This window comes from Rhopalosiphum padi, chromosome 3, assembly GCF_020882245.1.
Source record: "Rhopalosiphum padi isolate XX-2018 chromosome 3, ASM2088224v1, whole genome shotgun sequence".
Classification (NCBI taxonomy): domain Eukaryota; kingdom Metazoa; phylum Arthropoda; class Insecta; order Hemiptera; family Aphididae; genus Rhopalosiphum; species Rhopalosiphum padi.
This window is the reverse complement of record NC_083599.1, coordinates 20,925,382-20,981,820: the sequence shown is the minus strand read 5'-3', so window position 1 is coordinate 20,981,820 and position 56,439 is coordinate 20,925,382. Positions and strand designations below refer to the sequence as shown.

At 27.9% G+C, this 56,439-nt stretch overlaps 2 protein-coding genes and 3 long non-coding RNA genes across 5 annotated transcripts; all 5 read right to left on the bottom strand.

Moving 5' to 3' along the window:
* Window positions 1–5,117: 5,117 nt before the first annotated feature.
* On the bottom strand, window positions 5,118–12,484 carry LOC132924896 (TRPL translocation defect protein 14-like). The gene is made up of 10 exons (XM_060989338.1): window positions 12,087–12,484; window positions 8,175–8,242; window positions 8,076–8,113; window positions 7,451–7,488; window positions 7,001–7,129; window positions 6,141–6,277; window positions 5,932–6,072; window positions 5,664–5,856; window positions 5,388–5,595; window positions 5,118–5,292 (listed from the first exon to the last, which is right to left on the bottom strand). The coding sequence occupies exons 1-10, from the start codon at window positions 12,130–12,132 to the stop codon at window positions 5,118–5,120; spliced, it is 1,173 nt and encodes a 390-aa protein (XP_060845321.1). The 5' UTR covers window positions 12,133–12,484.
* Window positions 12,485–21,413: 8,929 nt separating this feature from the next.
* LOC132926393 (piwi-like protein Siwi) lies at window positions 21,414–30,072 on the bottom strand. The gene is made up of 16 exons (XM_060990741.1): window positions 30,020–30,072; window positions 26,825–26,938; window positions 26,035–26,252; window positions 25,751–25,933; window positions 25,509–25,685; window positions 25,271–25,426; window positions 25,056–25,201; window positions 24,861–24,969; window positions 24,413–24,702; window positions 24,203–24,357; window positions 23,982–24,106; window positions 23,742–23,910; window positions 23,280–23,401; window positions 23,063–23,220; window positions 21,771–21,918; window positions 21,414–21,703 (listed from the first exon to the last, which is right to left on the bottom strand). Exons 2-16 carry the CDS (start codon window positions 26,871–26,873, stop codon window positions 21,587–21,589), a joined length of 2,322 nt encoding a protein of 773 aa, XP_060846724.1. The 5' UTR covers window positions 26,874–26,938; window positions 30,020–30,072; the 3' UTR covers window positions 21,414–21,586.
* A 13,129-nt stretch (window positions 30,073–43,201) lies between these two features.
* LOC132928032 (uncharacterized) lies at window positions 43,202–45,911 on the bottom strand. Its single transcript, XR_009661951.1, has 3 exons — window positions 45,696–45,911; window positions 45,541–45,592; window positions 43,202–43,705 (listed from the first exon to the last, which is right to left on the bottom strand). It is a non-coding gene; the product is annotated as an uncharacterized LOC132928032 (long non-coding RNA).
* Window positions 45,912–50,510: 4,599 nt separating this feature from the next.
* On the bottom strand, window positions 50,511–52,237 carry LOC132926833 (uncharacterized). The gene is made up of 5 exons (XR_009661541.1): window positions 52,114–52,237; window positions 51,526–51,815; window positions 51,229–51,467; window positions 50,707–50,852; window positions 50,511–50,638 (listed from the first exon to the last, which is right to left on the bottom strand). It is a non-coding gene; the product is annotated as an uncharacterized LOC132926833 (long non-coding RNA).
* A 24-nt stretch (window positions 52,238–52,261) lies between these two features.
* On the bottom strand, window positions 52,262–56,090 carry LOC132924043 (uncharacterized). The gene is made up of 3 exons (XR_009661287.1): window positions 56,020–56,090; window positions 52,897–53,008; window positions 52,262–52,331 (listed from the first exon to the last, which is right to left on the bottom strand). It is a non-coding gene; the product is annotated as an uncharacterized LOC132924043 (long non-coding RNA).
* Between the last annotated feature and the right edge of the window lie 349 nt (window positions 56,091–56,439).

Here is a 56,439-nt window from a genome sequence, read left to right as displayed (position 1 = left end):
ATTGTAATATTGTCCCACCGCCGTGTTAGCCGAGGGCCGATGAATACAGTATTGTCGAAGGACATTACAAAAAATGTATTATACGCACTCTTTTCGCGGCACAGCACCTTTATTCTCACCATTAATCATTATCGGCCGACTCCCTGTTGTCGCACAGCTGTGTAGCGTATATTTTACTCGATCGGGCACTGTGATTTCGAAAAGAAAAACATCACGATTACCTGAACTACCCACAAAAGTAACATTTACAGATACATACATTCTAAATGCACAGTGATTTCCAATATTTTTCCCAGTTCGATTTTAATATAAGACGTTCGATAATGTTTACTAACGACGTTATATGTACGGTGAAATCTGACTTGACGGACAACCGTATAATATGGTGTATTATGACGGACACCTCTCTCGACGGACCGAGTATAATACGAGCTTCCGGCAAAAACACGGATATACCAGTGTATTTCGACTCGTCTATAGCGTATCCTTTATCTATTATGACGGACACGGACTGTATACATAATATTTCTGCCCCCTTGCCGAATAACAGACAACGTTATCTTAGTTCTAAGTCTTAACTCGTGTATATATATATATATATATATATAGTATCTATGTAAAACTGTAACGATTGCAGTATTGGTAGGCACTGCAGCTACTACACATAATAATAACAGCGTCGCAGGTCGCGACAGCGAGGCACGCGATTACACGTCAAGACGTCAAGTCACAGATTACGACCGACTTGACCGATGAGTACCTACGTACTCGCGGTCAATCGTCATTAGTCCTTTATTGCAAATAACGTTATCAATTTAATTGCTTATATTTATAATCAATATATATATATATATACGATTCGTCGATTCACGCGTCAACGCAGGAATTACAACGCGATGAATTGAGTGTAGAAAAACCTTTATTTACAAAAATACAATATCATCTATATAAGCTTTAAGAGGATTGTGTTACACGCAGTTTGTTTTCTCTCTCTCTATAGCCCACGCGCTGCAACATAGACAAAACGCATTTACGCAGTCTGAGTAGAACTCGCTCGATTTTGGCCCTATATACCTATTATAAAATTTTGATAATATTTCTGAATACAAGACGATGAGTTTTTTTTCCATTATTCCCAATACGACGTTAATTAGAAATAGCTATAAATTACAACATTCTTAAATAACCTTTACATTTTGAAAATTATAATTTTTTTTAAAAAAACTCATCGTCTTGTACTCTGAAATATTATCAAAATTTAATTTTATAATGAGTATATATATACTCTAGAACCAAAACTGAGCGAGTTCTACTTAGACTGCGTAAATGCGTTTTGTCTATGTCGCGCGTGGGCTAGAGAGAGAAAACAGTGTGTGACAGTGACATCCTCTTAAGACGGCGAACGGTTGTTACGACCCGACTTCAAAATACTGATACACAAGACCGCGTGTGGTATACGACCGGCAGCCTCCGAATGTCTCAAATATCCCTAACCGTCTATACCGTCTAACTGTTTTGTCGATCTCCCATATTATATATATAGAGAGAGTAGCGGTCGTGGTGGTGGCGACTCTATAAATAGTGCCTACTCTATACTGTCACAAGCGGTCCCGTAACGCGTGATTTACTAGGTCTGTCGACTCGTATCCTTATCCGAGGGACATCGAGTTTCGAAGTTTCCGAGATGATACGTGTGGCTATACTCTAATGGTTAAATTAGAATAATATACAACGTTCACGCTCTTCGTCCCGACCTCGACATGTTCGTGTCATAGATGTTATCTGATAAAACGAGTCACCACACCGTACGATAATCTATTGTGTGTTTTAAAGCGTTTGATTTATACATATGTGTAATAAAGGGTTCGTAACTATATAAACGTTTCATTAACTATGTACCTACGTTTGTCTGTATCTATACTCGTATATAATATGCGTTAGTATTTATTATAGACGAAAAAAAATTCGGATTTTTATTAAATAGATGTGCGTGTATCAATTAGAATAAAACAATAGTATGTAATGTCAGTCTACAACGGACACCTGCCTATAACGGACGCTTACAGTACGTACAATATATTATAAAAGTTTTATTGTATTAATAGTGTATTGTAGTGTTCAATTAGTTATTATTACGTTAGAAATACACAATACAACAAAATTGTCAAAAAAACCCGACTTTTGTTCGATCGGATCCGAATTGGTGTTATATTTTTGATAGATATTAATAAACAACAATATTTACCATGTTGGCATGTTAATTAAAAACCTATAGGTAAGTGAGTAAAGCAAATAATAGTGAGTACTAGGGCTAGGATTTCTAAACAGTAAACAATTGTAAAATATGCAAAAACAATTTTTTTTAAATATTGTTGATATTATTACATGCTATTATTAAACGATGTTTTTTAAATTTTCAAATGTGAACGAGACGATTAAATCAAAGATTTATATATTGGCTGAAACTGCTTACCACATCACACGATGTTGTTGGAGCATATTTAAATGACGTGATTTGTCCCGGATTTAAAGTAATGTTAACATCTTTTTCTTTCGTTTTATAATCACCGTTTATATAATGTTACACATTTTAAAAAATATTTTGAATCCCTTATTCTTCTTTAGTATTAAGTCCGTTTTAGTTCAGATAGTTAGTATATTTACGACAATTCGAAAAATAAACCAATAATTATAGACGTTCATTAAATACCATTTAAAATAAACAAGATTTTCAAAAATGTATATGCAAAAAAAAATTGTACTATTTAATCAAGAATAAGCCAAATCGTGGACATATCTGATCAAAAAGTCAGTTTGGACTTGAGGAAAAAAACATGCAAATACATAAAAATCCTAGCCCTATAGTGAGTACCATTCGGTTGTACATTATAGGTATTTAAATGTCGAGTGGATCAATGGAATTGTGTTAGATTTGAATTTAACGATATATTTATCACTGTAGGTACACGAAAAATGATTCTGAGTGGGAGACAGTCTATATCAGCCTATATCACTAAGTATACTTTTTATGATAATAATATGTTTTTCAATATTACTATGTATATTAAAGTGATTTATTTTACAATTTGTATTGATAAGTAGTTTCAAATTTTTCAAAAATATTATTGCATTTTTATTATTACATTATTAATATTTAATCAGTATAATAAAACATATTTATCCCATATAATTGTTATTAAATATTGAGTCAATACCAATTTACCGCAAAAAAGTTTAATCAGTTTATGGTATAAATGAGTATTATATATTTATACCTATGTACATTAATCTACATGTTTTGATCATTTAATTATGTTAAATAAAAATCAAATGTAAAAGTTTTAAATCCTGTGAATAATGATTTTGAAGTATAACAAAATAATTAAAAATTGTATTTATTGTTTAAATGTGAAGTTTCTTCCAAATTCAACGTTCAAATGTATATAAAAAAAAGTACCCATAATTGTTTTTAAATTACAAAAAATATCAAAAATCATTTATGAAAAAATAACAATAAAAACAGTAATCTTACGGGTGAAATATCATAGAAATAAATAAATTAAGTTCGAAGTTTCAAACGCTTATAAAAAAATTATGTGACTTCCGGTAAACGTTTTTTTGTTTATTATAGATAAAAAAACTTATGAGGACTCTTGTATTAAATTTTTAAAATTTCCTTACACAAAAATTTCCTTTATGGACTTCTAACGTTAAAATAATTACGAAATTCAAAATTTTCGTTAAAATACTAAATTTTAAACCCTTATAAAAAATGTCTAACCAAGTATTTTTGATATTTTTTAATTGGCAAACGAACAGCTTATGAATAACTTTTTATTCAATTTTCAATCATTTTGATCTAGTGAAAATGACTAAAAGAGGTGAACAATATTATATATATATCAATATCAAGTATCGTCGTATAGCTCTAAAAGAGTCAAAATAATATGAAAATTATACTTAGTGTAGGAAATGCAAATCACATTTGATTAAAGTCAAATATCTATGTATAGTCTATAGTATTTGGTTTTGAGCTACACCAAAAAAATAAAATTGATTTTATCAAGAATTAGTTTTACGTAAAAATTTACGTTTTTCCTTAATTTTTTGTATGTTTTTCCAGATTATTTTGAAAAATACTGCACATACAATAGTTTTTATGTATTCAAACGTTTTCTCGAGTTCTACTTACCTTAATTTCTTATTTTGATTCTTCGTGTTAATTATTCATATATTATTAATTTATTTCTGTTTGAAATCTACGATTTAACTATGTGATTACCTGCTGCAACTACACCTATTTAAATTTGTAATTAAAATTTTGTTAAATGTACAATACATTTGTTCTACCTAAAATAGTATAAAATACACTGTCCACGCTTTTCATTTTAGCATACATATAAATTTATTTTTTTAAATTTTTTTCCGATCGATTTTGTGTGACGCTATTTATTACTGATTAGTGCTTATAAAAACCATAATCACTGTTTTCACTGTTTATAGTATTATTTTGATTCTTTGTATGGTTTTTCAGTCTTAACTGACATTATAGTATACAACACTACAAAATAATGCAATCAACAACTTTTTTAAAGGATAATAAAAATTAGTCAAACAACGACATGCATCATATTTCACACTAACATCAATGAATAGTATTAATAAATATTCGCAGGAAATCCAAGTAATAAGCAGTTTTTGTTTTAGATATAATTTAAAATAGTTTATTATATAAATACATTATAAGGTTTATCTGAAAAATAAAATAAATAATATACTACCTACAGAAATAATGCGTAATACAGCACAAGTAGGTGTGGTTTGTAAAAACAACAAAAAAAAAATAATGCATATTATAATGTTAAATATTTAAAAATAAAATTAATAATTATAATATTGTAATAAAAACGTAAAAGCAAAGTAAATATTATTTTTAGTTTTCCCCGTTAGTATAAATGTAACTAAATTGGTCATCATTTGATCCTGAAAAAAAAAATTAGAAAAGTTTGTACAACTTAGTAATTACTATATTATGTCTTTAAAAAAAATTCTTATAGTACAATTTCATAAACTTACAAACTTAAAATTACTCCCTTTTAATCACTATAGGAAAGTACTTAGAAACAAAATTTATTTGATTTTTCCCAATTTTCAACAAGTGACAAATTGAACATTGAATAAGCTGCGTAACCAGTAACCTCGCCTTCAATGTCTAGGAATGTCGGTAAGCGTTCAAGAAGCTCTTGATCTCCAAGAACGGAATGCGTCTCAAGTAATATTAGCCCTTTACACCTAAAACCAGACAAAACGAAAGTTAATAATAAAAAAAAATTCAAATTATTGGCTAGTCGGGCGTTTTTAACGTTGTTCGGCATGTATACAGGTACCTTCTATGACAAGGTCTACGATAAATGTCCAGTTGGAAATATTGGTTTTTGTGTATAAAGCAACGCCTTGTTTTAAATATCGGATAGTGGTGTTCATCTTTCAGTGGCAACAGATTTGAATAGGTCCTGTGACTGAGCTGCATTTTAATTTCTACTACTTGTTCTTGGACCTTAGGCTTACGAAGCGTATGTGTATAATTCCAATGACCTAAAAACCAAACAAAAATTAAGTCACAGTCAGCATACCATGTGTATGTATAAAGATGGATAAACAACCTTTTTGTCCTCGTTTTCGTAAGCGAGACTGCATGTTTTTTGTGTATGTCTGCAAGTAGTAGTGTACGACCTCAAAATCTTGAAACGGTGGAAACAACTCATCATTAGGCAAGTACTTCACTAACCATTTACGTTTTTTCGAATTTGTTGCCAATGTATCATCAGTGTTTATGCCCAATTTCTGACAAACAGCCTGTTTATAAGAGATTTTAAAATAACAAAAACATTATCGGAGTAGATCAATAATTGATTTGATGTTAATATTTACGGCGATCATTCTGCGTATTTTATTTTCAAAATTGGTCGAATTATCAATGACATCAAAGTATGGATGTCCAATCCACGCCGTTGACGCTTTGACGTCTAGACTTTTAGCAAGAGCCACGTCTTCACTCCTGGTCGTATGATCCTGTAACAGACGTTAAATATTAAACATATTATTAAACACAACGAAAGAGTTTTTATAGAGGCCTTTACCTCGGTTGTATAAAAGTCTTCAGCCCCACATGCAGCGGACACCATATGAATAATTTGATCATAACGATTGTCCCTTAATTCAACCACGTTCAGACCGTTTTTTTTCATTATCCGATCCCATTTATGACTAGGTATATCTATACAAATAAATAGTTAATTTTTGAATATTGTTCAATCTAAACAATTGTACAAGTGTTGCTTTGTTGGGTAAAAAAGTATATAGTGTTTTCACTTTTTTTGAGCTATCGCAACGACATATTTTCCGGTCTATTGACTTTTCTTTTAGATATTTCGAATGTATACATGTTTAATTAAATATTTAAATATAACCAAAAATTAAATATACTTACATGTATAAAGTATAAATATTTATTCAAGTCTACTTTTTTATTTATCCATGTGTCATGTTATTGTATTTTTAACGATAACATTTTAAATAATTTAATTTCGTATTTTATTTTATTTGTTTGACTAAACAATACAAAAATTATTAGTCAAAAAAATGGAAATAAAAATAATAAAGTATCTAACATCTATTATAGTAAATACATCGATCAACGATCAGCAATATTGTTGATGAATGATGATCAATGGTTATTATAAAAATGATTAAAAATATATTCTACCCTCCTCCCACCTTCTACAAATAACAATCTAAAATACTAAACAACCGTTGAGAAATATAAAACAGCTGAACTAGATGTTAACGAAATATTATTCGGTAATTTAAACTGTTCGAGATTTTTTGATCAGTTGCGTCTCATATTTCTTTCTTTTATTATAATATCTATCGATTGTATTAATTTCCTCTTTTTATTTGTAATTCAATTTATATTTATAATAAATATTTTTTATATTACATGCAGCAGCATCCATAGCACCTCTGTCACAAATGATCAGACAGTTTTGTTCACATGATTTTCCCAGCTCAAAATACGTATTTTCTATGTGCAACATACTTTGGAGAAGATTATTTTGAAATTTATCGACTGAAATAGAAAACAAAAATAATATTATGAGGCTAATGATAAATATTTCATAATCACTATGACGGAGGCATATAATCCTTTATTGACAGTTAAGAAATAACAATTTAAAATAGACGAATAGGTGTGATGTATGGTAAAATAAGTAATAGAGTAAAAATAAAAACAGTTATCCACGGTGAAAAAACTTAGTATTATGAGTAAATTTGATGGTTGGCAAAGAAAAACAATTTTTTTATTTTCACATTAAAGAATATAATTGATACTCGTATACAGCGTGACTTAAGTAAATAAATAATCTTAAATTATTTAGAAATATATTACCTTGATCTTCGCTTAAATCCGAAAATTTGATACCTCCACTGTAATAAAAAAAACCTATTTATTAAAACTATATAATTATATAAGGCTATACTATTACAATAATACAATTATTATAACTCATCACTTCATCAGTCGTAAGATATATCAATGTTGTTTATAAACACACGGTTAAAAATATTTTGAACACATCTATTTTTTAAGGTTTTTAATATTATATTTTAAGGAAATAATTATTTATATTAATATTTTATTAAATATTACAATTGATTTATTTTATATCAAAATTAATATTTATCGTTGAATACAAATATTTATAGAAATTCTAAAAATGAATTCTTATAATTAACTGCAATTATTTAATCATTCATGCCTTGCTTTCATATGTTATATATTTTAAGGTTGACAAATATCAAAAAAATATGATAAAATGAATAAGTACATAAAAAGTTAAATATGAATTATTTTATTAGATAAAAGTAAAAACTGCAGTTAAATATGTGACATTTAAATTTTTTATGTAGGTACATACATATTAAATACTTGTATCTATAACATAAAATTAAATTTGAATGTTAATTAATTATTTAAAAATATTTTTTATCTATATAAAAATAAATAAAATTACCTCAATAGAACATTGGCAGTTTCTGGAACTCTGTAAACCTAAAAAATAAATATAATTTCAATAAGTTATTTTAATAATTTAAATAGTTTTAATGTGTACCTTCCATCCTAGATTTTCAAAGAATGTACATAGTTTTGATTGTCCTGTTGTCTTACCACCACAAGGGCCTAAATTTAACAAATTACAAAGGTATAATAGCATGGCTATTAAATAAATATTTTTCAAAATTAAAAAGTTAATACAAACATTTACATTGGTAAAAAGTTAATACAAACATTTACATTGGTAAAAAGTGTATTGGTTTTATAAAAGTTATAAATAATTAATCATATTTATATTAAATTATGCGCACATTGCATGAATGATTCAAATTATTGATAATACATAACGAACTATAAATAGTAGTGAAATTTAGAAAATTAAATAAATATCGAGTTTCTTGTTAAAAAAAAACACATTAATGAAGCTAAAAGAAAACCCAATATTTCTAAATACAAATAAGATTTCACTGATTTTGAAAAACATTAAATCAAAATAATAAGATTCATATCTTATTTGTCAAGATCTATTTATTTCTTGATTTACCTAGATTTCATGAATGCTAATATTCACTAATTAAGTTGATAATTTATAGTTAAAGATATTATATAGGTACAATATTTGTTTTATTTAAGTATTAATACATTTTTTTGTAACTAGGCTCTAAAAATTATAAATATTCAGTACATTCTTCATCAAATAAATGTAAATCTGCTTTGAAAATAAAACATAAAAACGTCAATTTTCCTGATCACCATCAACAAAAATATTATAGATGTAGTTACTTAATTTAATGATTTTAATGTATTAAATATAATTATAATTTAAAACAATAATAAATTATAAATTTATTATTAATTAATAAAGGTAATATAATTTTTTTTATAAAGCATCTGAAAATAATCATTATTAATAATTATTAATTATTAATAAGTAATTCATTATTATTGACAAGTCTAAAGTGTAAAGAGGTAGAATAGAATTCTAAGTAGTTACCTATATAATATGTTATTTATCAAGTATACAGCTGTTCTTATTAGTAATTATTATGTATTACTGTAATTTATTTTCCTATAAGAAAAAAGTCAAATTGATCGACAACTTGAATTTAAGGGACTGAGAAGTATTTAACATCTGTCTAAAAAGTATAATTAAAAACTTTAGGTACCACCTACCTATACAGTTATAAGTTACATATTATTCGTTAAAATCAGTAAATAATATAGTTATTAAAGTCTTTCAGTATTGATTAGGTGTATAATAATTATAGTAATTGATCAAAGGTTTGTTATAATTACGATTACATTATTGGATTAACAAATAAAATGTCGTATTATTTATTAGTAAATAATTTTTTATCTAAATTAAATTTTATCTATTAATAAAAGTGTCTATGCAACTGGTAATATATTTTTACTTATTATACGTATATTATGTCGTTCGAGGTATATATTTTTATAGTTAGTTATACAATTATTTGTATTATAGACCAAATTTTGCAAGTAATTAGCATAGCAACATTATATTTTTATAGATATTGAATTCGATTATTTCGCTAAATTATACAGGCAGATACTTAATTTTACCATTATAATTTCAATTTATTTAATTTTATTAATTCCGCTTAATTGACAACGTGTTTCAAAATATTGCATTTTTATAAGTCAAACTGTGTGCGGTTATGATTTGTTAATTCAAAATAATAAGACCTGTTTTGCCAAGACTATTTTTAGATCAATTTAAAATTATAATGAAAAAAATATTTTACTATGAGTTATGATCCCCCCCCCCAAAAAAAAAAATAATTGTAAATACGGCAACTGTGACTATGTCACAGACATTATGGACATTATAGTAATAATATGATTTCGTCGACACTTCGGAAAGAGGGTGTTGTGTGACTTAGGTCAGCCTACGCTGAGAAGCAAACTGGCGTCACGCGGACCTCGATACTGTTGCTAGTTCTGAGTTTCTGACCAAGAACTGCGGTGTATTGTAATCGTTTGACATTCGCAATGGGTACGAGATAAGACGATTGCTGTGTTTAACGTGTATCATTCGAATACGGATAATTATAAGACACGGTATGAACGCATAGTTAATAAAAACTACTCGTCATACGAAAAAACTAAAAAAGTTTTGATTTTGTTGAAAACGTATTCACGCATTGTTTTTAAAATTATTACACATATTTTTATTGAATTCACTGAGAAATTTCGTTTGACCGGTATGAATACCGCGTGTCGTTTGTTATTTCTGATTGTCTTCTTTCCTTTTAATTAATATAATATTTGCATATTTTTTTAGCGTTTGCTAAATAATTTTCTAAAATATTATAGATAATGTAGATAATGTATAACAACATTTGACTGAGAACCATTGCCCGACTAAATCGATCTAAACTATTCTGAACGAAACGGAAATCGTATAACAATGAAATTCGGGGTAAAAGGGAAAGGTCATTTTTGGCCGAGACGTTATACGCCCAAACAGTTCATTTATTATTATATTGTTGTACTCGGTGTAAGCTACTTTTTATAACCAAAAATGACAAAATAATATACAAAATTAAAAACCCATTATTGAAAACCTATAAAATGTCACAATAGGTACATATGTTATTTGTACGTTTTAATGATAACCAATCATTAGTTGTTCCAGACAAGACTGCAGGTCGGTATTTAAACAAAAATTTATTAACATAAGACTATATAATATACTACATATACGAATAATATGCAGTGTAACCGAAGAATAACTTAATTATAATATATTCAGTTTATACTTCAAAGAGCAGTTGTAAAGACGTATATTATCATTACTATATAAACACAGAACATACAATATTCACTTACTAAATATGAATTATCATTGAAATTTTTGTATTAAAACATTTAAAACTTATACGAATGAATAATAAATTCGTAGTATAAAAATGAATACATTTATACGACTTTGTATTTGTATTTATTTAATTTATTTGTTTTAAGAATAGAAATTGGCGTTTATTTATTATTTTGTTGAGTATATTTATCATTAAAATTATCATTATTTTTTAACGAATATAAATTGGTACAACAAGTGGGTTAGGTTAGGTACTTATGTGCATACAGCAAACATCTGTGATTTTATAAAATCGTGTTGTAATATTGTTTTACATTATTTACATAATATAATATTGTTTGAATTATAATTTTCAATAAAAACAATAATTACATTTTTTGATTTATTTATTTTTGAAATTTTTTAACACTCGTACAAAAATAAATTGATAAAAAAATTAATATTTAGATATACCTACTGTAATAGGTAATGTAATTAATTATCTTGTGACTTGGTATTACCTGTCATTTTTAAGTACCTATTCTTATAATGTACCATCTGAGTAACCCTCCTCCCACTCCCTCCAACACCCAGTATCATGGCAAGGATCACGATGAATATAGTCAACTTACTATACATGGAATTCGATTAATAATTACTTACAAATTAAGCTAAACCTTTCAATATAATGTGAGCAACAAGTATGAGGGACAGGTGATAAACTACTAACTTTTTCAGAATTTGAATCTTTAAAATACATAATATATAAATAATAATGTTTAGTAATCTCTGCTTCTACGCATAATATTTTGTGGCTAGTTTCAAATACATTCAATATATATATATATATATATATATATGTTTATAACTGTGAATTTTCCACGGTAAAACATATCAAATCAAAAACGGAGAAAAATACATCGAAATACAAAGCTAATATGTTACTTATGTTTCATTCGAGTATTTAAAAATTAAAATAAACTAATTATACTATATATATATATAGTATATTAATTATACTATATATGTTATACTAAATACCTAACTTTGAATAATATTAGTAAATAATTTTTTTTTAACTCCCGACACCGTGTCTGTACCAAACCACCTTCGTCGGGATAGACACGGCGTACGAGAGATCATTCTCACCTCCGGTCAATACGATTTTGTAGAGCTTCTTGTTTTTGCGATCCATCGTGAATATTCTCGTGACGTAAAAATACAAAGACGGGAGACGGACGAGACGTGTTTAGATCGACTGCTGTTGACTGGCAGTGGATGTGGACCGCGTAATTTATTTTTTCGGTGTTGGCGGTGATGTCGTTCGCTCTTGTGGTCGCCAAACCGGGTGGTTCGTGCAAAACGACCGACGATCCGATGGTTATCCGACAAGATTTATTGCGGGCGGTGGCGTTGACTGTTGATGCCGTTATTATTCGAGAAAAAAAATAAAAGCTAAAGAAAAATGTCTACCTTGAAACCACTGGCAGACTAACGCTGCACGCGTAAGAAACCCGCGCGTTCCGGCTATAGCCGACTGACGAGTGTCGCCGAGTGCGCACTGCGCGTGTAACGACGTCGAGAATACGAAGCGAACGGCACTGTCCGCGCAAACGGGAGTCGTGTACGGGAGGGAGGAAGTACTATACGTCCCAGTTTCTAGCGCCGCCTGTGTCCATTGCACCGTAAACTTGATCGTACAAACACGTTTTACAAACGTCTTGTCCCCGCGTACAAGTCTCCTGACTACCCTAATGGAGGTTCGCCCATCAGATTTGGACAGTGATCCGAATACCTTAAATATTTGGAATACTTTCAGAAAACACTGTTCCCCGAAAAAAAACCATTTCAAGGTATTTAATGCCACACCCTAAATACTTTCACAGTTGTATAGTATTATAAATAAAAACTGTTTATTTATAAACATTCGATACAATTTAATATTTATTGTGATCATCCCGAAGACATCAGTATTGTTATAATTTTTACAGTATATAATACGTACAAAAATATTTTAAAAATATTTGGAATACTTATGCGTTTTTAAATATTTTTTTCAGAACACTATTTACATGAGTATTTAAGTATACTTATTCTAAATACTTTTTAAAATTATTTTACTAAAACCTGCCCCCCCCCAACCCGTCTACAGCATAATTTCTAGTCCGTTCTATTTTAGTCAGTGATTTTTATTATTATTGGTTACCGCCGTAATAACAGTTTATCTCTTAGTTTGTCTATAGGTTCCTCCAGCTTCCCATCACACGAACAGAACTACTGCGTAACCTTTGTCGGCAACACTAGTGACAAATACGTCAACTTAGACACTGTCACACTGATATCCACTGAATCACAGAACTACAGAATGCCAGAAGATGAATTTCTGTGACTGTACCAACTCACGTGCATTATGTCATTAAAATAACATAATGACACTCAACACGGTCGTGAGACCTGTAAAAAAGGTATACCATTCACCGATAAATAATAAATAAAGGCCAAGAGTAATTTTTGGGATGACCTTCGTATGAAACCAGTTCTGCGCTACATAAAATATTATTAAAAATTAGTTGTGTGTTAGCGTAAATTCATATAGGTCTAATCGTCATTATCCGGTGACGTGTAACGATGATGGGTGAGTTTTTCTGGGGATAGATCCTCGCGAAAAACATTTCTGACCGTAGACGGTCAGCGTTTACGTTTGTCAGCGTACATCGTTACGAGTAAGTACCTACATATTTTATGATGTATTTTTTTAAATTATTATGAAAATAATTTATTTTACTAATTGTGTTAGTAGATAAAAACATCGTATTTATTATGTTATTAATTATTGTAATAAAAATATTTAGACCATATCATATGATTTTATATTAACTTTTGAGTCACCATTTTATCATAAAAAAAAACCATGAAAGGTTCATAATATAAAAAGCATTAATTAATCAACATACTTCGAAAATTATATTGCATAAAGTAAAATACGTGAACATTATCTTTGTTTAATATATTTACGGTGGAGGGTTATATAATAAATAGTCAGATATAAAGACATGTAAATATCACGTTAGATAATAGCTAAATAGTAAATAATATTCTTCAAATTCCAATTCATTAGTGTAATTATTAGATTAGTAAAATATATTGTTCATAATGTTAAATTATTGTACATGATATATAATAATTAATAGTAAAATAAAAAAATGTTACAAAGAAAAAAATATGGATCACAGAATAAATTTATCAAAATCGTTCAGTCTGTTTGATTTTGCAAATAAACAACCACACCCATCCGACGTTGATGATATCGACGGTCACAGACCACAGCAACCGTATTCGTATCGTATGTCAACTAATTTTATATTTTTTACAAACAAACTATCACTATACACAATAAATATTGTCAACAATCAAACAGGTACCAAAAGTTAACAAACATGTACCATAATTATTAGTGGAATCCTAATAACCACATCTATCTATCATAATAACATAAATCAGAAACGACATTATAAAACACAATTATTATAATATAGCCTACACCTTTTTATATAAATAAATACAACATTTTATTGCGTCAAACAAGTTGAATTTTTTTATCGGACTAGCGTCTGTTAACAGAGATCGATAAAAATGGACACGGTGGAAACGCAATCGTGAAGGCAATGTATTTTTCATTTATCATTTATTTATATTCATTTTTCTGCGACAACACCCATCTGAGGACCAGAGTCTATGCGGAATGGGTATTATTGATTTTGGTAAAATTTTGTATTTTTCTAATAATCTATGTAGTTCTATGTTTGGATAATTTTAACGCAAGTATTTACTATTTACAAATCCATACACACAATTGACTATGAGGTATGTTTCTGTGAGCAAACGAGTAACGCCCTGCACACATAAATATGTAGAAACCGGTCAACGTTATTCATAACTCATAACAGTGTAGTATATGGCGTCAATAAAATAATTAAATATAGATTAAATAACATTAAATTTACTAACGAGTAATAACTAATACAAATTCTATACATAATATACGTTTTTGGAATTTGGAATTTGGAAGCAATTAAAATACCTGTCTTATAATACAGTGGTCGGAAAGGGTAATATACGATTGCCAACGTTTTTACTCGAAATTTAAAAAAAAGTAAAAATGTAGAAAAAAAATTTTAAAAGCTATTATTTCGAATGTATTTTTATGTATTATTTTATTTATTCTTCAGTTTCTAACGTAACACTAGCTAACATGTGTATTTTTAAAACTAGTATTTTGAATGTATTATATTATTTTTTTTTTCAGTTTCTATAACGTAAAATTAACAAGTACATTTTGTAACAGTATTATTAATATTTATACAACGAAAATTGTTTTAATTAATCAACATTTTAAACGCTACATACCTATTTGTATAATTTTATTTTAGTTTGTAACGAAGAGTTGTTGTTGTGTTATAAAAAAGGTAGAACGTTCGCAATCGTGTTGTACCCGGTTGGAAACCATTTTGGACTCTCGAGCCACATTCACGAATTAAAAATGGTAAACGGACAGTTCGTACTATTTATTGTTTGAGTTGCATATCGCGGAGTGCGGACATTTTGTACAATGATAATAAATTAATAGAAATTGATCGCGGACGTTTTGTACGGTATGTAAATGGCGGTATTATTATTTTGCATGTTTTTGCATATTTTGGATAAAATGTATATTATTGCATTTATTGAATAAAATGAATATTATTGCGAAAAACGCATGTTTAGTATATTTCGTAATTAATATTTATAATTTAATACTAATATTACGTATTTAATTCTAGCCTTGCTGAATATAGTAAAAAACTTGATTTTTTTGTCAAACATAAATTTTCCAATTTTTCAAACATAAAATTAAAAATATTTTCACTATTGAATGTGAATTATAAATATTATTTCTAAATTATTTTATTTTATTTCTCAATTATATTATATTAAGACAAAGCCAATCACTGATGTATTTCAATAAATAAATATTTTTTTTGTAACTATTTTTGTGTTTATCTTATAACAATTTAAATGCATATTTTTGCAGTTTGGTAAATAAAATACATATTTTACAATTTTTTATTGCATACAAATCCTAGCCCTCATTATTATTATTATTATTTATGCATGTAAACATTGTTAACTACCTGTGTTTTGTAATAACAAATTATGTCTAACATTTTATGTCTCAACATTTTTTTTTACCTGAAATGGTACAAACTGTCCACGGTTATAATTTTTTCTGGGTGACCGTACAAAGTGTGCTACAACCATTAAAAATAGTTCGCGGGTCGGATAAAAATAAAAATTTTACATTCTTAAATTATTTAATATGAAAAAAATAAATACTGTCAACAATTTTGATTAAGCTAGTATACAGACTACAAAGTTTTCAAACATTTTGGCTGTGGTAGTTTTTTACGTTCTGCGAGCAGCTAACAATATTCTCCAAAATTAATTGAATAATCGCTGTTAGATTTATAGTGATAGATACAACTAAGGTCGTACTTGGGGTAAAAAGGGCAAATTTAGAAATTTAACATCAGCTTTTTTTGAGAAATTTAATATTACTAATTTAACTCAAACAATTACAATATAGGAGCATAGTTGTGTTTGGGCGCAAATCGTTCATTATTTTACACACCACTTACTATACCCCACCACCCCCGCCCGCGCGAAAATGTGTTCCTAGTACGGCCTTGATACGACGGTATACACCAGTGTTTTTTAACCGGTGACCCACGAGCGTCTTTGAAATGTGTCGCGTACTCGCGTTTCTAATATTTTATAATATAATACTATAATAGTTTAATTACCCGGCTTCGCCCGTGTGTAGTTTTTGCTTTCTCTAAAATATGAAATTCTTATATACACACTTCTGTTTTAAAAAAAAAAAATGTATTTACTTAATTTAATTAAGTGTTTAATAGTACTATTAGCTGAATAATAATAATAATAATAATAATAATATTTACATAATATTAATTAAAAATAATTCTATAAATAAAATTATAATTTGTAATCGTAATTTTTTAAATATGATTCTCTCTATCTCCTATCCCTCCGAAAAAAAAATTAAAATTCAAGCGACGCGGTGACACGCAGAAGAGTAGTTGGAACATCTCTGTGAAAACAAATTAGAAAAAAGTAAAATATATAATAGTGTCGTCACAAAATTGGAACATAAAAAAGGTCCGTTCTTTTATTATATACAAGTATATAAGAAGTATGATATATAATATTATGATTCATAATATTATGTTTTATGGATTGGTTTTCTGCAAAAATGTTGTAGTTAATGAATTGTGTCGGATCGTTAAAAAGGTTGAAAACCACTGATAGGTAATTAACACAAGGTAAATGTTTTACGCTGCAGGCACGTTATTAATTATAAAGCAAAACGTCTGGTTAGGTCTGGTATAGGTATAATTCAGTTTAAACTACTTCTCATAGAATTCCTCGACTCAACGCACCTATTATTTTTCCGTTTAAGGACGACAGGCGATTGCAAAAATACTTTACTAAAAATACAATTATTCTGGCCGAAAACGCTTTTATTAGTTTGGTAGGCCGTTAAGTAAAGTAGAAAAAAAATCGGCCGTAAAACATGCTTTTGTATTTCCAATAGTTCTCAGGCCTCGTTGATCGTAGAAACATGGTTTTGGTATTAAAATAATCACGAGAAGTTGTACTAAATATTCTTGGAACAGAATTTTAAGATATATTTTTGTTCCAATTGTATTTGTATTTGAAGTTTGTACCATTTTTAATTTTTTTTTTTAATTATATAAAATCGGCAAATTTAGATATCGAAAATCTGTTCAAAGAACATTTAGTACAACTTCTCGTGATTATTTTGATACCAAAACCTGGTTCTACGATTAACAAGGCCTGAGTACTATTGGAAATACGAAAGCATGTTTTTGGCAAAAAAAAATTACGAATTTTCCGTCGTCATTTGCTGCTAGAGCGATTACAGCGACAGCGTTCTGAAATAGTAGTTCTATCACCACCCCGCTTGCATGAGCAGCCGTACCGCACTGTATAGGTCAAAACTGATTATTATTTACCGTAGCCGCGCACGGGTTATAAATTGCCGAACACGTCAATACGAAAATAAAAAATTGGCCCGTGTTCAGCGGATCGTCCGAATGGGCGATTGTACCTTAACTCCGCCAGACTACCAGTTTAGATAAAAAGGTATTAAAAGGTCTATGTAAACTCCGCCAGCTTTTTTTTCTTACTTGAAATGGTTATATGTAAGCTACGCCAAATCAAAAAAAAAAAATGACAGTGTTACAGCGTTACAGGATGCTATAAATAGGTACACTAATGGAGTAATACAAGACTTAGAATAATTACAAATCGTATCACATCATTTTAGTTTACATACATGACATAACTATTAACTATATAGTTTTGTATTATTAAGTACAGGACCTCCACATACAATATCGGGCCCCTGTAATAAAAGTTTGTCCGGGCACTTTATAAAACTTAATAAATATTACAAATATATTTCAACGGGCCCACGGGCCCTTAAAACAGCCGGACACCTGTACTCAAGGTCCATCAGCTCCCCCTCCCCCCCCAACTTATGAGGGACCTGATTAGGTATAACGATTATTTATTATGATATTTTTACTATGATTTAAATATTTAATGTGACCGATATTATATAATACTATTGATTATAAATAGTATTTATAATCAATGATAATACATTATATTATAATTTTTTTTTAATAATATATTATATTCATTTTCTACTACTAGGTACCTGATTTTCTTCAGTGGCGGAGTTTACACGCGCACGTCCGTAAATACGACTGTCGCCACTTCACCCTTGTTGATGGTTGTTTTCGTTAACGAGACGGTCCGTGGCTGCGCGTGCAGCGGTGCTATAGGTAGGTAAATACTTACGTTTTGGGCGAAACACGGCTACGGACGCTTTACCTTTTTCGCGATACAGTACTGCGGTCAGCCACTGTGTGGCAAAAGATATTGTTATTTTTATTTAAAAATCATACGATTGCCGGAAAATTTAGTGTAACGTTGCCGAGTTGTGCGACGCCGTACGCGTACGTGCAGATTATTAATTTTATGATTGCCTTATCGCGCCCGGACGTTTACAAATTAGTAGCGACTTCACAATATTGATAGGTACCTCACCCAAACAAAATATTGTGATTTAATCTAAAACTTTTATATATTATAGTATTCATATAAGATTGAGGTATTTTACGGAAAAATTGATTTTATTTAAAATAACAAATAAAAATATTTTTTTTAAATTATATAGGCACACGAATGTTTGTTTTAGATAATTTTGTTTTAAATTATTTACAATTTCTCTTTTTTTCGTGAATATTATTTGTACTATAATTCTGTATCGTTTTTATAAAACAATAAAAAATAAAAATGAGATTAATTTATTGTAATATAATTAATGTTTTTAAATAATTTCTTTTTAATAAATTTAAATCAAATATAGATATGATTTTATAAATTACAAATTTTAATATTTCGTTTTATATGATTTTTGAGGATTATCTATATATTTATATGTAATTTAAATTTTGTCGATAAAAATTTGTTCGTTGAGTCAAAGTGCCTAAAAGTGTAATCCAATGCTCCTGCCACGTTTTTTTTAACTGTAATAAAAAAAAGTTTACCATAAGATCATATTAATTATTTTATAAACGTTTTAAGATAAACTTTTACATTGCATATTCACCCATAAAATAACTTTTCTATTCAAATGATTTTAGATACATGATGAAATTATCAAAATATTTCGACTTTTTTTAATTATGTATAAATACTTTAAAATTTTTTAATTTTTTTTCGACAATTGTTGATAAAAAAAAATTGAATGCAAAATTACTTATAAGCCGTTAATATACCTATCTATTTAAAAGTATTTTGTAGGCATATTTTTTTGCATTTGAAGTTCTAATTTTATTATTTTATACTTAGTTGAAAATTTCTAAACTGTCTAACTTTTAATGCTTAGACTTGAAAATTTAATATTTAGTTGTTCAAAGTATAAGTTCATACTGAAATGAAATGAAATGTGGACTCTTACTAGTCTTACTTCTTAGTTATTTTATTTTGTAATAAAAGGACTTAAAATGTTTACATACCTACTTAGTACTTATATTATAAATTATACTACGAGTATAATGCGGTATACACCATCATACACGCAATAAAATTTTCAAAATAATATGTAGACTAGTAGGTACCAATTTATATACCAATTCAGTATTTATACTATTTTATTGTAAGGTGGCATTGACTGAAAACTTAATAAAAATAATATTGTACGGTGTAAACTAGCGATTTAATTAATTTTAATTACATATAATGAAATACTGGGCCCCACTAAGAAGACTCGTATAGATAGCCATAATACCTAAACTATTATAATATAATAATGCAATGTTTTCGGAAAAAATTAATTCAACGTACTGTATTGCCAATAATTAATAGTACAATAAATAACTTTGCCTAATTGAAATATATTATATATATATATATAGATATATAGAACAAGTGAAATATACTGCCGAGCGCTTGGTCCTTTAGTTATCTATAGAGTCTAATAAAACATCCGATTGTGTGTCGACTTTATATATTTGTGTAATGATTGTTAATATATGAAAATATAATACCAACTGAATTTTGTTGTCTATACTTCTATAGCGTTCGAGTCGTCTATGCATTCACGTGGACGTGGATTTGGCTCATGATATGTCATAAAACGTGTTGCCATGAGTGACGCTGTTTATTTTGCATTATTTCTTGAATGGAATGTTCTCTATATCTATATTATGATATTTTATAAGATTATGTTTACCCGTGGTCGTGGTATTGACTCAACGTTGCCGTTGGTAAATAAATGCGCGTTCATCGCATTTATGATAATAGGTAGTAATTAATTTTTTTAATCATATTTAATTTATGATATTACATTTTGGACTCATAACAATTTATTGTAGTACCGTGTTAATAAGTTCATAAAATAATAATTTGAGCCTTCAAAAATCATAAATCTCGATAATTTAAAAATTTGTATAATTAATTATGATTAGATTTATTTGTGGATAATTTGGGTGTCAGCAAAATGAGCAAAAATTGTAATTCTTTTCAATATCTTCACGCTATATGCCTATATCTACAATAATATAATATCAATACATTTCTGCCATTATACATAAGTTTGTCTTATATATTATCAATAACGTAATCACACAAATATACTAAATATTAAAAAAAATATTGTATGAGCAAATAAACAGTGTACAATATACATAATGTAACAAATAAAATACAGTTTTTTATTCTTATTACTAATCAATATATGAAAACAGTAAAAATAGTAACTTTAAATTAAACTGTCAACATAAGTTAAAATTTCTAGAAAATTTTATGAAAAAAGTAATCTACTTGAAATATAAAAACGTAGTATTTATTTACAAAATAATTTTAAAAAATCGATAACAAAATAATAACAAAGTTAAGCATTAGGTACATCATAAAAATAAATAAAATAGGAACATTAAACTAAACAATAATAGTTGAGGTAGATGCTATATATAAAGAAAAAATGTATACAACCATTATAAAAAGAACAACGTTTCATCTAAACCAGGGTTGGGAGAACTTCCTAGAGTTTCGCCAGTAAAATACGCCAATTTATGAGCAAACTGACACGGAGCAGGGACTTGTATGGTACCCTAGAAGTAATTTAAAAATATTAATAATACAATTAAAAAAATATATTTTACAAAATTGTATACTAACCGGCCAATTGAAGTAATTATGAGTCAACTTGAATGTAATTTTTTGTAATGTATCGGGTAGAAAATTATTTGAGTCTTCTATCGCTTCATAATGTGTTGGTGTTACACTACCTTGTTTTACGTGTTGTGAAATTAAAAAGAATTCGTACCTGCAATTGATTATAATATTTAAGAATTAAATTATAATTTCAAGCTTAAATTGACACTTACTACAGTATATTGTACAACAAATAAAAATAATGTAATAAATCTTATAATTTACATATAACTATAATAATATTAAAAAATATGGAGAAACTAGATTATTTGGATACACCTTTAAATAGTTACAATACATTTCGGTAATAAAATGCATATTGGATATAAAGCGTCTAGTATAAAAATAAATAATAACAGGGTCCACCGAGGCACCAGCAAAGTTAAGGTTTACACTACAATGTCTATGAGTTTAACTTCGTCATAGATAAATAAATTAATTAATTAAGTAATAATAAATTTATTTTTATTTTTTAATATCCACTCGTGTAAATTTTATTTGTTGTTAAGGGGGGCACAACATCATCATTAATTTGTTTTCTCTTTTTATCTCCTACATAATTAATAAAGAAATAAAGATATTTTATATTTTCACGATTACGAATCGAAGAAAATCGAAGAAAAATACACATATTATATATTTTATAAAAATAATATTTCTTTTGCATTAACAGGATAGATTTTTAATATTTACATCCTTGAATAAGTTATTAATGGTTAAAAATAATGAAAATTATTTTAAATTAAAACTTGCTTATGTTTATAAAAAATGTTAATTTAAAAATCTATCCAGACCATAAATTATTTGGGTACCTAACACCGTAGAACTCATCTCCGCTAATCAACAATTTAAATTGTTATAACTTATGAACTAACCGTCTGAAAAAATTATATGTTTAAAAAATGTTATTTCACTTTGACATGAAATCTTGTAAAAAGAATATATTTTCAAATCATGTATTATAATATTTACTTAACTACGCTATGTCACTATATCACTATTGATAAATACAATTATTTAATAATATTTTTTAATTGTTATAATTTATAAGTAAGTAATAAGTATTCTTATGTACTTATGTATAAATGGTACTCGATAATTAACTATTAATATTTTATGGAATAATATTTTTTTAAATTACTTTAATTTTTACCGCGGTAACATTTAAAAATCTAAATCTTTGTTTGAAGTCCCTACAACAACGTGGACTTCTTCTGTCCCTCCCTTTATTCAATACTGGGTTTACGTAAGCTTACTTGTTTGGGTCTATCACATAACTATCTACAATTGTACCGATTCGGGGATTTTCGAATCCTCTTATACCGCGAACAAAAAACTGTGAATGATTATTTCTGGTAACTATAACAAACGTAAATGGGACGGAATTTGATCCATACACTCTTTGACAAGCAGCCTAGAAAAAAAAATTAATTAATTTCAATATTAACTATAATTTTTTTTTTTAATTTGTACCTGAACAAGTTTAACTTCTGTCATTCGGATATGCGACGATTGGTCTTCTCCAACGCCGTCTCTATATATAATAATAGAAGTAGGTAATGTACCATTTTTGGATCTATATTTTGACAAGGCCTCTAAAAATATAAAAAATTATTTTTAATACAATATGTAAGCCATGTAATTAATAAACACTATTTCATTATTGTAATTTTAATTTAATATTTAATATTTTTATATTGGTCAACTTATAGACTACGAAGTTATAACTACAGATTTTTAAATAATAATTCCGTATTACAATAAAATGTGTGTCTTGTAGTTTCATAAAAATTATTATATAATAATGAAACACAAATCCATTGTACTTATTAAAAGGTTAGGTTAGGTATTATATTTTAGTGATTTTATAATATCTTTACTGAACTATAAATGCATAAGACAAACAGAATTAGAAAATAATTAAAATATACTTACTAATTATTGCAATTGCAAAATTAGTGGAAAGTTCCTGAAGATTGCTATATGTTTCTACGTTATTAAAATATGTGGAATGATTATTATCCAATGATGCTATTAAAGCACCAAAGGATTTATTTTTCCGTTGGATGTCTTCGTACGTATTACATCCAACTATCATCATGCCCTAAACCATATTTAAGTACAATAATAATAACAATTTAATTGATATACAATAATAATTAACTAAACAATTACATTTTTAGAAATGGGAACCAGCCACGGAATACCTCCAAGTTTACAATTCATTTGGATTGCAATTTTTGTACATACGGAGAAATCGTTTGTTTTCACATTATTTAAGGTGACTATTTGGGATGGTACTGAAAATAATTATTAATGATAAATGCATTGAATTGTGTGCGCAACAGAATCTTATAAATTCAATGATATCTTATAATATTATATAAGAAATTTACCAGCTCTATCAATACATAATTTTCGTTTAATCGTATTGTAAATAAAACTATTCGGCGATGAAATTACGCATACTATAAATTCTGGCTTGATTCTATTAATAACATCGTCGATATTGTTTATGAATGTACTTGATGTTCCATCATTCATGGGGACTCTAAAAATTATACTCATGAGTAAAAAATATAATTAATAAAATAAAAAATATTTACATAACAGGTTTCGGTAGATTAAATGACATATTTCTTGCCGCTTGTATAATATTTTGAGTAAAAACATCAACATCTTCACAAAAGTTCCTAGGAGTTAAAATTACCCAATGCTTTACCACCGCAGAGGTAAACATTGGTACAGATTGTAATTTGTTTGACCAATCTCCTTCTTCCCCGCTGCTATATCTTGTTGAACGACATAGAATTTTTTGAGGTCTCAAAATCCGTCCAGGAACCTCCATAAGATTCCTACTTAATGTCAGATTCCATTTATTCAGTTCTGCTATACACTAAATAACAATAAAATAATTGTATTCAGTTTTACAATATTTACTAAAAAATGATAATTTAAAATGAAAATTAAAAAAGTATAAAACACAAAAATAATGTTACTACAAGCAGTAAAAGGAAGCGCTTGCTTTAAACTACATAAAATCTAAATATTTACGCTAGAATTTAAAAAAAAATCATCCGCGAAATTCGTAAGTCTTTCCATCCATTCTCTAGGGTATAGACGATTGTGTTGCGATATGTCTTTCATAAGTGTAAAATTATTTCTGTAATTATTTAAAAAAAACATAAACAATTAATACAATGCACGCTAATTAAAATATAATTAGATTTAAACATCTTATTTAACTACCTCATGGAGTCAGTAATACCAATTATAACGCAGAATTCTGGTATAAGATACACCAATTTATCATCAATTCCATCTTGTTGTCCCGAATTTTTATTTTTAGAAATTAATAATGGTTGATGACTATTAACAATAATCCTGTTCCATTTCTAATACAAAAATCAACACGTTAATTTTAATTTACAATAATGGATATATTGATAAATCAAATTCAGTACTTGTCTGTAGTATTGCCTATATGTTAAAATGGACCGATCGTATTTACACAATTCTGAGTTGGGCCCAGCATTTTCATCTACATCATCAATAACGTACGTCTTATTGTTGTAAATGGTCATAACTGTATTGCCAACAACAGCATTTTTAAAGTTAATCTAAATAATAAAATATATAAACCATACAATTATTTATCAAAGATAAATTTTACTTCTATCATGCAAAATTATATCAACTCACCATCCAATTTTTGTTTCTAATCCTATTGATAGAAAACTGCTTCAATAAATCCAATACTGTGTATTGACTAATGGCAATGGAGGATAAATCAATACGCATTAATAGTTCATTTTCATAACTATCAATGAGTGCTTCATATCCTCTACATAGCTGCATTTTGTATTGAGGCATAACAATCTAAAAGTAAATTATTAAGTGTCAGAAAATAAACTAATCAAATACTAATAGAAATGAAAATATACTTTAGAATTTAAATCATAATAGTTTCTCCCGATAGGTGTAAGTTGCATAAGTTTTAAACATTTTGGCAGGAGTATATTCAAAGCTATAATACTTTCGTCTTCGTCGATTGAAAAAGAATTCATAATTTTCAATGTTAGTATGTTTACTCGGCGATTTGAACGGCGTGACGTAAGTTCAAAAGTCTAAAGCACAATATTTATAATTCCAGATTAAATAATAGTTAACAAAATGAGAACAAAAATTATATAAATCGTTGGCTTTACACAGCCAGTTAATAACTCACATTGAAATCATATTGATTAATGGTAAATAGACATTTTCCATCATACAAATATAGTCCCAGACGTTCTTGATGCTGAGCTACTAATTCAATTTTGGTACTAATTAATAGCTCATCGGGATTGAAGCTAACACTATATTGATAAAAGGTGGGAAACGTATTTGTTGCTGAAACCATGGGAAAATAATTGGCCAATAACTCTATTGACTTTCCGGAGCATCCTAAAAAAAGTTTCATATATATATATAAAGTAATAAATTTAAATATAAAACATGTTGCCATGTGGATTATATACATTTTACTTATCCAATAATATTCACATACGTCATACACATCAGATATGATCAAAAAATTAATTATAGGTTCACGTATAAAATTTATTCTTATGCTCATCACTCTTCAGTAACAAATCATTAAATCAATCATAGTTTTATTTATTTTAAAATTATCATGATATTATTATCTAGACTAGATTATTATATTAATATTTCAAAATAATATTATATAATTAAAGATTTCGAATTTTAATTGATCCTCAATTAACTTATCCATTTTTTGATATAATTTTTTATACAAAAATCGTATATATTTAAGTGAATAATAAAAAATAAAAGATGTTAAATCGTTAATTGATCTTTATTTACAATATTAGTTTATTTTTAAGGAAAATATCTGATAAGCTAGTATTGAACTGCTCTACTTTATAAAATGTTAAAAGTTATAACTGTAAAATAAATTACATTATCTAGGTATATAGAAATTAAAATAATAAATTTTATAAATTATATCTCACCCTGTTTTGGTTCTGGAAAAGGTGGAAACTGCATATTATTTGGAAACATGGCAATAGATGTTGTCCACGATATTTGACTTTAAAATATCTTATTGAAGTCTATGAGCAGTATCACTAAAAAATAGTTATAATTTATCAATGCTTTAATAAAAACTCCAATATAAACAATACATATACATAACATAGATATTGATGCAGAATAAAAATAGCATAATATCATCATGTACTGTTATTCAACAAACAGTTGTTAGTTGTATATGTTTGTAAGTTAAAAAGTATTTGGTTTCATATTGTAATAAATTTATTGATTTTACAAAGACGTGTGTGTTTTATTATTATTTTTGCCATCCCATTTTGGGGCATTATAAATGATTAAATTTGCAACTTTGGGCGTAATGTATAGTGGAAAACTGGATCTAATTAGTGATTTAGAAGATCAAGAGTAAAATATTCCCAATATTTTTATTAAAATAAGGAAAAACTAGAATTTTTCTGCTATACCAGTTTGAAGTATACGTTTGAACGTAAATACAACAATAAGAAACAATATTAACATAATATTGTATTTTATAAATAAAACAGTCGTACCTGAGTACTTACCTGAGTGTAAAACAACTAACAAGATGAAGTAGGCCTTCTGATGATAGAAAACATTAAAAATGACTACATTGCTGTTACGATTTAAAAACGAAATTAATTTCTTCAGGGCAGTAGGAGACATAAATATTATACTAGCCTAACACCGTTGGCCCGTGTACTTCGTTGCCCGTACAAAATGCATCCGTGATAAATTTGGTTGCCTAATGTTAACATTTAGCGTGAGGATAAATAATATTTTTTGATTTGGTGTATAAATGATATTTCCAACATATCAATTTAACAATACTATCCCGCCCAGCGTTGCATTTTTTTGACTATTAAACATCAGCATTTCATTATCTTTTTAATTATTTTTCTTTATTTTACTGAACGACCCAAATTGCATTTCCTTTTCATTATGGACCAAAACTCGAGTTTCAGTATTCGTGAACCAAAAATAACAACGAAAAAGTTTTATACTATTATATACTAACTAATAATTAGAAACATCACTGATTATAAATACTATAGTTCATTTGCTCATTACAAACACAATAACATAGGGTTTGTGAAAGTTCAACCGGTACATTTTTTTACCTGAAAAATTTTTATTCCACTGTTTTTACATAAATTTAAATATATATTATATAGGATTTTTTTCGTGGGGGTGGCTTAGTTTTTAATGGCTAATTATGAGAACAAATTAAGTTTGCACCGTGTTTCTAACAATATAATTCATATAATTATACATATTATCAAATAAAGATCGATTAAGTGTGATAAGAGCGACGTTGTTTTATAACCCCAAACAGCAATTATTAAATTAATAAAATAATTGTTGTGTTTGACATTTCGAGTGGGAGGAAGGGGGGAGGGTTTGAGTCCTGAGGCCCTCCTTTTATTTTAAATTTTAGTAATACCTAAAATAATTCAGGACCCAATTAGTACACTACCTGCGATTAGCCTCTAGTACTCAGAACCCAACTCGGATGCGCCGGAGTTATCTCCGTCATTTACATTCACATGCATAACATAGCACACAAAGTTCTCCTATTACTGTAGCTTTCTTGGTTCTTTCCCACGCCAAACATTTTTAACTATGTTTTACATTTGTAAGACAAAGGCAACTGATACGGTACGCAACGGTCGTCGATACAATGTACATGCAGCGCAGCGATCGGTCTATACCTTATCAACCGCCACCACAGGCAACGACGAAACGACATCGTCTACTCTCCTCCCACACCACAAAGGCACTGGGTGGGACGGGAAGACAAGTCGGTCCGGACAAATACCGGACGCCGGCCGTCTCGCTCTCTTGCGTGAACCGTCTTACCGACAACGGCGACAACGTCTCCTGGTCGTAAGACCGCATAAAGCATAATTGTGTATGAGAATACATTTATTTCGTCAACATCTGACAAAGTGACATTTGACAACTAGCTATTGTGTACCATAGTCGTTTATCATCAATAAAAATGCATCGTACAAATAGTGAAATACGTGTTGTTCCTTTATCCTAATTGGCTCACTGAGGACACGCCGAGTACCTACCGCCGTAACACTACGCACAGTACACTACCGCCTGTCGTGTAACAACACAAGCGGGTGTAACGTCCTCTTAAATAAAATTTAAAATTTGGATTGATAGTGATTGATTAGAAGTAGATTAAACGAAAAAATAGTTGTAATCTACGGTTTTTAACATCAGTGGAGCTTATTACGTATATTTCAGGTCAAAAATATCGATGGAGTTTACATGTTTTGAATCGAACCCAAAAATCGACTACCTACCTAAAAATCGGCGGAATTTACAATCGCCCAAAGCAGACGCACTATTTACCGATTAACCGATTAATCGATTATTTATCTCGTTAAAAATAATGGATTGTGTATCAATTGTTAAAAAAAATCTATTATTCAAACAATCGATAAAAATAATTTCACAGTCTTAGTCTAAATAGATCATAGTCCTTAGTCTGTTAAAATAGGAAGGAATATGTTAGTATAGTGTAGCACTTTTCTTAATAAACATTTAATTTGCAATAAAAAAAATTAAAGCAGTTCATCAATTGTGATAAAAACTATCCTATCTTATGATGGAGACCACATATTATAGGTTAGCTTCAAAAAAAGTGTTGAGTAACTTTGGAGTGCATCGCATACATAACCTAAACGAAACGCTTATATATATGTAGGTACACACTCACACACACGCACACGCACATGCAAACACACACTATATAAGACACCGTGGTATGTCTGTAAACCAGTGGGTCCCAAAATATTTCATCACGAAATTGTTGACAGACATTAAAGTGTATAGGCAAATTAACCATCCCTCCATTACGTCGTGTTAACTCTTGTATATAACTAAATAACTGTGGAGAAAATAAAACGCACAGTTAATGAAGTAATGATATAACTCAAATCAACCTAATTAATCAGTCCACACAAAGAATGCAACGCGCAGAAAATTGCTTACAATACAAATTTAAACCCTTTTTCCTACTTTAAAATCTGATTCCACGCTTATCGTCTACCTTTCCCGTGGTTTGGACGTAAATACAACGATAAAGCACAATATTAAATGTTAAATAAGTAAATAATTCATACCTGAGTGTAAGACACGAGATGAGCCGTGATGACGGTTATAATCACTTCTACGCAGTTGCGACTTAAAAACAAGACTAAGTTGTTCTGTAGAGTGTACGACTGTACCGAACAACGACGACAGGAATGGCGTCACTCAACCATCCCCACCTATGTACGGCGTGAATCTCGGTAGACTTCGAAACCACACCATATGATATACGTACTTAGTTTTGTGTATAATGAAAATAATGCATGTATAGGTTAGGTTAGGTTATACAGGGTGTTCCAAAAAGAACACCTCTTTCAGTTATCAAAAAAAAAATATTTCATTTTTCAATTTGCTTCTCAACGAAAGAGGTGAGTTTCACGATGACGCCTTGACCTAAACGAGACTTTTGAGATCAACAGTTGAACCAGTTTTTCGAATTTTTTATTAGCTGACGAATAGATGACAAATTGAGAGCAACATTCCGTCCGTGTAAAATATGAAATCGTCGCAGTCTCCGCACCACTTTCATTATATCGGTAAAAGGTCTTAACAACCGTATATTATACTGTTTCAATAGAGATTCGGTCCACGATGACATTTGCCAAAGACTGATTACTCAACAACAAATCAAAATCATAGGAGATTGAAAAAATGATGAGAGAAATATTGTGAATACAACAACAAAAAAGTTGCAACTGGTTAAAAAAAAGCGTTATTTTTGGGCCTCCCTGTATAGTTTCAGATATTATTCAATAGAATTTGCTGCAGCTGTTTATCGAGTAACGAACGTTCGTTTGTCCCCCTCGATATAACCTAACCGAACCATTTTCTTCGATGTTATGTTATTCTTATTCTTATTATCATTATTTGTATAATAATATGTAGACATGTAGTATTCGTCAAAAGAATAAAACTAACAATAATTACCCAATCATTATTTTTTTACTATGGATATTATTATGGTGATATATAATATTAATTTATCTACGAACAATGACTCATATGTTGAAAACTTTATAGAATAAAAAAAATAATTATTATATTAAATTATAAAGATTTTATGATTATATCATATCTAAATATATATTACAATATTAATAACATTATATTGTTTATATTTTTATAAGGAATTCAAGTTTGAATGCTACGTACCTATTCATTATCGAGAGGAATTGTGTAGGCCAATGTAATTTTAAAAAGAGTTAGCACACATCCCGAATTGAAATACACACACAATCCGACCATCCCAACCTTTTCAGAATGCAAATTAATATTTGGCATATTCTCTAAAAGCAAATCGACTGAATAATTTAATATAACAATAAACGTAAAATAAAAACGAAATTCTTTTGTACGTATATTAAGTATACATAATATTATATAATAGTAAATGTTAAACTATTTGTATAATATAAAAGACCCTAAAGTCGCGGTCTATATAATCCATTATTAGCGTGATAAGCGTTCATATGTCTTGTCACACATATACATTCAAATTTATATTATGTTTAATATATTCTATTTTATTTGAATTTATACGTATTTATTATATATAAGGACCGCATGACCGAAAAACTACAATATCATTAAATATAATGTGGTCGTATTTCCATGAAACTCAACAATAGCAAGTACCTATCCTTTATCCGACAGTAGTATCCCGGAGGCTGCAATGCATCTGCATAGCCGATGAACGATAATATACAATATGAATATCCACATCACACGTCACGGAGCCATAGTTCATTTGATTTTGATTTTTTACGTGAAGCCAAAATAAAGACACAAATATTAGGTAGCTACCCGTAAAACGTATTATTTTAGTTATTCATACATTTTTTCACAACCTAGATTTTTACTATGGTACTGCTGAACTAATATCAATATTAAAATGTATATTAACAGTTCTAAATGTTTTTTAATATAGCCCGTTATTAAAGTTATATTAAAAGATAATAATTAAGTATATGGAAAGTGGTATCTAATAGAAACGTAGCCAGGATTTAGTATTTTTTTTTTTTTTAATTTAGAATATAATTATTTTTTCACATCATGATTGATATACAAAATCTTGTATTTAAATTTCAGGGTTAGGGGTGGGGGTTGGTTAAACCACAATTTACCCACTCCGCCTACTACATATTTTTCTAGTTATTGCTCTTAAATAATATTATAAGATGTTCATTACTCATAGAAATTTGTTAACTTTAAAATTTATAAAAATTGCATAAAATAGTTGCGTAGCCATGAACATTATAACTGAAAATCAGAGTAAATTACATGATATTATTCATCAATACATGATATAATTTATTTATTATTTTCATTCCAATGTACAAATTCTATTAATGGGCAATAAGCCAATAACTAATAAAGAATGTATAATCTAAACATAATCAAAACTCCAAAAATGTATCGAATTGTACTTATTTCTATAATGCTCCTGTGTTACTTTGGAAAAATGAAATCATAATTTTTAAGCTTTTTAATTGTCATATTATAAATAAAAATCTTCGTATTTATTTTTCATGAATTTGGACCAAACGAAAATTCTTTGGAAATTGACATTAAAAAAACTATAAAATAATCATATTCCTGGACGCATAAAAAAAATAAAAATAGATTTATTTTTTAGCAAAAAATTCAATAATTCCTATGCATTTGGACTGAAAGATACTATTGCAATAAAATTTTATCTTATTGATAGCGCTTACAGGTAATTTATTTTTAAAGAAAGGGGTATACTGTAACAAGTTCATAATAAATTGTTTATGATTGCATTTTTTTATTTTTATTTTTATTTTTATATTCAAATGCCTTTATACTTAACCGTACATTTTCATATACAATTATTGCTATAATAATGTTGATAAAACTGTCTACGGAAATCGGCATTTCGATTTAAATCGCACTTTGACCCTTATAGCATAATATATTAATATATTATATGTACATACTGCCTACGTATCTATACGATACTAAACGTTAAACGTACCAATATCAGTGTTGAGCAGTGTGTTTAATATTTTTATGCGTTACAACAACTTGATAAGTACTGTTGGTTCTATATTCGATGTCATTAAGTCAAAATCTCCACGTAAACATTCGAACATCAGGCAATGTGCATTATCAATACTCGCCGTAAAACCGAAGCATCAGACTAAATTATATAGCACTTATTATTCCAACATTTCCAACATAGTAGTTATTAGATAATTTCTGTTGAACGAGCGAATCGTTAAAAATATATGTATACATTTCAACAGTTGAGAACATTAACCTAACCTAACCTTAATTCATCGCCAACAAACCAGACTTAAGAAGACGTCTCACCTGCATGACGTGTTGTCTCCGTCTTATACACGTACGACATAGTAAATTTTCGTTCACCAGTTTCAATAGTGTGCTTTTAATTTTAATATTAGAACGAATTGACCTATTATCAAACTTTTAGGCAAGCACATTATTTGTGTTCTCTCTTTGGCTTTTTATGATTATTCAGTTTTTAAGTGAGTTATGAGCATATTTAATTTACGGTGTATTTTATACTTTTAACTCACTAAAAAATTTAACTATCGTAAAAAAACATCATACAAACACAGATAATGTTCTTACCATCAAGTTTCATAATAGGTCGATTCACTCTAATTTTTAAACTCACGGAGCTAAACGTTATATCTGTTGAGCGTACATTTTCTATTGTACGTACTTGTAAAACGGAGATAACTATGCGGGTGTGACGCCCTCTTAATTTATATTTAAATCAATCAGTATTTTCATGATATTTGATTGCGAAGAAGTATAACCATTGAATACTGCACTACAATACAAAATTGTACCGAAAAAATATATATACTTAATAGGAAGTCAATGACATTAGCTAGGTATTTTAGTATCTAAATATTTTTGGCTTGCATTATTACTATTTAAGCTCACCAAGTATAAATCGAAAATGTTATTTAGTATCAGAAATTATATCACAATTCTACTACTTCACTCATGTACTTAAGTATTATATAAACATGATATTATATAATGATTTTTTTAGCTGCATCCATTTGTGTCCGAAAATTATATTAATTTAAAATGTCCGGGCTTTTAAAATTATGTGTTCTAATTGGGCCCGTGTATAATTATATTTATAAATTTAAATTTTTTAAGTAATACCTATGGATTACGTACTTTCTTGAAATAAAACAAAAGGCGTTAAAAATAGAAATTATACACAGATTAGGTTTAGGTATAACACTATAGTAATATCTTATCGTAATATATACATTATACATACAAATATAATATGGATTACGTAATTTCTGGCAATAAAATAATACATATTTGATTACGAAAAGAACGTTTCACCCGCATGTGTTGTCTCCGTCTTACACACGTACGATATGGTAAATTTTTGTTCACCAATTTCAATAGTGCGCTTTTAGTTTTGATATTAGTGATTTTTTACGATATTTTAATTTTTAAGTGAGTTATTCGTATAGCGTATGAAAAATATAAATATTTGAAAATGCTCATAATTCACTTAAAAATTAATATATTGTAAAAACTCAACGAAAGAATACAGATAACTTTCTTACTAAAAAGTTTAATTCAGTGAAACCTATATATAACGGTAATACAAAGAGTCCGTTATATTGACAGGTCGAAATACATTGGGATGCCTATCTTTTTGCCGGGACCGTGTCATTTTGTGCGTTAAGAGGGTTAAGATAGTTTGTACGGTGATATAATAAATTGGTAAAATTCGATCGCGGACGTTTTTGTACGATATGCAAATAGTACAAACTGTCCGTGATTTTCATTTTTTCCGGGTGACCGTAAAAAGTGTGCTACAACTGTTAAGAGTGGTGTCTGTTAATTCAGGTTTCACTGTAATAGGTAAATTCACTCTAATGTCAAGACTAAAAGCACACCATTGAAACTGGACGAAAATTTAGCATGCCGTACGTGCATAAGACCAAGACAATACATGCGACGGGTGTAACATCCTCACTGATTTTATATGTTATCTATGATTGATAATGCTTTAATAATATGTGTTCACAATGTTCACATTCAAATCATTCAATATAATATAATGGACAATGGAAAAGTCTTCTAACAATCCTAACATTGTGTTAATTGAAAAAGGCAAGTGTATAAATGTTATTAATGGTTTTAAATTTTCATTTCATATGTTATGTCTAAAAAAATGATATCGAACAATAGTCATGTGTAAAAAGAACGCGAATCTTTTTATAAAAGTGAAAATGAAATAATTATTGAAAAAAATATCTTACACAATCATAAACCTTATGAAGTAAATATTTCAACCAGACAGACAGTAAATAAATCTTTAAAAAATAACACGAAAAAATCTTTGTGAAAGGTCGTCTAAGTTATTACATAATGAATTACAAAACGCTGAAAAAATACTCAGAGGTTAGCTTGCTTGACGGGATACCGAGAAAAATCCCGGTTGCCCGTTTCAATAATAGATTAAATGGTCCGATAGGCGATAATATTTTAGGCATTCAAACTAATATAGTTTATAATATTATGAAATAACTTAAAATATAATATATTATTTAATGCATAAATAAGCATATAGTAAAAATGTTCTTGTTTGATTTTAATAATCACAACAATCGATAACATCTAGCGCAACGATAGTGACGTGAAGCTGTCAAAAAAAAAATCGTAGTAGCCACTAACATGTAGCAACGGGAAACCGAGTTGTAATATTGAAAAACTGTGATAATTTATCGCGGGCCAGCTGTAGATACAGGGCAAACGCGTGGCTGAACAAAGTCGTACAATATATCAATCAATCAGAAATATTGTGCAAATAGTTACAGAGGAACTCCCAAGTAGATTGGCTTAAATGTTTTTAACTTTATCAAAAATTTTCTAGTACTTTTAAGACCGATCGAACGCGACGAAAATATCGTAAATATCATTACCCTCTCCTCCAATCCGCCGCATAATCATCCCACGACGACGTACGAATTACTATAATCATCACTTAGTGATAATCACTATACAATGTATACATTTATATATACTTATAAATAAAAATGATCAAAATTTGAAAATTCATGAGTGTTCCTAAAAATTTTTTTTCTGGAACAAAATGTTGTGCAGTATGACTTTTAACATGGGACCCAACTAGTACAGTAGGCGTTTTTAGTTTTTACACAGGACCATATTGGTATATAAAATTTGAATCTGGGACCTAATGACCTAACTAGCTAATATGCACTAATTCTCTAATCAAACAACTCAATATTTAAAAATCTATTAAGTTTTTTTACATAATTTCCAGTCAAAATAAAATATTATTTAAAAAAGTATATATTTTTATCTTTATTCTTTTTTAAGTGTGTTACTTTTTTTGAACGACTAGTCGACAACATATATTATATTTTAAATGTATATATATAATAATATATATACATATTACCATACAAATACTAGTATTTGTATTATACATATAGGTATAGTAGTTATACCCTGTAAACTGTAAAGCTTATGTAATAAATATTATACAATAAAATGTACATTCATATCCGACTCATAAATCATAATGCCATTTTGTTTCTATTCACAGCTGCAATGCTTATCTATACTTCTCACTCGGGGAGGCGTTTTGTTGACTTAATTTTGATAGTATACAGGAAGCAAAAAAAAAACCACTGATCGTAGGTATCGTAGACACCTGGATTAAATGCACGGTGGTTAGACATAGATAAACAAAAACGTAGGTAAATAAAATCATCGTCATAGTGGTAGGTTCCTTGTATTATATGCATATCGTATATTATGTATATGTTACCTAAAATTTACAATTTTATATCGGTTGTGTATTATCTATTGACGACGAAATATAAGCGTTTATAAATATGTTCACACACACACCTACATTCATATTTATATTGTGTATAACAGGTTTTATTTTTTTAAACTCATATTTATAGCTTTACAGTCGTTGACAGATAGGTTGACACGGCGGCGGCGCGTTTCAGTAGGTGCGTAGCCCAAACTAGTCGGTGTGTATAATAATGTATAGCTGATGTCATTATTATTTTATTATTATTATTAATTAATACAATTTTTACTTTTTGTTAAAAAATGAAAAAATATTACCAAAATATCTGATTTTAAATTAATAATGTAAAATCAGTTTTAAAATGTTTTGTGACGTTAATTGTTGGTTTATTTATATACTTCCGGTAATAACATTCAAGTATGGAGAACACCCGGTTTTTTGTTAACGCGCCGCCGCCACGTCAAGCTATCTGACAAGTGACAAGTGTTAACAACTCTATCTTTAAAGACCACACACACAACTACAATACGAGTAATATCTCATGACCAGGGCTTGGGACTTAAAGCATTTGCTTATTTTTATGGAGTGCCTTAAAACATAGCTGAGTGGTATGGAAGTGTATGCCATGTTTCAATTATGAAATTTGAAAGTGCTTTTTTTTACTTTTTTCAACGATTTTAAATAAGTATGCTTATTTCCAGTTTTTCTAATTATTTTTGCTTTTTCAGAAAATCTCTCGGAAAATCTATAAACAATAAGGCAAAATGTCTCGAAAGTGAAGTTTCTTAGTTAGAAACTTTCCCTAATTATTTTGTTTCAATATTTTTTGTAATCTTTAATTATATTATTTTTAGCACAGTTTAAAATTATATCATATCTACTTTATTGTGTAAAAAGAAATTTTTTTTTTTTTGATTAAATATTTTTGCTTATATTTAAGTTTTTTAAATGCTTATTTGAGTGCTTATAATGATGTTTTTAAGCGCTTATTTTAAAAATTTTAAGTGCTATAAATCCCGAGCCCATAAATTATATTACCTATTGCGGTAGCATTTTCGACGAAACACGATACCAGTTGGTAGGTATCTATTCATGGGCGTCACCGTTTTCGGCCAAAATGTACCCTTCCCTTTTCGGCCAACACTTACAGTTCCCTTTTCGGCCAGCACAGTTTTCTTTTAACAAATTATGAGTTATATATGAGTAATACTTTATGATAACATAAATAATATAAAATAACAAAATGTTACAATAAAATGTTATAATATAATACATTATTCGAATAAAAATTAATAAGGTATTAATTAAAATTCTTTATTAATTGATATAACTATTAACTATATAGGTATTAACCTAAAATCAACGAAATGAAGCTTACATTGAAGACTATAAAAATAATAAAATATGTCGTTACAAATTTGTCAAACAAATATCATATAATTATAAAAAATAAAACTTCTGAATGCATATTTTATTATTATTATATTTTTATTTGACTAATGTATTATATTATAACATTTTATTGTATTGCCGATTATTTTATTTTATTATTATAATTATTTTTGTATAGGTATTATAATACTTTATTAATTTTTATTCGAATAATGTATTATATTATAACATTTTGTTATTTTATATTATTTTATTTTATTATTTTTTCATAAAGTATTAGGTAGGTAATAATTTTTTTTTTTTAAATCATAGTTTTGGATACAATCATAACTCATAAGTTGTTAAAACTGTGCTGGCCGAAAAGTAAACAGTAAGTTTTGGTCGAAAAGGGAAGGGTATATTTTGGCCGAATAGGGGGCCGCCCCTATTCATCATACGGTACGGGTACCTTGTACTGGCTAAAATAGTTCTCCCGCACAATCGTAAAGGGCTGCATACGAATTGCATTCCGGGTTATTTTTCGAGGTTAAACTAGTTGCGTTCCGAATTTTTTATTTTGAGTGCATACCATGCATACCAGTATTGCGTATATTTTAAAAACTCAACAATATTTCTCTTCCCATTTTTGTACAAACTGTCGGACTGTCTGTGTAATAATAATTACATAATAATTGCTATTACTAATTAAATACATATTACAAATTTACAACTAATCGGGTTGTTTTTCGCTGTACACAGTTTTCATTTCACTCGCCATAATCGGTTTTAAAAACGTAACACGTGTAGACTGTGTAGAGTAGTGGATAGTTAACATTGAGCACTGCGACAATAATATTGTGTTGGTCTACAGAATATAAATCACGAGAAAATTATTAAAGCTTTTAACGTATTTTGCCTGCATACATTTTAGATAATATCACGGGTAATGGAGTCTCAATTCAACCGTACATAAGAAAAATCCGGGACGCAATTAGTATTATACCTTTATATACGGGACGCAATTCGTAAGCAGCGTTGCAAAGTATAGACACGTCGCACACCTGGGAAGGAACGTAGCCGATTTGGCTCCCGTTTTACAAAAAGGTAATTTTCCAAACGGCTCCGGTTTTTTACAACACAAATCTCTTCCCATTTCATACAGACTTAGGACTGTCTCAAAAGAGGCGTGGTTAAAAATGTGTGTGTGTGTGTGTGTGTAATACTAGACAATAATAATGATTCGTATAACTACGCTATTTAACAATATAAATAATAGGTATGCATTTAAGTATTGCTATTATTACTATTATTATAATAATATATATAGGTAGTTTTTAGTATTTTTGGTTGTAATATAGAATATTTAATTATAATTAAATTGATCTTACAAATTACAATGACTAGCTATCCCTGCAGTACACTTCGTTCAAAATACATTCATATTAAATTTAGTTGCGTATTTAGTGGCTTTATGTAATTATGTTGACCATTTATTATAACAGCAGAACTTTTTTATAATTTTTTTTTTTTTTTGAAAGACCCAAATTTGATTTCCTTTTCATTCCAGATTAAAAACCAACGATTCATAAAGTTACAATTAAAATAATGTGAACCAAACTCAACGAAAAAATGTTGTATTGTTATATATTATTAGGTACTTCAAATATTCACTAAAATACTATTTTCTCATACATTCGTTATTTTATTTGATTTTTATTAGCTATTATAATAATTATTATATTTAATAAGAAAAAAAACACTGCCAAACTTATTATAACCTTATATAATAATTTAAAAAATAATCGTACTTTTAAATATTTCAAAATTTCACTTTTCGTGCTTTTTTAGTAGCAAATTTATTTATAATATTTTCAAAATAAATATTTGAAGCCAATTCACGTTCAATCGACATACCTAATACTCATATTTGTCAATTTTTCCTGTGACATTGTAGACCTTAGATAGTTCTTAATAATTTTCAGTTTACTAAAACTTCTTTCTCAAGTGTTTCCTTTCATGGACTGATACAAAAAGACTAAATACTAAAATAGGAGTAGTTATCTACCACCCAATACCCATAAATATGAATAAATTGATAAAGGTCTTTAAAATATAAAAATAAAACATTTAGAATCATAATTTTAAATTAAACATGCAACTATGAGTTAATAATAATAATTTATTTTGAAAATCATTATATTAAAATTATACAAAACAAAACACATTATCGGCAACTAACAATTCTTATAAATATCATTCGGGCACTCGGTGTCTCAGTGTTATATTATAATGATATATTATTTTGTAAATACTTGTAAATTGTAATATTTTTGTACACAATACACCATAATAAAGTACTATAGCATAGCTATTCTAGTATAATTATTTTGCCCATATTCTAAATAAAATTTATGTTATTAATAATTGGTATAATATATGGTATATTTTATTCTGCATTTTGCGCCCCTGGCCTGGGCCAGTTTCGCCAAGCCCTAGCTACGGCTCTGCGTGTATAGATCACAAAATAGGTGAAATTTATTTCATATGTCATCCTTTGCTTAGATCATAAAATACACTTTATAATACATTTATAATAAGCTTATATGATGGTAAGTATTAAGTAGACTTAGTACTTGTAATTAATCTTAATTCTTAATAATATGCACCTTTAATAGATAGTATACTACTATACTAGCTATCTTTAGTTGTGTTGGTAAATAAAAAGAGGCTTTAACTATTATTGATACTATAATAGCAACTAGTAATACTACAAAATAATAACATACCTAAAAATAATATTAAATCTTTAATAATATACAAGCAATTTGAAGTAATAATTTAACTATATAAGAATAACTGTGATCATGCTGTAGGCCAAGCCACCAAGGTTTACCACTCTTGACTATGCATACTTTAAGAACTGCCCTTTTTTATTGCACACTTTTAATCCGTTGAATTGTATTTTAATAGAGGACTATTTATTATTATAAGTAGTTAATTTTCTAATAAATATATTCCATTTTAATTATATACTTAATATAACAATAACATATAACTGAAATGGTTTTCCATATGAAAAGAAAACTGCAGTGAATTAACTTTGACTTACATGTATTTTTATATAAAAACGCTTGCCAAATAAGAGATCGGCATGTAAACTTTCTTGATTTTTAATTTTTAGACATTTATTAATTCTATGCAATATGTATGTTGTATGTATAATGTATTTTATTTTCATTTTAATTTAGTGAGATAAATCTCTGAAACCGGAGAGCGGATTTTGTTGTTTGGGGAATTGTTAGATTCACACTGGCTAGGTGTGCAATGAAGATTTTAAGAACTTTATTTTTTATAGTTAATTTACTACAGATCTTCAAAAAAAATTAAAACATATTTTATTGGGCGTTTTTTTTATGTTCATCAGCTTTATAGCTTTGTAGTGAGTTAACAATTGAAGATAAAATTCTAAAAATCTCCACAGCATTTCTCCTAGCCAATATGAATCTAACAAGACTCCAAATAATAAAATCCGTTCTCCAGTTTTGTTAATCTTCCATGCTAAATAAAAATCTAGCAAAAATAACTATTTTTTTTACTGTAAAAAATTAAATAATTTTTTTTGAAAATGTTTAATCTCACATTTTGTATCTACTGGCGGGGCGATAACAAACAAGTACCAATAAAAATACAATAATTATTAAAAATTATTATTATCAATAAAAAATTTAATTTAGAACAATAATTACCAAACAAAAATATGGTTTACAAAAGTTGGTAAAATCAATTCATTAAAAAAAATATACTTCCTAGTATATTTTGATATATATATATACATACCTAACAACAATTAATTATGTAATTTATTATAATCTAATATTAAAAGAGAATAAGGAAAAAGCATAAGTAGATATAAATTATTTGTATGTCAACAATAATACTAGAATTAGATGTACCTTAACTATTTTAAATGATTATAGTTTTAAAATTAATTACAGTTTAAAAGCACACAAAGCAAGTATTACTTAATACTTTATTTTAATATATTCTAACCTATGTACAATAGAACCTCGATTATCCGTCCCCTGATTAACCGTCTTTCTCGGTAAACCATCAGGCCACACTTACACGGGCTACTTACGTGTTGCAGTAAATAATAATATGTATAATCCGAAACTTTCTGACAATATCTACTAGATACCCGATAAGTACATATGTATATATGTATATATATTTTATGGGTGAGATAAAAACAGTTAATTACGATAGTGATCACATTTTGTTTTTGAAAACTCAGTTAGTTCTATATTACACATGTGTTTGTTCGCTTGACCGTTCGCGTTTTTAGTCTTTTTGTGTGCAAATATTTTAAGTATATCATGATTACTAAAAAATAATAATAAATAATATGTATGTATGTTTAAAAAAAATGTTGTTGCTCGCTTAACCGTCAAAGCTCTGGTCCTGAGACTGACGGTTAATCGAGATTCTACTATAATTTAAATTAGGAATAATACTTTAAATCCATTGGACAATATTAATATTTCATGTGTTTTGTACTAAAATATTCAAGTTTAATATAATAAAGGAAATTATATTTTTTTATTACTACATAACACTGATTGCATTCAATAGTTTTTGATTTTGGCTTCTAATAAAGATGCTGAAGTGAGAATGATGCTGTCTTATGTGGACTCAGGGATTGTCTTGATTTATAATAATTATTGGAATAGTATTATAGTAACATAAATATTATTTTTTAGAGAGGATTGTGTGTTTTATTGATTCATTGCTCATTAATTGTGTAGTGTATTGCTTTCATTAAATTAAAGTGTTAATAGATATTTCATCTGATATTAAATATTATTTATACTATGTTGTAGTAGTAAATGTTTTTCAAAAGCTTTTCTTTAGTAAAAATCTTTTATTACACTTAATACATTTTAAATTTTGTTCATGCTGTTTGTAATGAATATATAATTTTTGATGTGTAATAAACCTATTTTTGCAATATTTACAATTATATTTTTTGATTAAACTTGGATTCTGTATACATTTAGATTGATGGAGATTAGAACTACTCAGTGAGTTGCTCTTACAAACATAACTATGATTTATAAATTTAGTTTCAGACTTTGTGGAAAATATGCAATCTACACACTTGAATGGTTTGAATTTTTGTAAAAATATTGTACTATTCGATTTACTAGTTGAATAACATTCTTGTGATGAATTGTTTGATACAGTCTTTACTAATTTTATTGAATTATTAATACTACAGGAATTTTGTACTGAGATCTCGGTTGGTCTTAAATTCATGTAGTTTACACATACATTTGATGTTGAATTGTTTATAGATGATGACTGCATTTCTGCAAAACTCGAATACTCATTTTCAGTGCATCTATCTACATGTTCAGCCACATTTACTATATTCCCTTGCTCTGAATTTACTTCATTTAAATTGGTATCATCAAAATTAATATCCCCATATTCCTCCACTGACCCCGTAGTAATTGCTGTTGTATTTCTAAATTATAAATAAAAAACAACAATAATATTAGGTAAATAATATGGTTAAAATATAAACAATCAAGAATTCAATACAATAGCTTTTTAAATATAGTATGAGTATTCAATTAAATAACACTGTTATGTTTTTCCCATTTAAAATCATCAATGTTCTTAATTTTATTAATTATAATGAGATAAATTTGGTACTTTTGTGTTAAGGTTATGTTAGGGCTTGATACTTGAATTTAATTTAGAAAATTGTTAAAACTCTTATGATTACCTAGATTATTTATTACAAATTAAAATTTACCTTGATTTGTTGTGCCTATTAATAATACAATAGGTATAATTAACTTTTGCCAAAAACATTACATTGGAAAATAATGTTGTATTGCATAAAATATAATAATAAACATACAATTTATAATATGTTCCTACAATTAATGTTTTTGAATTTTTAAAATTAAAAATTGCACATTTTATACATTTTAAACTGCATAAGAATTTGCTACATTTTTGTGGTTTTTACTTTTTTTATGACAATTAGGATTATTAATATTTATAAAAAAAAATTCCTACTGTATTTGTCTCTATTTTACTAATGTACATCATAGCAAATTTGTGTTCAGTAAAACACATTTTGTGATGTTAACTTTAATATGAGAGTAAATTTACTAATAATTATCATATTTAAAACTAAGAATAGTATTGTTACGAGCCCATGGCTATAACTATAGAAACTCTTATATTATGATTATGTTATTTGGTGACACACGTTTCAGATTATACATTAACAACACAAGCATGTAAAGGCCAGGACGGATATCGATCAAACAATATATATATATATATATTTAATTCAAGCATTTAGAGACGATCACACGTCACTCAATTCATAGAAAAGTCAACTCTTGAAGACAGAAATCAATAGGTACAACGAGAATATTAATAGCGATAAGAGGCTCTTTGTGTCAATGGAGTCATCACCTCCATGACCACCACTTTATTTCAAATCTACCGTACATAAGGGTTACCAAAGACATTCAGAGGCAAGTCGTGACACCACTCAAAGTCTTACAAATATATTTACAAAATGAATTGTATAACAGTATATTATACAGTTTGTTATAGTCTACACAACATAGTCTACTTAACTTCTTCTTCAATCTTACATGTATACATATAGTATAATAAATTAAAGAAGTGGTATATTTATAATATACTAGCTTTCCCTGTGCATTTTTTTACAAGAAAAATGATGCATCTTTTTACATATGAATAGTATTTATAATATAGTAAATAAGGTTTCAAAATGTAGTGTAAAATGTTTTATTTAATATATAACAAAATGATTTTAATGTGTAGCCTACACCAGCGGTTCCCAAACTTTTACGACCACGGCACCTCAATAATCACATACATCTGGCAGAACCCTTTAGATTGTCTTACGGAACCCTAAGGTTCTGCGGAACACACTTTGGGAAACGCTGGCCTACACAACATAGTTCACTTAACTTCTTCTTCTATCTTTATGCATATATACATATAGTATTTATAGTAAATTAAAGAAGTGTTATATTTATAATACACTAGGTATCACTGTACACTTTGATTAAAATTTAAAAGTAAAATAATTCATCTTTTTACATATGAATAGTATTTAAAATATAGTAAATGAGGTTTATGTTTATACAAATTCTAATATGGCCAACAAAATTAACTTAATGTGTAGTTATTATTATTGTAAATTACATGCTGAATCTAGTGGTATACATTTAGATCTAGGTGCTTGGTGAGAATTTATTTGATAAGTGAAGACGTGTAAATTAAAAACATATAATTCAACGATACCTTACTCACGTATGCACGTATGAATCCTTTCAATGGACGATTCCTCTATTTTCTAAAATAATAATAAAATAAAATAAAACAACGTTAACAAATAATCCATGATTAAGTATATTATATAATATGTGATGTATTTCCGAAAAGTTCCTTACACTCACAATCCAGTATGCTGCTCTGTATATATAGTTATCACTATTAACAGGTCACACTCTGTACGCCTTTAAAATGATAGGTAGATACGCGGTTAAATATTGGATATTTCGTCAATCGTAAAGAGATTCGTGAACGACGACTGTGAAATCAACTTAATATGATACCAAAAACGAAATAATCAATAATGTATACACAAAGTAAGTATAACGTCAATGGCGAAACGACGCTAAGACTAAAGGACAGAAGGCGAACGACGACGCGCGACGGTCGATCCGTAAAACACACGGATTAAACAATAAACACATGATCGAATGCATTGTATTTTTTCATGGATAAACAATCATTTCCTTGGAGTCGAAACTGTTGCTGGCGTCGCAACTGTTGCAGTGGGCCCTGCCGTCGCAAAGTTTATAGATTATAATATACAGCTGGTCGCTTCGTAGTCCGCTAGATATTTCGATCGCCCCGCACCCGTTCCTCGTCTATTGACGTAAACCGGAGTATAAAATTTACGGCGGCGTATTCAAAATGCATGCGAACGTGTGTATTTTTATTTTCTTATGCTATTGTTTTTTATTATACCTAACCGATTCACTGCTTATTATTAAATATCGATGTGTTATTATTTATAATTATTATTATTATTGAATAATACATTTTATTACTTAATAATACGCTAAATGTGTAATTATTCGTTGTTTTTCGTCATTCTTTTGGACAGGTTTTAATAACTCCCATATATAATAATATATTTAAATATTTTTCTAAATTTTACAAATAGTATTTAGACATCCAGTTATAGTTACATGAAATTATAAGCAGCTACTCCAGTACTTAAATTTTTTTGTTGATCCAAAATTGTAATTCAACTATTTGAATTGAACTGAAAAGTTTGACTATTATAGTTATATTACTTACCTAATTAAGTAGAAATGTATATATATAATGTGTGTGATTATTTTTTTGTTGATATTTAGAGTAGGTACATTAGACTCAATAGAGATGAATGATTAATCATGAATCGATTACAAAAATAAAAACTTCATTATTGTCACAGATTATTATTATTTTATTGTACAAAATAATTAATATATAAAATAGGATAATCTCTATATACAAAAACATCAATAATTATGTAAAATAGGATAATTTAAAAAAATTATACCTAAAAATATTTTGAAAATTAAATTATGACATGAATAAAATACCAAAATACGTAATTTTTAATATAAAAATATTATATATTTTAAATCCCCCTAATATTATTAGTAAATAGTAGACTATACTAAATAAACTATATCGCTTGGTAATTTTTTACTAATAAATTAACTGATCTTTTACATAAAAAAAACCTACGGAAACATTCATCACAAATTATATAAAAGTTATAGTGGTGGCTTATAACTCAATGGACACTAGATAAATAATTGACAGCTATTGCTCACACAATAAAACTATTTTAATTATTTTTTTTAACTTTTTAAATTTTATTAATTGCATTACATTTGTAATTAATTTTTTGTAACATACATGTCTTTTTTACAGTTTTTGTTTAACGTTTTTAAACGTTTTTGATTATTACGCTTTTGATCAAGGTTTTCAAAAACGTTATTTTTCTATATTATTTCAAAATATTCAGTTTTTATTTTATTTTTCTAATATTATGTTAATAATCTGATTTTTTAAGAATGATTTTATTTTTTAGTGTTAAAACAAGAGTGACTTGAAACATACAAAACCATGTATAATTTTTTTTATGATTATAATGTTTATATGTTGTTAAAGAAGATGCTCTATAATTTTTTGTTATGTTTATATATTATTAAAGCAAATGCTATAAAATTTGTTTCTATGTGAAACTACTTAACATTATTAGAGAAAGTAAAAAATTATGTGACAAAACGAGAATTTAGGTATTTTATTTAATATTTAGGTTACCTATTGAATTCTTTAGGTTATCATATGTACCAGATTGTAGGACATTTTATACGGTCACCCGGAAAAAATGAAAACCGCGGACAGTTTGTACTATTACAGGTAAAAAAAAATGTTGAGACATGAAATGTTAGACATAATTTGTTATTACAAAACACAGGTAGTTAACAATGTTAACATACATAAATAATAATAATAATAATCAGGGCTAGGATTTGTATGCAATAAAAAATTGTAAAATATGCAAAAGTATACATTTAAATTGTTATAAGATAAACACAAAAATATAGTTACAAAAAAAAATATTTATTTATTGAAATACATCAGTGATTGGTTGTTTGTCTTAATATTATTAAGATTATTATTATAATTATAATTTAGAAATAAAATTTATACTTTACATTCAATAGTGGAAATATTTTTAATTTTATGTTTGAAAAATTTGAAAATTTATGTTAACAAACAAACCAAATTTTATACTTTAATCAGCAGGGCTAGAATTAAATACGTAATATTAATTACGAAATATACTATAAAACATGCATTTTTCGCAATAATATTCATTTTATTCAATAAATTCAATAATATGTATGTTATCAAAAACATGCAAAATAAAAACACCACCGTGTACATAGGTACCATACAAAACGTCCGCGATCGAATTTTACCAATTTATTATCACCGTACAAAGTGTCCGCGATATGCAACTTAAACAATAGATAGTACAAACTGTCCGTTTACCTATGTACCAAGATGTTTAAATGTTTTAAGAACCTTAATTGAGTTCCAAGTAAAACGTATGGTAGGTTAAATTCTCAAAAACATTAAAAAAACCTTACTGTTCCATATCACCCGAAACTCAATGTAATGACTTGGATCATCCACTTTTTATATTTTTTTAACCAAGTTATGATTAAATTTCATTTTTTTTTTTATGCAAATATATTCATTTATACTGTGAGCCTATACAAACTATTACTAATCAGAACAATAATTAATAAAGTTGGAAGAATTATGGCTTGAAAAAAAAACGGATTAAAGAAGCCTTCTATTAAAGGCACTTTGTTGGTTAATATTAATTAATTGAAATTAAAATCAATCGATTTATCGACAAAGATATTTATATTTAATTTTGTTAATTTTAGTTAGGTATATAAATATTTTTTTATATTATTTCTACACATATATGACCTATTGATTCATATTTTAATTGAAATCGGACATCAGCCCTATGTGGCTATGTCAAGTAAATCAGTGTACCTAATGGATGTGTTAAATTTGAATTCAGCGATAATATAATATTGCTGTGTACAAAATAAAGACTAAGTTGTGACGGTCTATCCACCAATATTTTAAATATATTTTATCATATAACGATATTGTAGTAATTTATTTTATTTTTATAGTACCTAATAATACACGTTAAAATATTTATTGGCGAAATCATCACATTTATTATAATAGGTAGTAATTAATTTTTTTAATCATTTATAATTGGTGATATTACATTTTGGACCCATGACAATTTATTGTAATTTCATGTTAATAAGTTCATCAAATAATTAGCAATAGATTATAATTAAGGCACCGCTACACTAGCATTTGTTTACTCTGTCTATCTTCCACATAATACAGGAACAAAGATATTTTATAATTTCACGATTACTGTTCTCTGGTTAATTTTAGGGCAAAGCAACCAAGAATCATCAAATTTTTATTAGATACTACATTAAGTATGTAATGACATGGTTTAAAAAATTTGTATTCTATAACAATTTCAAAAATACGTTGTATATTTATATAAGCAATAAACTACTCTATGAAATATTATCTAAAAATCCGACAACGCAAATCGGAGTAAAAATTTGGCAAATTCCCATTTCACCGACACCTATCCCGACCATCAGAAATCAGTATTCACTTAATAATATTTTAACTACAAGACAAATTACAAATTTTGTATACATTTTAATTTAAAATGCTTATGAAAATAAATCATACCTATATATTTTTAATATTTCAAAAAATAATAAATACAGCGATGTATGTGGATCTTGTATTCAATTCTCAAGCATTTTAACTGAGCCTACAAAACTCATAAATCTCAATAATTTAAAAATTTGTATAATTAATTATGATTAGATAAATTTGTCGATAATTTGGGTGTCAGCAAAATGAGCAAAAATTGTAATTCTTTTCAATATCTTCACGCTAATGCCTATATGGCTATATCTACAATAATATAATATCAATACCATTGCTGCCATTTTACCTTAATTTGTATTATATATTATCAAAAACATAATCACACAAATTTCCTAAATAATAAAAAAAAATGTTGTATGAGCAAATAAACAGTATTTACCTCACTGGTGTCCTTTTAGATTTATTTCTTGAGGTCGAATACTAAAAAATATTGATGCTATAAAGAATAAAAATTAGGTTAATTTAAAAACAACAATAATTTCTAAGACATCAGAGGTTCTTTAAAAATCAAGGATAAATATCTAATAATGGATAGAGTAATATTTAAAATTGTCACTAAAGATTTATTCTACATTTAAGAAAAAATTTAAAAAAAACTTAATTTAACAAATAAAATAAAATTTTTATTTTTATTACTAATCAATATAAGAAAACAGTAAAAATAGTAACTTTAAATTAAACTGTCAACATAAGTTAAAATTTCTACAAAATTTTATGAAAAAAACAAGTAATCTACTTGAAATATAAAAACGTAGTATTTATTAGCAAAACAAATTAAAAAAATCAATAACAAAATAATAACAAAGTTAAACATTAGGTACATCATAAAAATAAATAAAATAGGAACATTAAACTAAACAATAATAGTTGAGGTATATGCTATATATAAAGAAAAAAATGTGTACAACCATTTTAAAAAGAACAACGATTCATCTAAACCAGGATTGGGAGAACATCTTAGAGTTTCGCCAGTAAAATACGCCAATTTGTTAGCAAACTGACAAGTAGCAGGGACCCGTATGGTACCCTAGAAGTAATTTAAAAAAATTAATAATACAATTAAAAAAAATATATTTTACAAACTTGTATACTAACCGACCAATTGAAGTAATTATGAGTTAACTTGAATGTAATTTTTTGTAATTTATCGGGTAGAAAATAATTGTGTCTTGTATTGCTTATAATGTGTTGGTGTTACACTACCTTGTTTTACGTGTTGTGAAATTAAAAAGAATTCGTACCTGCAATTGATTATAATATTTAAAAATTAAATTATAATTTCAAGTTTAAATCGACACTTACTGTAATATATTGTACAACAAATAAAAATAATGTAATAAATCTTATAATTTACATTTAACTATAATAAAATAAAATAAAATAATTTAGATACACCTTTAAAAACTTCCAATACATTTCAGTAAAAAAAGCATATTGGATTAAAGCCCCGAGTATAAAAAATAAATAATAACAGCCTGTTATTAACAGGGTCCACCGAGGCACCAGCAAAGTTAAGGTTTACACTACAATGTCTATGAGTATAACTTCATCGTAGATAAATTAATTAATTAATTAAGTAATAATAAATTTATTATAACATATTTAAAATATACTTACTAATTATTCCAATTTCAAAATTAGTGGAAAGTTCCTAAAGATTTCCATGTGTTTCCACGTTATTAAAATATGTACAATGATTATTATCCAATGATGCTATTAAAGCACCTTTAATCGTTTCGTAAATAAAACAATTTAACGATGAAATTACACATAAAATAAATTCTGGCTTGATTCTATTAATAACTTTTTCGATATTGCTTAAAAATGTACTTGATTTTCCATCATTCATGAGGACTCTAAAAATTAAACTCATGAGTATTCTAGTAAATAATTAATAAAATAAAAAATATTTACAAAACAGGTTTCGGTAGATTAAATGACATATTTCTTGCCGTTTGTATAATATTTTGCGTAAAAACAACAACGTCTTCCCGAAAGTTCCGAGGAGTTAAAATTACTCAATGCTTTACCACCGAAGAGGTAAGCATTGGTACAGATTGTAATTTGTTAGTCCAATCTCTTTTTCCCCCGATGTTATATCTTGTTGAACGGCATAGAATTTTTCGAGGTTTCAAAATTCGTCCAGGAACATTAATAAGCTTCTTACTTAATATCAGATTCCATTTATTCAGTTCTGCGACACACTAAATAACAGTAAAATAATTATAATCAGTTTTACAATATTTACTAAAAAAATGATAATTAAAAAAGTATAAAACACAAAAATAATGTTACTACACGCAGTACAAGTAAGCGCTTGCTTTAAACTACATAAAATCTAAATATTTACGTTAGAATTTAAATAAAAATCATCCGAACGGCGTGTCGTAAGTTCAAAAGTCTAAAGCACAATATTTATAATTCCGGATTAAATAATAGTTAACAAAATGAGAACAAAAATTATATAAATCGTTGGCTTTACACAGCCAGTTAATAACTCACATTGAGATCATATTGATTAATAGTAAATAGAAATTTTCCATCATACAAATATAGTCCCAGACGTTCTTGGTGCTGAGCTAATAACTCTGTTTTGGTACTAATTAATAGCTCATCGGGATTGAAGCTAACACTATATTGATAAAAGGTCGGAAACGTATTTGTTACTGAACTTATGGGAAAATAATTGGCCAATAACTCTACTGACTTTCCGGAGCATCCTAAAAAAAGTTTCATATATATATATATATAAAGTAATAAATTTAAATATAAAACATGTTGCCATGTGGGTTATATATACATTTTACTTATCCAATAATATTCACATACACATCAGATATGATTAAAAAATTAATTATAGGTTCACGTATAAAATTTATTCTTATGCTCATCACTCTTCAGTAACAAATCATTAAATCAATCATAGTTTTATTTATTTTAAAATTATCATGATATTATTATCTAGACTAGATTATTATATTAATTTTTATAAATAATATTATATAATTAAAGATTTCGAATTTTAATTAATCCTCAATTTTTATTTTTTGATATTATTTATGATACAAAAATCGTACATATTTAAGTGAATAATAAAAAGTAAATGATGTTAAATCGTTAATTGATCTTTGTTTACAATATTAGTTTATTTTTAAGGAGAATATCTGATAAACTAGTATTAAAATGCTATACTTTATAAAATGTTTAAAGATTTAACTGTAAAATAAATTACATTATCTAGGTTTATAAAAATAAAAATAATAAATTTTATAAAGTATATCTTACCCTGTTTTGGTTCTGGAAAAGGTGGAAACTGCATATTATTTGGAATCATGACTAGATGTTGTTCGCGACATTTTACTTTAAAATATCTTATTGAAGTCTATGAGCAGTATCACTAAAAAATAGTTATAATTTATCAATGCTTTAATAAAAACTCCAATATAAACAATACATATACATAACATAGATATTAATGCAGAATAAAAATACTAAAATATCACCATGTACTGACAAACGTTAGAAATAAAAAAGTTATGAATTCCTAATAAGGTTAAAGGTTTTAATATTTAAGTTGTCATATTAGTATATTACGAATGATTACAATTAGTTTTATTTGTTAAAATAATGTATTATGTTAGTAAAGTTGTTAGTTTTACATGTTTGTAAGTTAAAAAGCATTTAGTTTCATGTTCTAATACATTTTTTGATTTTACAAAGACGTGTGTGTTTTAATATTTTGTTTGCCCCATTTTGGGGCATTATAAATGATTAAATTTGCAACTTTGGGCGTAGTGTATAGTGGAAAACTGGATCTAGTTAGTGATTTAGAAGGTCAAGAGTAATATATTGCCAATATAAATAATAAATAAATTCTAAATAGACCATAGTCCTATGTCCGTTAAAATAGGTAGGAAAATGTTAGTATAGTGAAGTACATAGAAAAAAATATTTAGTAATACCTAAAATAATTCAGGACCCAACTAGTACACTACCTGCGATTATATAGACCTTAGTACTATAGTCTATACGGGTATATCCAAGTTATCTCCGTCTTACACATGTAAAAAAATAGCATAAGCGAAAAATTCTCCTTTTTATGTGATTAAAATTTCGTTTCTAAGTTATTACTGTAGCCTTCTCGGTTCTTTCCCGCGCAAAACAATTTTTGTTGTGTTTTACATTTGTAAGACGGAGAAAACTGATACAGTACGCAACGGTCGCCGGGATAAAGTACAGACACCGCAGCCGGCGGAGTACGATTGCGCGCGTCTTACCTTTTTAGGTATACGATTGCGCGCAGTGCCAGAATAACAAAAGACAAAATTTTAATTACTCAAAGGCATACGATTGCGCGTGAAATTGGGCGCGACGTTGCCAAATGTATTACGTAAATAATAAAAAATACAAAAAGTTAATAACATCAAAAAAATGTTATTTAAATAAAAAATAATAAAAAAAGTTAATAATATCAAAAAAATGTTATTTAAAAAAATTAAAAAATTTACGTAAATAATAAATCTTTACTAAATCAATATTGAAATTAACTTTTAAACCCCCGATACCTATTCCCAACTATGGCCAAATCGTCATCAACACTGTGGACGTACACTGTTTTTTACAGCATCTCCATCTCATATATCCATCAGCCCGTTGCCTGATACATCTAAATTTGTGCCCATTCACTAGCAACAAATCATTTCCCCTTTCTGGTGTAATACGGCGAATTTGGTTTTCCATTTTTAAAAAATCAATACAAAATTTAACACTGTGACACAATTCAAACACCGAACACAACTGATAGTTAATTGATATAGTCACATCATGCACGATTATAGTATATAGGTATATTCGTACATGTATGGACATTTACAATAAAGATAATATTTTTGATAATTTAACCAATTCATTCTTAGTGATGGGAAGTTTGTCTGATATCGGCAAAAATAAGTAATAAATAATCTACTATAATCTACAATGGTATCGTACGGTTTTACCATGGACCTATACAGTGGCGGCGCTAGGCGTGGGCGGTGTGGGCCATTGCCCACGGCCTCGCACCTCAAAGGGCCTCGCGTTCTAAAGGGCTTTATAATTAACCATAGAAAAATATGGGAGAAGTGTCTATACAAAAGTGTATTGTTGTAAAAATTCTAAATCTTAATATTTATCAAACAACTGTTGTTACTTAAAAAAATGTTTACTAAAAAAAATTTAAAAAGGTCCTCTTTAAGTGTACTTCGCCCACATATAAATTTTACCTCGCCCCGCCACTGGACCTATATCTTTGGCAACGTTGCTTAAAAGTTAAAATAATATAGCGCGCGCAATCGTACGCTTAAAAAGGTACCGCTGATATGGACCGCGCGCAATCGTATCGTGCCCACCGCAGCGACCGGTCTACGCCTTATCAACCGCTACCTCGGGCAACGACAACACGATATCGTCGACTCTCCCTCCCCCCCTACCAACAGGGCAATGAGTGGGACGGAAAGACAAGTCGGACAAGACCGGACGAGTACCGGTCGTCTCGCTCGCTCGCGCGAACCGTCTGGTGTCTGGTATAAAATTTAAAATTTGGATTGATAATGATTAGATGCAGATTAAACGAAAAAATAGTTGTAATCCGCGGATTTTAACATCAGTGGAGTTTACGTGTATATCAGGTAAAAATAAAAGTATATCGATGGAATTTACATGTTTTAAATCGAACCCAAAAATAGAATACCTAGCCGCACTATTATCCGATTATTTATCATTCGATAAACCGATTAATCGATTATGTAGCTCGTTAAAAATAATCGTACAGCCCTAAACTAACATTTAATTTTTAATAAAAAAAAAAAATGAGTTTATTAATTGTGATAAAAACTTAAGACCAAATCACACACATTGTTCATAATTTTATCAATAACGGTTGAGTACCTAATTTCGGAGTGCATCGCGGACATACCCATCGTAAACGAAATGCTTATATATACAGATACACCTATTTTATAAATAAATAAATATATATATGTACACACACGCGCGCGCACTACACGACACCGTGGTATGCCCCAAAATCACGAAATTGTTGACCGACATCAAAGTGTATAGGAAAATTAGCCATCCTTCCATTACGTCGTGTAAACTCTTAGGTATATATAACTAAATAACTTTGGAGAAAATACGTAATAAATAAAACGCTCAGTTGATGAAGTAATGATATATCTCAAATCATCAACCTAATTAATCAGTCCGCGCAAAGAATACAACGCGCAGAAAATTGCTTACAAAAAAAATTTTAACTCCTTTTTCCTACTTTAAAATCTGATTCCACGCTTATCGTCTACCTTTCCCGTGGTTTGAACGTAAATACAACGATAAAGCACAATATTAAATATTAAATAAGTAAAACGTTCATACCTGAGTGTAAGACACGAGATGAGCCGCGATGACGGTTATAATCACTTCTACGCAGTTGCGACTTAAAAACAATACTAAGTTGGTCTGTATAGAGTGTATACGACTGTACCGAACACCGACGGTAGGAATGGCGTCACTCAACCATCCCCACCTATGTACGGCGTGAATCTCGGTAGACTTCGAAACCACACCATATGATATACGTACCCAATTTTGTATATAATAAAAATAATGCATGAATAGTAGTAAATACAGGGTGTCCCAAAAAGAACGCTTCTTTAAAAAAATATCATTTTATTTTTCAAAAAATTACAAAAAAAGGATATGTACAGTTTTGGTATAACATCCGCGCTTTATGTATGAAAAATAATTTTATTCGAAAGTCTTTGCACCAATGAAAGCATTAGATTGGTAAAAGGT

Coding starts and splice junctions, on each gene's coding strand:
- LOC132924896 (XM_060989338.1), bottom strand. CDS start 12,132: ATGGATCGCAAAAACAAGAAGCTCTACAAAATCGTATTGACCGGAG. Junction 7,489..8,075: donor ACTGCCAATGTTCTATTGAG/GTAATTTTATTT, acceptor TTTTTATTACAG/TGGAGGTATCAAATTTTCGG. Junction 6,073..6,140: donor AAGACTTTTATACAACCGAG/GTAAAGGCCTCT, acceptor CGTCTGTTACAG/GATCATACGACCAGGAGTGA.
- LOC132926393 (XM_060990741.1), bottom strand. CDS start 26,873: ATGTTTCCAAATAATATGCAGTTTCCACCTTTTCCAGAACCAAAACAG. Junction 25,934..26,034: donor TTAATCAATATGATTTCAAT/GTGAGTTATTAA, acceptor ATTGTGCTTTAG/ACTTTTGAACTTACGTCACG. Junction 24,107..24,202: donor ATTATGTATTGATAGAGCTG/GTAAATTTCTTA, acceptor AATTATTTTCAG/TACCATCCCAAATAGTCACC.